Source organism: Euleptes europaea, chromosome 15, assembly GCF_029931775.1.
Source record: "Euleptes europaea isolate rEulEur1 chromosome 15, rEulEur1.hap1, whole genome shotgun sequence".
Classification (NCBI taxonomy): domain Eukaryota; kingdom Metazoa; phylum Chordata; class Lepidosauria; order Squamata; family Sphaerodactylidae; genus Euleptes; species Euleptes europaea.
The window spans coordinates 33,055,225-33,127,313 of NC_079326.1; the positions used below are offsets into that span (position 1 = coordinate 33,055,225).

General features: G+C 44.1%; 1 protein-coding gene across 1 annotated transcript; it reads left to right on the forward strand.

The window, feature by feature from the left end:
• The first annotated feature begins 1,607 nt into the window (after positions 1-1,607).
• TANK (TRAF family member associated NFKB activator) lies at positions 1,608-45,691 on the forward strand. The gene is made up of 9 exons (XM_056861495.1): positions 1,608-1,694; positions 11,167-11,287; positions 16,606-16,714; positions 22,347-22,471; positions 32,031-32,210; positions 33,742-33,815; positions 34,795-34,913; positions 37,879-38,408; positions 45,505-45,691. Exons 2-9 carry the CDS (start codon positions 11,189-11,191, stop codon positions 45,679-45,681), a joined length of 1,413 nt encoding a protein of 470 aa, XP_056717473.1. The 5' UTR covers positions 1,608-1,694; positions 11,167-11,188; the 3' UTR covers positions 45,682-45,691.
• The last annotated feature ends 26,398 nt before the right edge of the window (positions 45,692-72,089 follow it).

The window sequence follows — 72,089 nt, forward strand, 5'->3', positions numbered from 1 at the left end:
AAGGGTCAGATTGGTCTCTGGACAGGGTAGGAAGAAAGTGTGAAAAGTCTCCCTTTTCGTTTATTTGTCATCTATGGTATAATTCTGGGCTAAGTCACATGACGGGGTCTCCATTACAACTTTGTTTAAGGTATCCTCTGGATATCAGGGTTGTAGCATACGAAGGGAAGACCTTTCAAGGAGAAGGCAACGGGTCATATTAAAGGCTGCAGTTAATTATTTGTTTTATTTATGCGGAAGAGGTTTCCTCCTCTTGCAAAGCCTTGCTTTTGATTTTGGATTGGTTCCCCAGGCTCACTTCTGGCGAGTCAGATTAAGCTAATTTTTTTTTAACGAAGAGCCCTGTTTGTGTACCTCATCAGCACACACAGGTCTTTTATGCAGGGATGTTTCCCCGTGGTCGCCCCCACCAACTGCTTTGGGGCTTCCTATTGATTATTCATGCCTTTTCCGCCCGCCGGAGGTCGCCTCGCTCTCCCTGCGCGTTTTGCCCTCATTTTCCAGAATTCTGACTAAAATTGCATCTGGAAAATGTGGGCAAAATGCACGGGGCAGAAAAGGCATGCATAATCAAAAGGTAACCCCAAAGCAATTGGCCGGGGTGACTGCTGGGAAACATCCCTGCATAAAAGACCTGTGTGTGCTGTATCAACAGGGCTCTTGGTTTAAAAAAAATTAGCCTAATCTGACTCGCCAGAAGTGAGCCTGGGGTGACCGCGGGGAAACGTCCCTGCATAAAAGGCCACAGTGCCCCCAACAGGGCAAATAACAGGTCCCCAGGGTCATTTTGGATCAGAAAACAGGCAAAGGAGAAAGGCTGAAGCCCCCTGTCCTTGAGCGCTATGGCTGTAATCTGAATTGGGCCCATGTGCACCCAGGAGGCAGAGGGTCCTGAAACAAGGCTACCAGCACCACCTGGGAACATACCCAGGCAACCTTTATCATGGTGTTACACCCTGAGAAAGATAGGACAGAAGACTTTGGCTAGCTGAGGTATCTGGTTCTACTCAGGAAAGTGACAGGCCGAGCCAGTGATGGTCGAACTCCTTAATCATGTTGAGATATTTTGTCAGGATCAGTTTCTAATAATCGTGAAGGCACACTTCACCAAGCACTCAGCCCCAGAACCTGTCTTTACTGTTAGGAATCCAGTATATAAAGTTGATAGCTGGTTGGGGCCGTCAAGTCGCAGCCTACCTATGGCAATCCCTCAAGGGGTTTTCAAGGCAAGAGACGTTCAGAGGTGGTTTGCCATTGCCTGCCTCTGTGTAGCAACGCTGGTCTTCCTTGGTGGTCCCCCATCCAAATGTTAACCAGTGCCAACCTTGCTTAGCTTCTGAGATCTGACGAGATCAGGCTAGCCTGGGCCATCCAGGTCAGTGCAGTATATAAAGTAGCAGTAGCAAACAGAGTTACCATGTGCAGAGTCTCTTTCCTTTTCTTCTGAGTAGCCACATCCAGCCCATTCCTAACTAGGGAGGGGAATTCTGGGTTAGAGTGTACATATTCAAGACAAACTTGAACCCCTATCTTTTGAAAATAATCACTGATAGAACCTCTTCTCTTATTTGTTATCATTATCAGATTTACCATCTGTTGTGGTGATGATGCTGAAAAATGCATAAAGAAAGAGAAGAAATGTAGAGTTGCTTTTGATTGAATCTGTACTAGTACACTGATGAAATCAACAAAAGGTAAGTTGGTACAGAAGCATACTTATATTCCAAATTTGACACTAGATTCTCCCAAGGCGCTGGGGTCCCAGAAAAGAGACAGGTATGGTTGCTAACAAAGAGAAGAGCACGAGTTTGGCAATCATTCCTAGTATTAGAAGCAGTAAGATGCATATTTAAAAGAGTGGTATAAAATAGAAAGGGGAAATGTACAGTTGCTGTAAATACCAGGTACAAAAGCATAATAAATGTGAACAAATATTAAGTGCACAGGGGAGAAAAATAAAAGCAAAAGACACACTCATTATGATGCAGTCCTTAAAAACTCTGGGATATGCTGAATACAGGATAATTAGCATGTTCATATAGGTGATGGCTATAACTTACAGGTGATTTTTTTCCCTTCTGTTTTTTTGTTTGTTTATATTCAAAGATCCCTTCCACCCTTTAATGTTAATAGAACTGCAATAATTTCACTTTCTTTTTCCCGTTTTGGGGGACTTGAACAGTGAACCTCTGTGACTTCTGGCCATTTCTTTTTACATATTGAGTTAAGTTAGATTAACGTACAGGCTCAATGATCGGGGCTTATCTTTTTGTGCTTTCTATAGCACCTGATGCTGTTTTTTGTGCTTTGTTGAACCTTGCCTTAGAGTGCGAGTCAAAAAGTCCACACAGTGGGCCAAGAATAGTTAGATGGGTGATTTTCCTATCCCCCCCTTGCAAAAATAAAAATAAAAAATCAGAATCTAAAAAATTAATAATAATAAAGGAGGGTGTAAAAAAACCCTAATAGAAGCGAAACCTATAAGAAAAGAATGCACACCAAGATCTTGTGAGACTTTGTTGTGAGATCTTAGTGGCCATTATGGGAGTTGCTACACAAACCCAAACAATGTTGTTGAAGCTTTCATGCCTTGGTTAATGACAGCGGGCATGGGGAGGAGAGGGGGGGAGCAGGAAATGGGGAGAGAAGGCGGTAAAACTGAAGCAGGGGAACTGTCAGCTCTTGTCCCATGATAATCCCATAAACAGACATCCGTAGGCAAAAGAGAGTTGATTTATTGGAAAATCCACAGGTTAACAGAAGCTAAGAGTCAAATGGACACTAACGAAAACTACAAGCACAGTACAGGGCATATATGAAAGAGCATAGGGCAAATCGGGGTAGATCTGGATGCCATGGCAACCCCCCTCCCAGGAGCTGTCAGGGAGGTAGGATGCTACCGGCATTCCCACAGAGTCCAGTCTAAACACGTTTGCAGGGCTAGAGCTGGCCTTGGCCAGCATCTGGAGAAACCACAACATTCCTTTCTCAGGCCATGCCTGACAGGAACAGAAAATGGTAGGTAGGTGGATGGGTGAGAATGGAGAGGTTGCAAGGGCAGCCAAAAAGAAGAAAGGAGGGAAAGCTGAAGGGAGGGGGAGGAGATAAATTAGTGTGGGAGGAAGGAAGGAAAGAAGGAATCAGGGAAATGGGGGATGCTGTGGGGACTGCCAAGGGAGGGAAAGAAGAAATAATATGGAGAGGGGGTGATGGGGAATTATGAGACCCTTCTTTGTAGGCCCCCATTTTGTAAATTAATATCATTTTTAGGCAGAAGCAAAAATGTCACACACATCTAAGGTAGAAAGATCCTGATCAGGACAATGTTTCTGTTCCTTTAAAAACTCTGAAGCAGACTGAAGTTCAGCAGGTCAGGTTTCTCCTGACACTGAAATACTTGGTGGGAGAAGGTGAATCTCTGGAATGGTTTCTGTTTCTAAAGAGATGGAAGCTAGATGCAAACCTTCATTGAGAGGAGCATTACTAAGAGTCTGTATCAATACATAACTCATTTAAAAACAAGCTTTTTCTACTGATCTTTTAATATGTGTTTTGTTGTGTCACAAGAATTGTGTATCCCATCTCAGAACTGTGTCAAACTGAACAACAACATGAGTTCCAGTAATCTACCAATCAGTGGGCTAAAAGTATAAATACTGCATTACCATTCAGACCACTCGCACATATTTGGCCATCTTGTGCAATTCATTTTTCTCCTGTAGCTGGGAACAGAGAGGCAGAAATGACATCTATGCAGCCAGTATTATGCTAACTTTTATTTCTTGCATCAGTTTGCTTGTAGGCATCCTCAAGGTAGTTGCAGAGGAAGGTCTAAAAGTCATTTCAGAGCATATTACGAAGCTACAGATGGAGCAAAATGCCTTTATCAAGACATTCTGGTTTAAAACTATGCTTTAAAATTGGTGGAAATTGATGGATTGATTTCCCTAGAAATACCCCCTCAAACTTGGATTCAGGATTTTTTTTTCTTAAAGCAATGAAGAAGGCCAATCGTAATGAATCTACAGTGCTGTCTTAAGCAGAGTTACAACTTTCAGGCAGCTCATTCCTGAAAATTGTGGCGGCCGGGGACGGCATAGCCAAGGCGCCGACAGGCTAAAAAAGGCCTGTTTAAAGTTAATAAATTAAAAATGAGGAATTTCCCCCCGTAGAGAACAGCAAGGCTGTGCCAGGAAAAACCTGGCGCAACACTGCTGTTTCAGAGGGGGGGCGTTTCCAGGCTGGAAGGGGTTAAGAGGCAGCAACCCTTCCCTCCCAGAATGCCCCGGGAACGCCTCCCTAGTCACCAGCGCAAGCACTGGGTTGCCGCCGCAAGTGATACTACACTGGCGTCCATGCCACTTTGCACGGCTCTAGTGGCACGGACGCCAGCATAGAGGGCTGGTCGCCTTCTAAGCCCATTCGGCCCCCAGGCTCAGGAATGAGCTGTAAGTCTGTTGACTTCAAGGGACTAAGAAGGGTGTAACTCTTCTTAGGGTTGCATTGCTAGTTTTACTTTGCTTTAGGTCGGGGTCATAGTCCCAAAGCACTCCTTTGGGGGTGGGTGGGAAAGGAGCAATGGTGCATATTTGGAAGTAGGAGTTTCTCATTGTAGCATGGCAGTATTCCTGCCCTGCTTCCACTCGTTTCTGTAGGTCAGAGGTGGGGAACGTCAGGCCCGGGGGCCGTTTTAAGGCCCGTGAAATCATTTGGTCTGGCCCTTCGCGTGTCCTGGCAGATCTCTAGCTCAGAAGGATCTAAGACTGGCGATCCGCCCCCCTCCCGCGGACAGGAATAGCCTCTATTCAAGGTGGATGTGAGTTTGTTTTGCCCAGAAAAGGAACCCTTTCCCCCCCCTTGTGGAAGAGTCATTAGCTATGGAGCTGCTAGGACCGCCCAAGAAACAGTGTTAACCCTTTCCCACCCGGGCCGTGGAGAAACGACGTGGCAGACACTCGGAGCCGTCTCCGGTCGTGCCTCTTGGCTAAACGTTTGACCAAATATAGCAGGCTAATTTTTAAGTTGATCCTTTTGTATGGCCCGCGAATGATGTTATAAATATCCCAATGGCCCTTGGCTGAAAAAAGGTTCCCCACCCCTGCTGTAGGTCCTGCTCAGGAAAACTCCCTCGGTGCATTCCGTTTATCTCACACAAAATGATGTTGCTAATTTTCCTAATGTGCGGGTAATGTGGAAGTAATTCTGAACGGGGGGCTGTTTCCAACCAGCTTTTCCATAGCTGAAAAAAGGGGAGAGAGTCCCTTTTCGCCACTGAAAGGCTTTGCCGAGGATCATGGGTCCACGTAGGGAGGGAACTATAATAAGGAGCAGAACTGAGTGCGTCTGAGCCGAAAAGCTGGCTGGATCCTACCCACGGTTTTAGGTCTCATATGCTGCCTTCAGAGCCCCATTTAAGACTCATCTGTTCATAGATTGAAGGCATTTCCCCCCATTCTTGTTCTAAGTGAAAGCATTTTGGAAATTATTTCATTAGCGTTAAAAAAGGGAGAACTTTATGCCACCAGCAGAACTGGGGGATTCTCAGGATGAGCAAGGCTAGATCTGAGGTGAGGCAATGTAAGAGTGCTTTGTGCTTCTGGCAGACTTTTGAGGGTGCCATTTGAGGGCAGCACATTTTCCGTCGTCTAATTTATGATTGTATTTTTTCCACTCTGAAAGTGTCGTTTTGATTTTTTGCCTCAGGCATCCAAATGTCATATGCTCCCTTAGAGGATGAGTGTTTTGACTGAATTCTTTCCGCGAGAAACAGCGACTAGAGACTCGAGAGATAAGCATATACTATGCTCCCTCTTTCTTCTTAAATTAAGTTTTAAAATTGTTTCCTGAAGAGCACACTTCATTTTTTCTTGTCAGAACCTTAGCTGCCTGCCTGTTGAGCTTTTTTAATTTATTTTTTATTTTTATATGTATAAACAGAACAGAGAAAGAAGAAAAAAATAGAAACCATATCACACCAGCAATTACACTTACATCAAAAGAAAAAGAGAAGAAAAAGTATACATATAATATGATAGACAATGATATAATAAACAATAAATGATGATAGCAATAATGAACAGTAAATAGTGGTATAATAATAAGCATTAAATGGTGACTATCATAATAAATTTCATTAGATACCCTATACCAACGCTTATTAAACTGTGGGTTGCAACCCCATATGGGGTCGTGTAACTGAATGCGGGGGTCGTGAATTTTTTTCCATTTAATATAAATTTCTTTATGATTTATTATCAGTAAATATTTGATTTGTATACCTGTTTTATATACCTATATACCCGGGGTCACGTAAAATTTTCTCGGGCGAAAAGGGGTCGTGAGTAAAAAAATTTAAGAAGCCCTGCCCTATACAATACTTGATAAACATGACAATAATGTTAGACAATATTATGAGATGAGTTGTGATGAAATAGAATAGATTTAAAAACTTGCAGTGGTGATTACTATTATAAATCTACACATGCATTTCTAAAAATACTTCCCGAATATTAAAAATTGAGTTCATATATTATTATCATCTATCCATAATATGCCCTGACCTGGATGGGCCAGGCTAGCCTGATCTCGACAGATCTCAGAAGCTAAGCAGGGTCAGCCCTGGTTAGTATTTGGATGGGAGACCACCAAGGAAGTCCAGGGTTGCTATGCAGAGGAAGGCACTGGCAAACCACCTCTGTTAGCCTCTTGCCATGAAACCCCCCAAAAAGGGGTCACCATAAGTCGGCTGCAACTTGACGGCACTTTACACACACACATCCATAATATATTTAGATGTTTTTCCCCTTTTAACCCCCATTCAATACAGTATTAACAAAAGGATTATTAGTAATTCGTATATATCTTTTCAACAACCTCCTTCTCTGCTCCCCATTTTTTAAGAATAAAATAAATAGTATTCTTCCCATTTGTCTTGAAATTCTTTGATTGGTCTATTATTCACATAGTTTGTTAATTTTTCCATCACTGCATATTCAGCTAGTATACTTTCCCAGTCCTCCCAGCATGGACACTCTTCTGCTTTCCATTTCATTGCAAATGTAACTCTGGCCACCATTATCATATATCTAAACAATTCTTCCAAGATTGTTGGAATTTTGGGGGGACAGAATGCCCAATGGCATGTTCTTGGCTTCCATGACAAATTAAATTTTTAACATTTTCTGGATTTCAGCATGTATTTCTTTCCAGATTTTTTGGCTTTTTGCACATCCACCACATATGAAAAAGGGTGCTGTCTCTCTCTCTACATTTCCCTTTATAGTTCTTGTCCATCTTGAGATCCTTTGGGGTAATATACCACCGATAAAACATCTTATACCGATTTTTTTTAGTGTTTAATTAGCTGTAACTTTTATATCTTTTTCCCATAAGGTTTCCCCATTGGTGGAAAGATATTTCTTCCTCAAAATTTTGCATTTACCTAACCAAACAAGTTTTAACTTGTCCTGTTTCTGTGACAAATTGAAGTAATAGCTTATAAATTCATCCTAATAAGTGTTCTTTTTGCTGTGTTATCACCTTTTCAAACTCTGCCAGCTCCCTTAGTATGCCTCTTGATGTGTGAATATCCTATTTTAAACTTGAAACTAGTTGAAAATATAGTAGCCATTGTACTTTTTTACAACCCGAAAAATTGGGTTGCTTCATGTGCAGCATCTAATATAGTGTAATGTGTTATGGTGGAACATTGGAGGCCTAGATTGTAGCCTCCAAGAATCCTAGCAGGTTGGCTTTTGAGAATTCTCTGTTTCTCAGCCTACCTCACAGGATTGTTGAAAGGATCCGCTATCATACTACTCTGTCTTGAGCTCTTCAGAAGAAAGGCAGGATACAATAGCATTCATAATGATAGCCAACTACTGCCTCAAATAAAAACCCTCACATTCCTGGCCTGTGGTGTTCATGGCTGAGAAGATTATTTTCTGCCAATGTGGTTTTGGGTTGGATTTTTTTTGGGGGGGAGAGGAGTATTCCATTTAATTTCTGTGGCACATGCTTCTTCGGGGGGGGGGGGGGGGACGGACCTGACCTGCCTTCTGTGTCTCTTCAGGAATAGGATCTTCTTTTGTCAGAAGCAGCTTAGGGAAATACTGCCTTCTGTCTCCCCAAACCCTTGGGAACCATTTTTTGCAAGTATGCAAATAATTAGGTGGTGTATATTAGCATGAGACAAAATTGAGATGCTTAATATGTCCAACTTTTCAAAGTAATCTCAGAAGTTATAGCCCCACATTTTTAGTAGCTGTTTGCCCACACGTTCATATGGCAGTGTTTGTGATCTAAAAAAGGAAAGGGGGAATATTTTTTTTTGGGTACAGTTTTTCTGCCTGGTTGCCTGGAGGCAGCTCTGATACACCAGAGGCAGCCTGGGAAGTGACTGTTTTACAAACCTGTTATAAGTTTATTTGTCGTGATGGTTCTGTTCATTTTATATGAAATGATATTTTAATTTGACTCTACTTTAAAAAAAGATAATTGAAACATGATAGTCTAGGAAAACAAGTTTGCTGTGCTTTCAGTCTCTTTGGGTAGCATAGATTCTGATCCTAGTAATCTTTGTAAATCTGGTAATATCAATGTGTGTCCCTCCCAAGAGTCGGAGCTGCTGTAGCTTGTAGAAATTGGTAAATGTTCCCGAAGTAATAATAATGGTTTCCCTTGATGATAAATAGAAAAGCAAAAGACTGCTAGTGCCAAAGTTGACTCTGTTTAAATTAGAAATTTGTCACGTTTAATTAATTATGTTCTGGAAGCTGTTCTTGTTTGTTTGGTTTTAGATCTGAGGAAAGATAATTGGTTTTTTTGTTTTTGCAACTAGCATTAATCCATGGATAGGGAGAATTGTTCGAAGTTGTTCAGGAGTTGTTCAGGAATTGAGGGATGTTCTTGTGCACAGTAATGATGGTTGATAACTTTTCAGCCAGTTATAGTAGGCATTTGAACCTCCTAACGTATTTGTCTGGCACTTCGGTTGTGACCTGGACTGCCTACTTCACTTGGTTTTCCCAGTAGATTAGTCAACTGAAGCTCTAGTTGATTCAGCCATGAATATTAATTTTAATTGGTTAGAGTGAGGGAGAAGGGAACACTATGAATTTTTGAGACTATTTTGGCATTGGGTGTATTGCTATAAGATGAAATTTTAAAATAGCTGGATCAAAGCTGCTTGTCCTTCCAACGAGTAATGTTTTTTTCCCTTTAAATTGTGAATTATTTTGTTCTTCCTTCAAAATCAAACATGCAGAGTGAGGCTCTCATAATACACATGTTTTAATTTTACAGTGCAGTTCTCAGCGGAGCCAAAGTTAAGCCCGTTGACTTCAGTGGACTAATGTATATTGGGTAATGGATGAATGTGTAACAAAAAGCAGATATTAATTAACTGAAATTCTTTCAGGTTAACAATGCAGTCTCATGCAGGCTTTACCTAACAATTTGAAATAGATGTGCTTAGACTGCAATCACTCTGTATGGGATTGCACTGTCTGAGCCCTGGTTATTATATACAGTATTCCCATACAGATCAGTCCTGCAGATGTTGTACTCTTAGAGCCCAATCCTGAAGGGGGGGTAGATCTGTGGCGACCAGTAGCAGCAGAGCCACGCCACTCCTCTGCGAAGCCTGAAAAAGCATTTAAAAATAAAAATAATAAAAACGGGGAAAATTCCCCACTGAAAACAGCGAGGCTGCACCGCCAAAAAAGGTGGTGCAGCCCCGCCTCTGTTCAAGGGGGTGTTCCTAGGGTGCAAGAACTGTGGAAGCTGCCTAAAGGCAGCTCCACCCCTGGGAATGCCCCCCTACGCTGGCACGGGCTTTCCTTTCTGCGAAAGCCCTGCCAGCGTGGCTGTGCTGGCGGCGGGGGCCAGCGTGTTTGCCCCCATGCTGGCATAGGTCCCACCTTATTCTGTGATAAGTTGGCACCTATGCCGGCGCAAGGTCACGGCATCTCCAAAGGAACTTTGCCCCCCGCCTTCAAAAATAGGCTGCCCGTTGGTCAGTGGAGAAATGCCTCTAGATTTACCAAGCTTTCATTCAGGGCCATTTTTAAGTTAATCATCTATATAATGAGGGCCAGGGACTATAGCATTTTTTCTTTTCCTTTCATTTATTTAATTCATTTATACTGCGCTATTCTCTCCAGAGGGGACCCAAAGTGGCTTTACATTGTTCTCTTCTCCATTTTATCCTCACAGTAGGTTAGGCTGCGTGTGTGTGATTAGCCCAAGGCCATCCAGCAAGCTGCTGTGACAGAATGGGGATTTGAACCTGGGTCTCCCAGATGGTAGTCCAACACTAACCACTACACAACACTGGCTATTAATAATTGAAGTACAGTAAGGCTAAATACTAGGCAAACTTTTATTTACTGAAGGGGAAATTGGGTTAATGGTCACGAAATGTTTTTTTGTGGCAAAATGATGAAATGGATTAACTGTCAGAAAATATGTTTAGATAATTTTTTTAAGAAAAGAGAATTAGATATATTTGTTGATGATTGATCTCGCAACATCTGTTAGCCATAAAATCAAAATGGACCCTCCATGTTCAGATGTGCTATACTTGGGAATACCAAGTGGTGGGAACAAAGAGGGCAAAGCAGTTGCCATTATGGCCCTCTGATGAGCTTCCAAGAATCATCTGACTATCCTCTGTAGAATCAAGGTGCTGGACCTTTGGTTTTTGTAATGCTCCTTGTAGTGCCGCTATGCATATCTTTGCACATCCCAAAACTGAGCATGGGTTCCCTAGGGAAATTGCCAGACTATACTCCTAGCTTTATGTGTTTGAGGCGAAACCAGTCATCCTTAAGGACTGAGAGACAAGACAGCTTCATCCACAGCCTGGCATGGTTCTGGTGTGTCCTGCCCTCTCAAGCCAATGCAGCCACTCTGTGCTAAGAAGGAGTCCGTTTCTACTTTGTGTAGCCTTACAATAACACAAGTGGAGAGTGTTGTTTGGCAGAGTCATCACAGGGCTACTTCATTGCCTGTGAATCTAGCCCGACAGCAATAGCGGCTTGCCCCCTGGGGCAAGTAACAGAGCAGCAGATCTGCTATCCAGTCACCAGTGCATTTTATCCACCTCCCATGCCCCCCGCCCCATCAGTATTTTAATCAGATCTGTTTCTTTCTTAATCACTTCAGTGATGAGCTATTACTGGGAAGTATGGATAAAAATATCGCAGAGCAGCTTAATAAGGCATTTGAAGCCTTTCGCCAGGCATGTATGGATAGAGATTCCGCAGTGAAAGAGCTCAAGCAAAAGGTACGTGTTTTTTTTTCCTCAACTCTGAGCTGTTGTAAATGTGGACTTGCCTTTCTCAAATGCAACAGAAACGTTCACAACACCTGCAGTGGTTAAACCTGTTAATTACCTGCAGTGGTCTGGCATGACTCCTGCGAAGGATTGTGTCGTGTGGTGTAGTTGTCACTTTTGAAAAGTTTCGTTTTTGGTGATTGACGGGGGCAGACCCTCTGATGTTCAGCGATGAAGCCTGGAAATGTGTACAGGTATCGTTTCTCTGCCTGCGTTCTCCAATGTGCGCTCTCCTTGTCCTGATGCAGCGTGCAAATATAAATGGGGGGGGGAGAGAAATCTCTGCTTTCTGTTGGATGAGGCGATGAGATAAACACTCCCCTCCTTTGGTGTATATACAATATACAATTGGCACATCATCTCAAAGTGTAAAATAACTCATATGGCATGAAAGTATTGTGTCTGCCAGACACTTTTGAAAGTCCTATTGATTTTAATGGGATTCAGTTAAACACACGCTAATTCTCTCCTGAGAGCCAGTGTGGTGTAGTGGTTAAGATGTCAGACTAGGATCTGGGAAACCCAGGTTCGAATCCCCGCTCTGCCACGAAACTTGCTGGGTGACTTTGGAACTAGATCCAGCCCAGGTGCTCTACCTGTTTTCATCCCCCTGATGATTTTCCTAACTTCTTCTTGTGTTATTTCTGGCCAGGATGGTAAATTCTCAGGCTGTTCCAGAGTAAAATCCACTGGACCACTGGAAGCATGTTATTTGCAATATGTGGAACAGATAATCCTGGCCTGCCTCACTGGGCCGTTGTAAGGAGTTGCTGAAATAAAGTCAGCAACTCACTTGACAAATGCTAATTACGTTTATATCCCTCCTTTCCATTAATATATTCAAGGTGAATCAAAATTTTGTTATAATAAATGAGAAGGCTAGCTGCCAGCAATTGGAACTGTCATGTGGTACAATAACAATAAAGAATTGTTGCTGTTATTATGCGTTTCATTTATAGTTGACTTTTCTTGCCAGTATTCATGGCCAATTAAACAATGTGATAGGAACAGTACAAAACATACAACCCACAGTGAGTAATTATAAATGGAGGGCTGACCTTTGGCCTTTCCTCATCCTGTGCATCAGTGGTGACTTGGTCAATGCCATTCAGTTTATATACTGTTGCCCCCAGATGGACGCCCATAAGTCTTTCCACATGGCTGCTGGGGGGGAAACACAGAGGTGGTTACCTAGTCACCCTGAATTTCTGGCATTAAAGCTCTGGTCTTCTTAGCTGCAGAGCACTTACTTAGCACCTGCTTTTCTTTGTAATATTGCCAAGCCACAAGATAAAAGTCTGAAGATGCCAGGTGAAAATCAGTTGAATGTCATGATGAAGCTCTGGACTGAAATTAGCATCATGGTATTCGGAGATCAAAGGAAGCAATAGGAAGTGCGCTCTGTGGGTTGGTTCACACACACTTCTAAAGCAGCAAGCTGTAGTTTGCACTTGCTCTCCTAACCAAGATTGCAAACCGCAGTTTGAAGCCATTGTGCAGTCCTGCTTGGAGGGCTAAATAAGAAATGGTTAACTAAACTGGAGTGTGCAAAAAAAAAAAAAAAAAAGGCAGCAAGGAGGCTCATGAATCTAAGGATCAGTCATGAAGCAAAACTGATACCTGTGGGACCCTAAATTACTGAACCACCCAAGTGTCCGTTTGAGATAAGGTTCTTTGAACTCAGATGTTACTTGCAAGTGTTTGTTTGTTTTTGTATCAGTCTTTAAATTCTTTGCAAACTGCAGTATAAGCAACGGGGCCTATGAAAATTTGCAGGGGAGGGAAATTCTTTCCACCCTCCTATAAATTCGTATCGGCTCTCTTTCCCCGTGTTGTCTCAAGCTTCCCTTCCTCTGATAGCTCCCGTTTTCCCTCTCCTCTTACAGCCCCCTCTCTTCTGCTTCTTTCTCTCCCTCCCACCTACACTTTTAGCTCAAGCTCCATTTTGTTCCTTCTCTCTCCCCCCCCCAAACTGGCTCTGCTTCCTCTCCACCCCTTCCAGCTGTCACTCCCTTCCACCCCAGGGATCTTTTAACCTCCAAGAAGTGTTTAGCGTCAGGTGAATGTGGGTTATCCTGATATTTAGCAAAGGGGCCTAAGCCTTTCAACAGATATCACTGAAAACTAGTTGTGAGGCCTGGGGCCTTGGTGATGATGTACAGAATTGCCTGTGTAGTCCAGAATGGTGACAAGATCTCATGAGGTGATTTTGTGAGATCTTGGCTGTCATTATTGAGGGTTTTTTTGTCTGCCCAGCCTTCATTTGTATGATTTTGGTTGTTTTGGCAAACATCATTTGTACAGTTGGGGGGGCACTTCACTTGTATTGTTTGGTCAGCTTTGGGGGTGTCCTTCCTCCCATCCTTTTGGAAAAAAGATTTGTTAATATTTCTGTAAATCTTGGTGTTTGCAGAAGACTACCCAAAACTAAGTGGCCCCATTGTGCAGATTTTTTTAATCTGCATTGGTTGGCGGGGCCCTCCCTTAAATATATATTTATTATTCACATACTACAGCTGGTCAGTGGTCCTATTAATGCTGAACAATAGGAGCTTTCCTAAGGCCAACCGGTGTGTTTAACTGCTGAGGTTTAGTCTACGGTCGACAGTTCTGTTTACAGACTTACTCTGGTTTTCCTTTTTCTTTTATTGACTCATTAATATGTAGTACTTTTTTTTCTCCTTTCACACTGTATGGATGAATTTTGGTGAGACTGGAAAGTTTGGAAGCAGGCAATAATATTAGAATCAGCATGTTAATAGGAATGGATTTTAAAGCAGCCTTGTAACTGTTTATCAAAGTTACTAACCCACAAAAAAAAATTCACGAGCCTACCAATTTAGCAGCAGCACACTGATGTCCTGGATTTGTCTACTTAGTAGCTTTTAATCCTAATCTTCCTCAGGGAAGCATACATGGTTTCCACTTCCCTATTGTATCCTCGCAATCCTGTGAGGTAAGTGAGACAGAGGATGACAAGGTCTCCCCACAAGTTTGATGGGGATTTGATCCTTGATCTCCTAGATCCTGGTCCAACACTCTTACCACTGCGTCATGCTAGCAAAAGGAACCAACTTGTTTCTAGTTTACAGGAACTTCCCTGCTTGGTTACCTAGAAATTATTGTTATTCAACACCGGAAGCCAGGCATGTGGTGTACTTGCACATCTGAGTTAAGGAAGCCTGCTTGGCCGTCAAACACCCTGTGAGCAAAGCCAGTGTAAAGCATTTAAAAAGATTTCCTAGAGAACATCGGCATGTACAAATCTTGAGTTCAAAATGACCCACAAAGGTGACTTTTGAAGAGGGTTTTGTGTTGTCCCCATTCCATAGCCTGGCAGTTCTCTACTTCTGCATGGCCAACAGCTCGCTCCTTAAGTTGCCGGTTGGCCACTTGTTTTTGCCAGCCTCTGAAGACCGAAGTTGTGTCAAATGCATAGAAGCCGGAGTCATCTCGGCCAGATGGCGCTTGATACAAATGGATGGTTCGTTGTCAAGTGTATCTTTTAGGCACTAACTTGTTGCTGCCATCTGACTCGCAAAGAATCGCTTGTGCACACTGGCTGTCAAAAGCAACTTCTCTTCTGTCTGTTTTAGCTGTCATGCCTGTGCTCTGTACAGAAGTGTTGACAAGACATTGCTGTTGTACATTTTCAATTTGGGTCTTGGTGATTTTTTTTCTTTGCTTCCCGGGGTCTTCCTGGCTGCTGGAATGTACGGCTTTCTGACCTTCTAGCTTTGTAGTGGGTCCGTGAGGCAACGGCTGCCTCACGCTTTTCTTTGAGTCAGTCTGTTTCTTGTTTCAAATGTGTGTGAGCATCTTTGGAACGTACCCCCCCCATTTTCTTCTTCTTTTGCGGAAAGCGATCAGTTTGAGGACTCCAAAGAACGCAATGGCTAAAGAAATCATGGCGTCGTTGTTACCCAGCTAATCAGAAGCTTTTACTAAGCTGTAATTTATTTTTATCATTTTTATTTAAGTGTATTTATTTACAGAGAAGAGTACTAAGAAAACAGTAACAACATAACCAAAAAAATCAAACCTTACTAAATATAATGACAAAACGTCTGTAACACAGGTTTCCAAATCAACTCAGTCTGTTTTGTGTCTTTTCCATTCTTCAAATCAGTTAATTTTATCAATTGATAAGTCTCTAATAGTTTTTGAGCCCATTCTTGAACTGATGGGGCTCTTTCTTGTTTCCAGTACCTGGATAGCACAGTTCTAGCCACTGTGATAAGATGCAACACTGTGGAGCATGAAGCTTTCGAAACCTTAGGGACATAGTTGAGCAAAAGAGCCTCGATTGACAAAGAGGAGTTTAATCCAAAACCAGCTACCATTATATCTGAGCAAGTTTTCCAGTAATTTTTTTGCTCACGAGCAGGTCCACCACATGTGATGGAAACCTGCTCTTGGTGATTTACAATAGGAACATATATTGGCTGAATTTCCATAGATTCTCGCTAATTCATGTAGGGCAGGATACTACTGTAACATTTTCAGGAAATTTTCCTTAAACTGAGAAGAGTCAGCAAAATTAGAGGCAAATTAGACTGTAATTTGGTGTTGTAATATGCCGTGAACTTTTTCGTTAAAGACACAAGAGAGTTAATATGGTATGAAAGATATAGTGCTGGATTTGAAGACCTCGGCGTAGCCATGTCACTTACTCGGGAACTTTGGCCAAGTCATTGGCTTGTTTGTATCCTGCCTAAACTTTCTGCAGACAGAAGGGATTGGTGTCTAAAGAGCATGAGTTCCCACCTCCCACTTCAGCTCAAAATGCCCCCGGAAGTGCTGCTCTTGGGGATGGGGGATGCCCCGTATTAGCTGGGGGAACCATCAGAGGTCTGCCAAGGGAGGAGGGAAATTTTAGGCAGGCTCCAAGCTGTTATCTCTTACAGGGTAATTCTGTGCAGAGTTACTGCAGAGTAATCCCATTGAAATCAATCAGCTTGGACTCTACATAGGCTTGCATGGATAATCTACTGCTCTGGGGTGGGGGTGGAGAACCTTGTTTACCATTTCAAGCTCGTGGAGGAAGGATGGGATAAAAATGCATTAAATAAAAGAGGGGGGGCAAGATGAGTAGGAACTATTGAAAATGGCTGTTCCACTACTAAAACAAGCTTGAATATTGGGATGGATGATGCCATTTAAATGTTTATGCAGCCAGCCTAGCTGCTGACTCCGAAATTTCGGCAGCTTCTATAGCTGCCTGCTGTACACAGCGTGCCTACTGCTAATTTAAATTGTATTTGCAGACGGACAGCTATGAAAAGCAAATACGTGAACAACAGGACCAAATAGAATCTCTGACAAGGGCTGTTGCAAATCTCAAATCACAGTTGGCTCCTTTGAACGCGAATAGAGGTACGTATCCTTCCTCACAGTCTGTAGATGTTACTAAGCAGCCTTGATTCAGAGGCATTCGTGAATTTTTTTTCCCCAACAGCATCTCCTGATTCTCCCAAATTTGCAACTGACTAAGTGAGCTCTAACCGATGAACAATAATAGCCTTTTAAGGGACACATGGCTCTTTTTGAAATTCCTCCACTATCCTGTTCAAAGGTTAAAGCAGGATTGATGTTCCAGTGCTGTGAGTTCCTAAGCAGAAAGCTAAGGGAGAAGGAAATGCAATTTTTTTCTATATGGTAATTTGAGGATTGCAGCCAGCCAATACACTCCAGAATGTATTGTACAGGTAACTTTCTGCCATAGCTTTCTGCCCTGACCTGGTTGGTCCAGGCTAGCCCGATCTCAGTTCTCGCCAGGATTTGCATGCAAGACCACCAAGGAAGTCCAGAGTCGCCACGCAGAGGCAGGCAGTGGCAAATAACTTCTGAAGACCTTTTGCCTCTACAGGGTGGCCATAAGTCGGCTGTGACTTGATGGCACCGTTACTTTTCTGCATAAGATGTTGACATGTGACAACCCTCATGGTAGCCTAGTCACAGGAGTAAAGGCACTTTTGGCAGGTGTAAGACCCTATTTGCTTGAAGTCCCCTGTAGCTACAAGTCCCCTGTAGCTATATCTGTATAAGTACAACCCTTTGAGATAATGGCGCTTAATTATATATTTAAGGCTGCAGAGTCTCTGCGGATATCCCTTCTGCTCAGCTATACTACCTGATAAACAAGTCTACAAGTCCAGAGTGATGTCATAGATTCTAGTTGAACTTAGGTTCACCTGATCCTTCAGATTACTCCCATTGTGATTAAAGATAGAGATGGGAGCACCTGCATTGGAAACCAGCTCAAAAGAGTTTTTTTTAGTATTCAGATACAAATAATTCAACTTTTCCTTGGGCTGAATTATTAAGTTAGTGGTTTCAGATAGTGTACATATTGTGATATGATAGATTGCTGTTAGTCTTTATGCTTTGGCTCCTGGGATCCATGGATGCAAGGGTTGCAAATCTTTCCCATGTTGCCTTGCCCCCAGCAATCCTTTCCGACTCTGGGAAAATTGGTTCCTGAGGTTGCAGGACCCACATGGAGTAATAGCCACATGGCTTGGGAAGCTACAGTGTGAAGGGAGTAACAAGCAAAATGGCTCCCTCCTGCCTGCCCTTTCATCCCCTTTCCTTCCCCTCTGCACCTTTCCAACCCACATGGCTGTTAACTCCGTATGGGTCCTGCAACCCAGGAACAAACTTCCCTGCAGTCAGAAAGAACTGCTGGGGGTAGGGAGGGAAACGCAGGAATGAGTTGCTGCTTTCAGTGCCTTCTGCTGAAAGAGACATAGATGCAGCGCTGCATTGATTGTATTATCTCCTATGCTGGTTTTCCCTTGTGCATTTTCTAATTTGGAAGCAATGGAAATGCAATTTTACATAACAGAGGGGAATTTTTTAAAAAATCTGTTTTGTCTGTGCGTTTCTAGTTCAGGGAATTGTTCCTAGCTGTGTGGTCTCCAGTGACTTCTCACAATTATAAACAAAAAAAGAAAGAATGAGAAATAACTCCTTGTTGATGTTACACTAGGGATCAGAAATGGGAGGCCCCGATGCCAAATTAAGCTTCCCCAGCACTAGTTGCCAATTCAAGGGGGCTAAATAAAGTGAGTGGTGGCTGTTGTAGGGGAACTTGCTAGCAGCCCACTTTGGCAGGGGGGTGGGCCTTGGTCAGCACCTTCTTCCTTGTCTTCAACGTGATCCCATCGTAAAACTACTTGCTGTCTATGGTCTTGCGGTGTAAAACTGTATTATGTATAGCAGAGTCCCCAACCTTGTTAAGCCTGTAGGGCTTTGAGAATTTTGAGAACACTGAGTGGACTCCACCACAAAATGGCTGCCATGGATGGCACAGCCAACCACAAAATAGTTGCCATAGGGCCAGTCACAAGCAATTGGTAGGTTGCAAGTCAAGTGTCGTCCTCTTCCTATGATGGGGACTGCTGTTGCCAAATGGGTGCTCCCCTTGTGAGCTCTTCTGAAGCATCTGTTCTGGTGAAGCTGAGGTTAAGTCAGAATTGGCTCGTTGCTTTGGGGAAAAGAGCCCTTGGAAAAGAAAGAAGTGGGTACCAGAAAATATACCAGGGGGCACCCATTGACATAACACTGGAGATCACTGTTGTATACCAACACAGTGAAGATCTTTGAGACTTATTTGTTGTGTTTCTGGTTTCTCTGGAAAATGATGAAAGATGTTGTTGTTTTGTAAATCAAATGATGTTTCTGGAAAATGATGAAAGATGTTGTTATTTTGTAAATCAAATGTAAATCCTAGCTTTGAATGACAGAATACTACTTAAATACCATTTGGGAAATGTCTTAATATGCAATATTAATTTAGAAACTGCATCTTATGTTACCAAGATATTTTGTATACTACCTTGATAACTGATAACAGTGGAGGTGAAAAAAAATGTTCACGGAATTTATTTATTTATTTGTAATAAATTTTTATTATATAAAATAAAGGGTACAAAAGGAAAACAGGGAAAGAGGAAAAATATGAATATCCAACATATGGTTTTAGCAAAAGGTTAATAGGAAATGTTCTAACGCAGAACAAGCATACAACGTTACCCAAATCTTCAACACTTGGGCTAGTCATGTGAATAACATACAAAAAATAGTCATTATCTATAACTGATTAGTATGTTAATGAACCTAATAATTTTCTGTTGATAAAATTAGAATTACATTATAATTCGTCTAGTTAAAACCTTATCGTTCACCATCTTGTTTCCATGTCTCATTGTGCTTCTCAAAGGTGGTGTCGCTGTTGATATTTGATCATATGGGTCATTTTTGCCATCAGGGCATATTCCATTAATTTGTCCCTCCATTCTTCTGTGTCCAAAATGGATGGTTGTTTCCATTTCCTTGCTAATGTTCACGGAATTTAGGCAGCTTGGAAAGGATGAATTCACTTGATGGAGTGGTTTTTCCGTACTTTTTTTTCCTTAGTCTTCGATTTGGGAGCCCTTCTTCTAAAAGGGGACTATTGGCTGAAAAGTGGATATGTGTATGTGGAGAAGTTGTGTGTGTAAAGTGCCGTCAAGTCGCAGCCGATTTATGGCAACCCTGTAGGGTTTTCAAGGCAAGTGACTAACAGAGGTGGTTTGCCATTGCCTTCCTCTGCATAGCGTCCCTGGTATTGCTTGGAGGTCTCCCATCCAAATACTAACCAGGGCTGACCCTGCTTAGCTTCTGAGATCTGATGAGGTCAGGGCATGGAGAAGTTACCACTGAATAATTTCTGTACATAGGGATCACAGCCACATTTCTTATTCCTGCTATTTTGTAGCTTCTTTTTAGATTCAGGGAGGTGCTCTATCTCAGATTGTCCTGTTTCCATGAAATGCTGTTGTCGAAAAAGAAAGAAGGGGGTGTATTAAAAGAGAAAGGGGGAGAAGGGCAAAAAATGGGAAGTGGAAAAGGCTAAAAATAAAGAGGGAAAGGAATGTAGAAGCAATTAAGTGGAAATGGAAAAAAAGAGGAACAGAGGAACAAAGAGTTTTGCCTGAAGATGGAAATTTTAAAAGGGACCACTTGAGTCATGTGACTTTGTTCCCTTACTGGTTAACAAAACTGAAAGGCTGTGCTGAGTTGTGCATTGATTACAGAGATCTTTGTTCAGTCAGTGGCCCCAGCTGACCGAAACGTCTACACGATTCGTTAATCAGGAAGCATATGTGAGCAACGGACCACAGAATTGCCGTATTCCTCCCCACAACCATCCGTGGTGGTCTCACTTCTTTAAAATGTTGGGTGGATGAATACGCAAGTTGACTTACCCCATAGACAATAATGTTTTGAATTTAGTAGAGACTTCTCAACTTCAGCAGTAATCCCAGCAGTAATCTTCAAATATTCTGGGAGATGTGATAATCTAGATATTGGGACAGAAGCTTGCATCAAATAGATTGGGAAACAGCAAAGATGTGACTGAAAGGACAGTGAACAGTACATTTGGATATGTGGGAGTTCCAGAGACATTCTGCCACTATATACGTATTTACCGTATATACTTGAGTTTTTTAGCCATGATTTTTGGCTTAAAAAACTCACCTCGGCTTATACTGGGGTCAATACTGTAATTCGCCTGCCGGGCCCTCTCCCAGAGCGCTCCCGCCGGCCAGCTGATGGGTGGGCTGTCCTGCCTTATCCCACCCAATCGCGTTTTTTGCATGATTTGCGTGATCGCGCCTTTTGTGCGATTGCACCTTCTGCGTGGCGGCGGTTTCTTCACCCCGCACCCCACCCCGCCTTCTGGGCGGCGGCGGCTGTTTCTTCCCCCCCACCTCACCCGGGCCAGTCATCCCGCTTGCCAGCTGACCCTGCGGGGCCTCCTGCGCGCAGGGAGGGGGCCGCCGCCGCCACCTGCACGCGCGCCTTCCCTGCGGGCCAGGAGTGGCCTGCGGGGCCTCCTGCGCACCACCGCCACCTGCACGCCTGGAGCCCGGTCAGGTAAGCCTGTGGGGGGGGGTGCATTTCCCCCTCGGCTTATACATGGGTGTCTAATTTTTCCCCATTTTGGGGGTGAAATTAGGCACCTCGGCTTATACTCGGGTCGGCTTATACCCAAGTATATACGGTACCTGATAGTGTAAGATGATATCCTTAACATTAATTCATTTACACTGTGCCCTAACGGGGCCCCAAAGCAGCTTACATCATTCTCCTTTCCTTCGTTTTATCCTCACAACAACCCTGTGAGGTAAGTTAGGCTGAAATTGGGTCACGGTCACCCAGCAAGCTTTCATGGCAGAGTGGGGATTCTAACCTGGGTCTCCCAGATCCTAGCCCAACCCTTAAACCACAGCACTTTAAACACAAAAGGTGTTTTGTTACTGTTTAGAAGTGAAACTTTCATATTACTTAGACCTGTCTGTCCTTTTCTTGATGGCACACGTGGGGGGAAAACTCTGGTCTTCTTTAAAGGTAAATAGGGCAGTTATATAGGGTCGCCATGAGTCGGAAGCGACTTGACGGCACTTAACACACACACACAGGGTAATTATGGCTAGCCCAATCTCGTCAGATCTCAGAAGCTAAGCTGGGTCAGCCCTGGCTAGTGTTTAGATGGGAGACCTACAAGGAATACCAGGGTTGTAACGCAGAGGCAGGCGAGGGCAAACCGCTTCTGAATGTCTCTAGGCTCGAAAACCTTACGGCGTTGCCATAAGTCAACTGTGACTTGATGGCATTTTCCACCACCACCACATTGGGTTTAATGTGTTGTTAAATGTTCGGTAGGCTTCAGGCTGTTCCCCAACTCTTTTCTAATAAGGTGTAGTAAAACATCATACGTACTTTCTTATAAAAAAGAGCTGTAGGGGTTATTTTTGTTTTTGTGATTTTGTGTTGTTTTTTTGCTAACAGTTTTCAGACTGGTCAACTACAGATTATATAGCAGCTGGACAAAGAACATTAATACTGGATTTCAGAACTGAAATGAAATCCTCACGTATTTAAATTTTTTGAAGCATTTTGTTTAGCATTTGTTTTAGGTAAAAACAATGGCTGAAAGAAAACTCTTTTTATTTTGCAGTGAATACACACGATCCAGTTCCTGATGACAATGAAATAAGAAGAAATGGTACCTTGTTAAACTTGAATTGTGATCAGCTCCATGAGAAGCTGAAGTTGGCAACGCAAAGGGAGAAACGTTTAAAGGTATGGCAGCTTTCACGTGACGTAAGGATTTTCTGATAGTCACGTGTAACAAGATACAGGAGAAAGATACTGGATCCTAATCCTTAAAATGATATTCTTGGCTATATAAATTCCTAAGCTACATTAGCTTTATGAGCCCCGTGGCGCAGAGTGGTAAGCTGCAGTACTGCAGTCAAAAGCTCTGCTCACAACCTGAGTTCGATCCCAACAGAAGTTGGTTTCAGGTAGCCGGCTCAAGGTTGACTCAGCCTTCCATCCTTCCGAGGTTGGTCAAACGAGTACCCAGCTTGCTGGGGGTAAAGGGAAGATGACTGGGGAAGGCACTGGCAAACCACCCCGCAATCAAAAACTGCCTAGTAAATGTCGGGATGTGACGTCACCCCATGGGTCAGGAATGACCCGGTGCTTGCACAGGGGACCTTTACCTTTACACATTAGCTTTATGTTGTAATCCTTGCAGGGTTATCTAAACCTATGGAAATAAATGGATTTAGACTAGAATAACTTTGTACAGGATTGTGCTGTGAATGAACTGAGGATCTTCTTGCATTATTTCCATTTGAAGACTTTTGAGATTTTCAGCATGCACTGATAGCCACACACGCGCAAAATCTCCAAGTAAAATAGAGAGGACAGTTACATGGTGATAGGAACAAACCACCCAGTATGGTGCCTCTTTTATTTTTAAAGAAAAACACCTTTGTTTTAAATTTTTCATAACATTCTTCAGTATAGATTGACATAAGATGATATCCCTTACAGTGCAATACTAAACAATGTTATGTCCTTCTAAATCCATTCATTTAAATGGATTTAAAAGAGTGTAACTCTGTTCAGGATTGTACAGTCAGCCGTGGTGCCAGATGTTACAATGTAGCTTTAAGATTAAGAATTTGGCTAGTGTACAATGTATTATTTATATCACAGAAGATATATGTACCTATATGTAGATCTCAGGGCATATGCTAAATCTCCTATTTAAGTCAACAAATGATTAAAAAGGAACCACTTTGTATAGTAACTTGGGGAGGGGGGTTGTATGATTTTAATCTGTGCCGTTATTTTGTCAACTGTTGAACTTTTCCCATATCATATCACACCAAGTATTTATGGCAGGTGTAAGTTTACTTCTCCAAGATTTACATTGCCATCCTAAGCAGAGTTACACTATTCATGGAGCCAGCGTGGTATAGTAGTTAAGAGCGGTGGTTTGGAGCAGTGGAGTCTGATCTGGAGAACCAGGTTTGATTCCCCACTCCTCCACATGAGCAGCGGAGGCTAATCTGGTGAACTGGATTTGTTTCCCCACTCCTACACATGAAGTTAGCTGGGTGACCTTGAGCTAGTCACAGCTCTATTAAGAGCTCTCTAAGCCCCACCTACCTCACAGGGTTTCTGTTGTGGGGAGGGGAAGGGAAGGTGATAGTAAGCCGGTTTGAGTCTCCCTTAAGTGGTAGAGAAAGTCGGAATATAAAAACCAACTCTTCTTCTTCTTCATTGATTGTAAATGGGCTTAGGATGGCAGCCATTTAAAGATTATTTGTGTACATTTTGAATGTTTTTTTTCTAAAAAAATAATTACTCACTGTGCTGAAGGTTTTCGGTGTTTGGCATTTAAAACCAGATAGGCTTTTTTAAAAAAAAGCAAAAATAAACAATAATTTTAAATAGGCAGCAATAAGGACGGTTGGAAATGATGTATTGCGAAGTAAGAACAGAATCCTAGGCTTTGATCCTTGATTGCTTTCTGTAAGCTTATTATTTGACATGGTAAATTCTCAGCCAAACTTCCAGTATTGGGTGCTTTCTGTCTCTAGGGAGGGAGCAAGCACTTCTTCAGGTTGCTCTTTGGTCAGCACTGATTCCCCCCCCCCCCCATTTCCACTCAGTATTCATTTTTTAGTGTTGCCTACTGGCCTATGGTGAGCTTAAACATTAAAAGGAGAGACAATCAATAAACATTAAAAGGAGAGACAATCAAGCTGTTGCTACATTCACAGTGTAAGAACATAAGAAAAGCCCTGCTGGATCAGACCAAGGTCCATCAAGTCCAGCAGTCTGTTCACACAGTGGCCAACCAGGTGCCTGTAGGAAGCCACCAACAAGACAACTCAGCAGCACCATCCTGCCTGTGTTCCACAACACCTAATATAATAGGCATGCTCCTCTGATCCTGGAGATAATAGGTATACCTCATGACTAGTATTCATTTTGACTAGTAGCCATGAATAGCCCTTTTCCCCATGAACGCGCCCACTCCCCTCTTAAAGCCTTCCAAGTAGGTAGCCATCACCACATCCTGGGGCAGGGAGTTCCACAATTTAACTATGCATTGTGTGAAGAAATACTTCCTTTTATCTGTTGTGAATCTCTCACCTTCCAGGTTCAGCAGATGACCCCGCATACTCGTATTATGAGAGAGGGAGAAAAGCTTCTCCCTGTCCACTCTCTCCATACCATGCCAAATTCCTCTTATTCTTCTTATTAAATTATTATTATTAGCATCTTCTATTAGAGCAGAAGTATAGTCACTTATAAAAGGCCAGGAGCGACACGGCCCTTCATTGTGTTTTCTAAAATGGTAGGTAGTTCCTAATGAAGTCTGACTATGCTGGAAATAGTGTGATGAGAATAGAAAAATGGCAGTGGCTTGGATCCAGTGGAGGGATTTCTGAAACAGAAGGGAAAGTGGTTTTCACCTGTTCCCTGCTCCCACTGAAGAACTGGCTTCCCTTCCAGTGCTGTTCATGAGGGTCCCCTTTCCCCCAAGAGCAGCATTTCAGGGGACATTTTGAGGTGCAGCAGGAAAAGATTTCCACCTGGGCGTCTCTGTTGGATCCAAGCCAATATGCAGGGCGGGGGAAGTAATTTTCTGCTTGGTTTTTGGACTCCTCTCTGCAGTTGTACCTTGGAGTAAAGTGTTAGAATGAAGGATTCTGACTCCTGAACACCCACTCCCTCCAGTAAAAGAATCATCCTGCTGACCAAAGAATGTAATTCTACCACAGAATCCTCCATAAGCCCTGCAATTTTATTTGAACAATTTAAATATATTTGCCAGAAGTTCGGTTTGGTAACTTTTTAACAATCACCTTGGGTAACTTTTTAATAATCTCTCGGCAAGCATTTCAGAGTAGAGATGGCCATGTTGTAAAGTTATAACTTAAGATCAACAAGGTGGGGTGGTGAAGGGCTGAACACCTGGCCCCCTCCCCTTACACACTTACATAACTTATTTGATATCCATTGCATCTTTTTTCAATAGAAGTTCGTACTTGCTTTGATCTTAAGCAGACTTCATGATTAATAGCCTCTAAGAGGCACATGTGATCGATGTACAGGTTTACCACCTCCCCCCCCCCCCCACTTCATCTCACATAATATATCTTGGGGGGAAAGCACATCATGGTCTTGTTATGTATCATTCTCTCACATGTCAACTACCAATAGCATTTGAGCCTAAGGGTTTTACCCTCTATCGGTTTGATACATCCAAATGTTGACCTCTGACCAAAAAGAAGAAGTAGAAAAACCGGAATTTGAGTATACAAGGTCTCTCAGTTAAAATGCTCAATCAAGTATTACAAGTTATAGTTAATTCGAATTGTAACATACCACGAAACTTGTGCCAATTTTTTAGTGGGGGAAATGAATCGGCTTGTTTTGGATACTTTAGTGATAGTCCCAATGAGAGTTGATGAGTCACTTCACGTTTCTCATGAATAAAGGTACAAATAAATGTGTGGAATTATTGTGATCACAGGGCAGTGGGGTGACTCAAAGTAGCCTTGGCAGATGTAGCCCCACACCAAACTATTTATTCTTTCCTTGAACAAGAGGGAAATGAGATACAACCTTATCGGTCAACGTGATCTTCTTTCCTCTGCAGTGATCAACCAAGTTCTAGGGGTGGGTTTGTGAAATATTTGGTTGCTAAACATCTGCACTCTTAACGAGCTCAGAACGTCTTGCAGGATTCCAAGGTAGTTTCAAAACAGACTTGACCTTCCTCGTTTCAGCAGTGACTTCACCTCCATTGGCTGGATTTCTTTTATTCCTTTATATACCATCCCACAGATTGTATATACGGGGTCCAATATGGTCACAGAAGATTATTGATATTCAGAATTGTCAAAATAATCTTTTGAAAGCTTATTTTAGGATTTGTTTGCAGAAAATAAGCTATGGACACTGTTTCTGTCAACTAAGCAAATTTTAATCATGTGTTATTTGTAAACAAAAGTATTTTGTTGAATTAGTGACAGTTGACAATGTTGTAAAAATCAAATTTGAGAGGTTTTTTTTTTTAAAAAAAACAAGCTTTAAACTTAGAACTGAAAACAATACGCAAACGATCATCTTCCTCCGAAGGTAAAGCATAACAATTTATTTTGTAGAAATGGAGGTTGGAACGCTACCCAAGAGTTATCCCAATGTAAAAATGTCTTCAGCAGTCTCTTTACAATAAACTTGTAAATACAGATTCAGTTATGATGGTGAATAAGTGTCCAATTAATACTCTTGATGGCTATGGATCTATCCAGAGTTTGCGACAAATATAAAACCTGGTTTATAGTCAGTCTTGCATGCTCCTTTCTTCGTCCCTTGGGGTCTACACATAACAAGAATTATGGAGGTTAATCCTTCTTAAGACCCCTGGCTCCTGGGGCAGAAGCCAATTGTCATGTTTGGTGGGGTTTTTTAAAAATCATTTTATTATATTTGTTTCTGCTTCATGAGCCTCTTCAATCAAGTTTCCAGAGGGAGAGGCGGCATGTCCGTTTCCTACATAAATAATTTTAAGGCTCCTACATCCAGCATTCATGAGATAGACTGAAGATTTTTATTTGTAATCTTGTCATGCTGCACAAGGGGAACAGAGAAGAAGTGTTTGAACTTAACAGTAAATGAGATCCGATCCAGTTCCAAGCTCTGGTTTGCTTGTGACATCTGAAGGCAATTGTCTGTGGTTCAGGAGGTTGCCTGCTGAAGCTGGACTTGGACAAGCCACTCTCTCCTTTGGCCTCATCTGCCACTGCAGTGTAGAGACGATACTGACCTATCTTACAGGGTTGTGGCTTTATTGAGACAATTATTCTTTCCTGTAAGCATCTCTGCAGGATATCAGCCCTCTGACTCAAGAGAAGTCAGAGGTTTGTGGATTCCAGGTGTCTGGTGAAAACCTTGTACGCCAGCCAAAGATCATTCATGTTATTTTTAAAGATTTTTTAATTGAAAACCACCCTTGAAATGATTAAATAAGAAAGAATCTCAGTGATACAAAAATACTTGAATACATTAATGAAATCAAAAACAGAAAGACATGCATACCATCTCTTATCTATCTGAAATTTTAAAAATTAACTTTGATTTCTGAGATTGTCACCAAAACGCTTTCAGAAAGGTTAGATAGTCTCGTTCATCCCACGTCTTGAGAGATTCAGAGGCGTTTTGGGTGTGGCATATAGGCCCAATCTCGTGAAACTCATCTGACTCCATCAAAACCAATTAATTTGTAAATATTGTCAAAGGCTTTCACGGTCAGAGTTCATTGGTTCTTGTAGGTTATCCGGGCTGTGTAACCGTGGTCTTGGAATTTTCTTTCCTGACGTTTTGCCAGCAGCTGTGGCAGGCATCTTCAGAATAGTATCCTGTTCTGAAAACCTCCAGACTAACAAAGACAACATTCAACAATAGCCATGCAGATTAGCTTTGGATTACACACATTAACAGATCACTTCAGGATACAATGGTTCCATATTAACATACCATACCCTCATTAGCACATTATCTTGATACTTACAGGACAATGATTAGCACATTACTTTTGCAGGACAATACTCAGCTCAAACCCAACCCCTTTCTGACTATATATTACTCTTCCTACACCCTTGACACTGAGAGACACTGTCCTTCAGTGTTACTCCTCTGAAGATGCCTGCCACAGCTGCTGGCGAAACGTCAGGAAAGAAAATTCCAAGACCACGGTTACACAGCCCGGATAACCTACAAGAACCAATTAATTTGTCTTTTCCGAATATATGATGTAAGCATGACTGAGCTTAGAACTAACTTCCTCGTAGAAATGTTGCAAACAGTGACCAGTTTGTTCTTCATAGTGTAAGATTTGATTCTGGACATGTGACCAGAGATTCAGAATTATCTTTCCAAGGATGTGACAGTAATAACTTCATTGAAATGGTAAAAGTAAATTCTCAGGTTTGTTCAGTCATCTATACCATTAACAATCAGGTCTGTGACACTTCTAAGACTTCAGTGGATTTAGAAGGTTAACTCTGTTTAGGATTGTACTGTAAGAGATCTTCAGATGGATGAGGGTGTGGTAGAGCTGGTGGGACTTCATTTTCTCAAGCAAATTTACAAAAGGTATCAAGCAGGTGCAAATTTCTGCTTTGTGCTTTTTGTAATACTTTTTTTCACTCCTTTCCTGAATTCCATTGAGTATTGGCAGCTTCTAGTTCCTCTTCTTTCAATTAACCTACCATCTTTCCCCTTTTCTCTGAAGCAAAATCATTGTGCAGCATTCACATAGGAAAGCCTTCTTTTGTTCATTTCAAAACTCGGCATCATTCATGGATTAAACTGCATTAGCTTTTCTCTGTGTCTTTTTCTTTCCTCACACCATGTTCACACATGAAGCTGCCTTATACTGACCTTGGTCCATCAAGGTCAGTATTGTCTAATCAGATTGGCAGCAGCTCTCCAGGGTCTCAGGCAGAGGTCTTTTACATCACCCTACCACCCAATCCTTTTAACTGGAGGTGCCGGAGATTGAATTTGGGACCTTCTGCATGCCAAGCAGGGGCTCTTCCACTGAGCCAGAGCCTCTCCTCAGTTATGTATTGTGAACTTCCTTGGCCCCCAGACAAACACAAATCTGATTACCATGTGATAATAATGGCTCCTTTGTTTAGAAATGGGAAACACCATATAAAGCCGTGTTCCCCAACCTTTTTGAGCCTGCGGGCACATTTGGAATTCTGACACGACATGGTGGGCACAGGAACAAAATGGCTGCCACAGGAGGCGGAGCCAGCCACAAAATGATTGCCACAGCTTAACTTCAGTAACACCGTGCAGATCCTTCTGCTGTGGTGGCAGCTGCTGCCAAACCAACATTTTAAAAAAGCTGCACAGCCAATCAAATCAACAATAGAATCCTTGCTGGGCAGAATCCCTATCTGGGTCCGCCCACTTCCTAAATGCACATGGCACCAATGGGCACCACATTGGGGACCTCTGACCTAAAATCTTTATGCCAACCACCTCCTTTAAAAAAATGCTGTTCTCGTGTGCGAGTTTGATTGGCGCCACCTTTTACACCCTCTGAACAAGCTGCAGTAGGATCCATTCGGTTATCTTTTATGCGTGGCTGTTTCCCTCGCAGTCACACACACACCCCACCCGACACTTTTGGGTCTTTGTGTTGATTATGCATGCCGTTTCCATCCGTCAGAGGTCGCCTCGCTCTCCCCCTGCCTTTCCTTGCGTTTTCAGGGGACCTGTTTTATCTCGAATTTGAAAATATGGGGAAAGGCAGGGGGAGAGCGAGGCGACCTCTGACGGTCGGAAACGGCATGCATAATCAAAACAGAGACCCGAAGTCATCGGGGGTGACCACGAGGGAAACAGCCGTGCATAAAAGACCAAAGAGTATCTGTGGAGTGCAGTATTTTGCATACGACTTTGCATGCTGTGTTATAGAGGGAAGCTTTGGAAACATGGACATTATTTGAAGACAGCTTCTCGCTTTGTCACTGCACAGGAGCTGCTGCAGTGCAGCATCTTCCTGCACTTGTGTTTCCCCAATTTCTGGGAAGTGGGATGCCTGCATGGCCCAGCAGCAGTTACCTGGGTTGCTCCAATGTGACTCAGTATTGGAAGGAGCCACACCACAGCCGTCCTCTCACTGTAATGATAACATGATGAGGGACCTATAGAAAACAGGGATTGAACAGGACCTCCAGTAGCAGGTGGGATTTCAGTGCTTTACGTGGCTTCACATCCTTCTTTGTGGAAATTGAAGAAGAGTTGGTTTTTATATGCCGACTTTCTCTACCACTTAAGGAAGACTCAAACCAGCTTACAATCACCTTCCCTTCCCTACAACAGACACCCTGTGAGGTAGGTGGGGCTGAGAGAGCTCTATCAGAGCTGTGACTAGCCCAAGGTCACCCAGCTGGCTTCATGTGTTGGAGTGGGGAAACCAACCCGGTTCACCAGATTAGCCTCCGACGCTCATGTGGAAGAGTGGGGAAACAAACCCGGTTCTTCAGATTAGAGTCCACCGCTCCTGACCACCGCTCTTAACCACTACACCACGCTGGCTCTGAAATCAGTGATAACAAATAGCATATTGACTGTTGGGATCTGCTACTGAAAGATCATCGGGGAAAGGGGATTTTTGTTGATGTATAAAAGACACTTCCGCTCACCATGATATTGTTTTGGTCTCCTTTTTCAAAAATTTGAGCATAAAATGTTTATTTTGGTCATGTACCAGTTGAACTAATATATTGTATGTTTGGGGGGGTTTCCTTTGGTTTGGTTATGTGACCTTTTGGGAAAGGGCTCTGGTACCCCTTTTTCATATCCTTCTTGTCTGCGGTCTCCACATGTCTGTCAAATGACTGTCTACTGTGTCTGCCATTCTTTCCATTTATTTTGAACAGTATAAAGTATTCATTAGTATTTAACACACTGTTCTTTGCTCAAAAGAAACATGAGCCATGTATGTAAGATGTGCCTCCTAAAAAAATTCTCTTGCGCGCAAATGGTGGGGAGGGGACCTAGTAAATAGGTAAATGGGGGCAGTTGTATTACAAGTTTTTTTGGTTCTTTTTCCTCTTTGCAACAAATTTGTCAAGTGACTTACATCCGTCAGCACTGGGAAGACTCAGGCTTAAAAAAACACTCTTCCTGCCGCTTCACTTACTTCATATTTCTCGTTTTTATATTGCTGAGGTTTTATTCTCTTTCTATACAGACTGTCATTGTATCCAATAAATTAATAGCTTAACAATGTAGGAGAGAGAAGATGACTTTTAAAATGCCTTAATTTCTTATCTGTGAAGCTTTAGAGCTTGAGTCTTGCAAAACCCTAAGTCATTAAGTGCTAAATAGCTACGTTCTGGCTGTTCCAGAAATTACGATCCTTGAAAACTATTGTCACCTTCTTTAAATGTACTTTATCTTGATTCCAGCACATGCTAAAACTAATTAAATATTAGTGAACAGAGAGTATAAATGGAATAAGACAACATCTCCCACATTTTATAAGCACTAATATGCGTTATCAGTAGTGCGACTATTTTATATACTCAAAATAACACCCCATTGTTTTGAATAATTGTCCACAAGGAGACATAACTATGTGTAGCAGTAAATGGTTTTTAATTACTTCAACCTAAAGTGATGGTATGTTCAAGGCTGGTTTTCATTTCGATTTCTAATTGTTAATTTAGCAGTTGGTTTTGTAATGGTGTTGCTCAGAGCCTGAAAATTATCCAATCGTGCTGTGCACTTCTTTTGTTTTAAGGAACAATTGGAGATTGGGAGCATCAAACTAAAGCAAACAGAAGAGGGCAATAATTTAAAAGAAAAGGAATTTGAATCTGTTCTTGCCACCAAAGAAGATGAAATAAGGCTTCTAAAGAAACAGCTAAAAGAAATAAGCAAAGCACAAAACTGTGCACAGGTCATAAGATATGAAAAAGAGGTAAGGCTATTTATAGAAATACTTGCAAACTCTGACATGTATCAGCTGTTAATCATATACAGTTAAAATTAGTTTCTAAAGCCATAAACTAAATTTAAGCACAGTTAAGCTTTTAAATGCATATGCTATTTTCCCCCTATTATGTATTTTTAATGATTTGTGAACAATAATTCTCAAATTCTTTTGATACCCTTTTGGATTGAAATATCATGTATAATCAGCCTTGCCTTTATGTTCATGCTTGTGTTCTGAAACTACTGACTTCAGCTGTTAGAAAACATTTTATGGACTGTGAAATATATATAATATGTATTTGTGTGTGTATACACACACACACACAAAAGGGTTATTGTAACAACTTTGTTTCTCAGTTAAAGGGTTTTGGATAAACGCCCATGTAATACAGGGCTAATCCACAAGGTGGCAGTCAAATATAATAACTTCTTTTAATCCTCGCTAGAAGGCATTTGATTAAACCTTGGCTCAGTTTATTGAAGAATGTCCTAGCCTTTCCTGGATGGGAACTAATGTGATACTATGATCTGATGCATAATATATATGGCAAGTAATATTAGTTCTGTGTCCTTCAAAAAGGATGGGAACAGAATGGAGCGGGTGCAGAGGAGAGCGACAAGGATGATCAGGGGCCTGGAGACCAGGTCCTACGACGGACTTGGAAACGTTTAGTCTGGAGAAGAGGCGGTTGAGGGGGGACATGATTGCTCTCTTTAAGTATTTGAAGGGCTGTCACTCAGTGGAGGGCAGGGAGCTGTTCCTGTTGGCAGCAGAGGATAGGTCTTGCTATAATGGGTTCAAATTACAGATGGAAAGGTACCGGCTAGATATTAGGGGGAGATTTTTTACAGTAAGAGTTGTTCAACAGTGCAATGGGCTGGTGGTGAGCTCCCCCTCACTCCCCCTCACTGGCAGTCTTTATGCAGAGGCTGGACAAACACTTGTCAGGGATGCTCTAGGCTGATCCTGATCTAGGCTGATCTAGGCTGCTCTAGGGTGCTGGACTAGGTGGCCTGTATGGCCCCTTCCATCTCTGTGATTCTATGGACGTCACTATATGTATTTGAGTAGGATTTTATAATATATGGCTAAAGTTTTGAATGAGAAGGGGATGATTTTACATTGAATTTCTTTGAGGGGATTTTTTTCCTTATTAAAACAAATGACATGCAGAAGAAAGTGGGGCATTAGAACCCCGTGATGCGTCCAAAGTCACTGTGCTCTTCACATAAACCAATGTGCTTACCCTTCTCAAAAAATCTAAATAATCCAACCATCCAACTACGTCTTTGGTGCTTTCTAGCACCTTAAAGTAAAATGAGGATATGCTTTGTTAGATTTCAGGGGAAACGGTTTTTCCAATGACAGTTCAGGATTATTACATTTTTATTTGTATATGAAACAAAAACTGATACCATGGTTGTGTCGTTACAGTACTAAATCTATTATTGTGTTCGATCATTGGAGATGAATTGATAAGGTCTGTTAAAATGCCCTTTTTTTCATTCCTTGAAAGGCAAAAAGCGACAAACAGGCTTCATCTAGGCAGGAATTCTCCTCAGGGCCCTGTGCTGCTACTTCCTTTGAAAGGTACGTTGGGAAGTTATCTCTCAGTTAGTTCATGGGGATGGGTTTTTTAATTGGTACAGGTTGGATCTTGCAGGAAATCTCGGCTGGCGAAAGGGGCAGACCTCCCTTGCTCCCCCCCTCTCCCTCCGCGGCCTGAAAGGCACCCGGAAATGCTCCTCCAGCAGGAAAGGGACTCCTAGCCATGGCACGAGAGGGAATTTGGAGGTCTGCAATATGAGGGGGCAATCACCCCCCTCCTTCTGACAGCAGAAATTTCCACTTGGCTCAAGGTTATGTAGTGTTTATGCTGACTCTTTAATTTATGCCTCCTCCTTCTGCCCCAGTGTTTATTCCCTAGTGTTAAATGAGTAGGTCTCCCCCTTCCCCCCCCAAACCCCCCCTCTTGGTTCTCATTGCCTTCTTATGGGGCATAGGTCTGGCCAATGTCGGGGCTCCTGTCCCTGAGAAGGGCACCTCATAAGGGCCGCTGTTGGTACCAGTCAGGCCGGTGATGCGAGGAGCGATGCTGCGCCTGCAAAATTTTCTAATCTGTGCTGCAGTTAAAGGTTAAAGCCCCATCCCAAAGTTCACTGTGTTTTAATTACATCTCTGGCTTTCTAGTTCAAGCAATTCCAGGAGGGGCTGTGGCTCAGTGGTAAACATGCAAAAAATCCTAGATGGGCTGTGAATGCCAGATGGTTGGCAACCCTGCTCTTGGGGAGGGGCCATGGCTCAGTGGTAGAGCATCTTCTTGGCAGGCAGAAGGTCCCAGGTTCAATCCCTGGCATCTCCAGTTAAAGGAACTAGGCAAGTAGGTGATGTGAAAGACCTCAGCCTAAGACCCTGGAGAGCCATTGCTGGTCTGAGCAGACAATACTGACTTTGATGAACCGAGGGTCTGATTCAGTATAAGGCAGCTTCATGTGTTCAGTGTATTGGCTGGCTGATTGCTCAGTTGACTACCGAGTGGATAATGGCTGATCGACCTCTGCATTTTTAGGGATGAACTTGAGACCGTTTTCTGGGGAATGAAGGAAGAATTTCATCGCATACGTACGCTAGCGAGGATACAGACGGACCAGCTGAGTAAATTTAAGCTACGGAGAGAACCTGTGACTGGTATCGCTTTACGGCAGCTCTTATTGTGATAACAGTTCTTTTCGGCTAAAAGTTGTGCTTCATTTTGGAGGGTGCCCTATGCTCCGTGGTGTTTCTGAAGCTCTTTAAGGCCTTCTTCCTGTTTTGAGTTTCATTATATGGTGCAGTTTTTGTTAGGGCTTTGCCTGTGTGGCAATCTCAACCCCTGTCTATGCTGAAGGGGGAGAGGGAGATGTGCGCATTGCCGCTTGTGAAGTGCGTTCACTTTGTGGCTTGGTTTGGGAAGCTACTTGGCTTAACGTTGAATTGCACAGGAGTAAACAGCTTTGGCCACACTTCAGAGGCAAATGGTGTTCATGTATCTCTCCCCTCCCCCCATATAATGGGGGAATGTAATGAATGACTCCCCTATTAGTTAATTGGTGGGAAGTGCTGTCCAGTCACAGCCAGCCTATGGTGACCCCATAGGGTTTTCAAGGCAAGAGATGAACAGAGGGAGTTTGCCATTGCCTGCCTCTGTGTAGCAACCCTGGACTTCCTTGGTGTTCTCCCATCCAAGTACTAACCAGGGCTAATCCTGCTTAGCTTCTGAGATCTGAAAAAATCAGGCTAGTCTGCGACATCGAGGTCAGGACATTCGTTAATTTGCCAGAAAAAATAAATTGGTGTTTCAAGTCAGGTTCTGTTGATTCTGTAGGACAGAAGGCGGTGGAGTCAGCTTGACAATTTTCAGGAGCTTCATGCAGGCTATTTAGGGTAAAAGCAACTGGTGTGGGGGAGCTGAATCAGATTGGGGCTGCAGTAGTAAGGAAGGGGAGCTTAATCCCCCTGTTCCATTCTTCCAGTTTAAATTATCTCCTCAGCTGCTCTTTGCCCCAGAAGAGAAAATATTGCAGGTACTCTTGTTTGACCCAAAGATTGTTTGCACATCTTTGTGGTATATGTATCCCTTTCTTGGTGTATCCTGAGACACAGTGCATAACCTTAACTCGTCAGTTTCTACGGAAATACTTGGAACCTGCAAAGGCATGGCTCTGTTAAACATCCATTTGTTTTGTGGGACTTGTGCAGTTATAGTGTTCTGAATAGTTGGTTGTTATGCAACCCTGTGATGCAGACAGTTGGCTAATGCAGTTTTCTGTAATATCAAACTCTATAGATAACTTCTTACAAAGGCTTTCGAATCCTTATTTCAATTGCAAGAACATCAAAACTTGCTGTACTGAGTCCGACCAAGGTCCTTTACGATCCAGTACAGTAGCCAACAGTTTCTAATGGAGAGCTCTTCTCTCACAATCAGGAATGCATGATATGCATTTTCATGCACAATCAAAAGTCATACCACTGTGTATAACATGAGGATAATTGCATTCGATTGCAAGAACATCAGAACTTTCTGTACTGAGTCAGACCAAGGTCCCTTTACGACCAGCACAGTGGCCAACGGGTTCCACTGGAGAGCTCTTCTCTCACAGTCAAGAATGCATTTTCATGCACAATCAAAAGTCATACCACTGTCTATAACATGAGGATAATTGCATTCAATTGCAAGAATGTCAGAACTTTCTGTACTGATTCAGACCAAGGTCCCTCTGCATTCTGGCACCACAGCCCACAGTGGTCAAATAGGTTCCCACTGGAGAGCTCTCTTTGTACAATCAGGGACCCAAGACACACAGTTTGTGCATAATCACAGTCATAGCACTGTCTATTGCATGATAATAATTGTACCCCGTTGTAGTACCGGCATGTTTGTAGTTGCAATTGAGGAAGATTGCATACAGCTCTTAATAGTACAAACAGCATCCACAACATACAGCCTGTGCTGAATCACTCATATCTGTGCACTGCTGCAGAGATGGTCCAGGTCAGATCTTGCTTTTGGTATACCACATCTAACCCCACATTTCCTGTGACTTGTTGAAAGCCAGGTCTAGACTGAAGTCAGGCCATGTTCAGTGAATGCATGGGGCTGGCATAGCAGAAACATTCATGGTTTGTTTGTTTATTGAGCACATTAGTATGCTGCCTCTCCAAGGAACTTGCCTGAGGCGGCTCACAAAATAACAAATAATAAAAACAAAACGTTAGAAGTTATTGATTAAAATCCAGCATTAAAAACTCAGTCACGGCTTAAAAACACAAAACCATTGAGCAGCTGAAAATAATAATTTTCAGACGAAAAGCACATGAAAGTGGTGTTAAAAGACCCCTTAATTAAAAGCCTACCAGACACGTTTTGGCCTGGCGCATAAGAGAGCAGCACACGAGCCATGCTCAAGGGGAAGGACATTCCACAAGCATAGACTTTCCCCATAGCCCCATGCAATGACATGATGCTGGTATGAATCAAGGCTTACGAAGGCAAGAACGCTGGATTTTTTTCCCCTCAGAAGTGAGTTAACATCACCAAAATCTAGGTTAGGGTGTCACAGGAACTGAGACGTCAGTGGCCTCTGACCCAAACCAAATCTAGCTAAAATGAAACAAGATGAATTGGTGTGGCTATGTATCCTTTGTAATCTACGTATCCTTTGTAAACCTCAGAGGTGGGATAGAGCCACACATCTACCCCCAAATATTTTATGATAGTATTGTGAATTGAGTGCCAAAGGGGAGGCTGGAAAAAGGGCAAATAAGTAACACTAACGTGTGGTTTCCTCTAAATGTTCCAGAGCCTCTTACTACACGGATCAAAAGGGCCAAGTAGTAATTCCAATATCAACCCATGTTTGTTAAGAAAATTTATATGTTGCCATTCTAGGGAACCAGTCCAGGGAAACTGTTTTCAAGATTTGCCAGGAGGGGGAAAAAATCCAACGATCCAAGCAAACTTCGGGGCCCTTTTTGTGTATAAGTCCCGGCATCCTGACAAATCATCTTTGCTGATATTGGAAACATAAGCAGTTTAGATGAGAAGAATATGTGCTTGAGACAAGGCTCTTAGATACTATGTAACCATTTACTTTTCCATCTGTCTTTACAGAAATTCCATTCTCCAAGCCCATCCAGTGTACCGATGAACATGCAGATGATCTTTGTAACCCTTGGGTTAAAAAGGATATCAGTAGAGACCTTGTTCCGCACTTCCCACCCATCACCCCAAGAGGCATGGGCCCAGATGAGGAAGAGAACTCTGTGGAGTCCCTTTCTAAACTGAGTGTCAAGTTCCCACCTACAGACAGCGACTCTACTTTTTTGCAGAGTTCACCAGATACTCCGCTGGTTCCCTGTGCGGTGGGGCCTGAATGCTTGCTTCCGGAGCCGCAGTTCGACAGGGAACTTGGAGACCAAGCTGTGAACTTCAGGATCCCCAATGTTCACTTGTTTGAACAACGCACTTCTGCCGTGCATAACCTGTTGGTCACGAACAAGGCCGAACCCTCTATCCACACAAACGCGACCTTGCAGAGTCCTTTGGACAAAGCTCCAGGCTTTAAAGCACCCTTCTTAAACGATTTTGGAGCCTCACCCTCTTTAGAAGCTAATGAGAGAACTGTTGGTGCACCTCAGCAGGTATCTAGTTTTTTTTTTATTAATTTTGCATTTACACATGATTATTCTGTAAACTGTAAAATAGATTGTAGTCAGGAGCATTCATTTAATTTAACCCATACTTGGTTTGCAACCTCAACAAGGATTTTGATTCGAAGCATTAGACAAATTAATGCCATCGTAATATGGTGGTTTGCAGTTCTGCTTGGGCTTAGCGGCTAGCAGACCCCCGTTTGAAGTCTTTATTTGCTGCTGCAGCATTTTCTTAAATAAGTGTATTTATTTATTGGATTTCTAGGCTGCTCTTCCCAACTAAGTCGACCTCAGAGCAGCTTGCCATATTTGAACAATTAAAACAATCTAGCATTTCAAGAAAATAATCAGCAATAATCAAACAAAATAAAACTGGCGCCTTCAGACATAGCAGCAATATAACACAGCAGACATACAACGGTAACAATACCATTAATAAAATAATAAAGGTATGCACAAACACTGGCGGGCAGGAGGAGGAGGGGAGGCCAGCCCGGTGGAAACTGTCGCTGACCTCAACTGTATGCCCGATGGAACAGCTCAGTTTTACATGCCTTGTGGAATTGCTTCGGGTCCCACAGGGCCCGAACCTGACTGGGCATAGTGTTTGCAAGTTTATTTTCATGGGCTTTTTTTCCGTTTGAGAAAGAATTCTGTTTTCCTTTTTTAAAATATTTTTTATTAAAAATTTTCAGAACAAACAAACAACATTCTTAATCATTCACATACATACAGTGTAAACAATCTTTCAGGGAGTTCGTTTTGAATTAATCATTTGTGTCGTACTGGACATTTATTTAATCAGTAATCTATCTAAATCCTTCATCCATGTTTCCACTACTTTTCAGGCTCTGTCAAAGTAATACTTGAGTATAGAATGAGAAATATGAATTGTATTAAGTACTTAATACAATTCATATTGTTCATTCTATACTTTTATTCTTCGTCTGCTGCTCTAAACTTAACTATTTCATATACACAATAGATCTACTGCCTTTATATTGTTATTCTTTTATTTATTAATATGCCTCCACCCTTCTTTACTAAGTTATGGTTTCTACTTTATGTAATCAAAATAAAACACCCAATTCTTCTTCCATCATTCTGCCATTCACCAAATTGGATAGTTTCTCCATCAAAGAATTCTTTCCTTGATAAGTAGAGTGTGTATGCCTTGTTTTACCTAGAGACTCTGATCCAAATCTCCACATACAGCCTGGTTTAGGAATATTTTTATGGCACACCTACCCTTCAAAGGTGGGTGGTGGTGCAAGGCAGCTTACGCCAAGTTTCAAATGTGGATAAGACCACATAAAAACAGTTTAACAAGAAGTAACAGCTAGATTACCACAGTGGCACAGGTTGCCTCTAGCCAGCTTCTCTGCATCTATAGAACTATCATTGAAATTACAGTCAATGGTGAAGCCCTTCCAGGCTTGGGTAGCATTTGCATGTCAATTAAAGCCCCTGCCCAGGAAGGAACCTTTGGATCATGCCGCAGTTTCTAGAGAGAATTTCCTAAATGTTCTCTGTGATTATTTTCCTTTGATGTCCACCATACACATCACAGCTCCTTTTCTATGAGGACAAGTGTGTATCTCTTTGTGTTCCAGGGATCATTTATGTCTGAAAAATACTTGTACTTCATACTTCCAAACTAGTGCTCGTTGACCGCAGTTTTAACCCACAGGTGTTTTAGCATGCATGTAACCTCCCACATTAGGAACATGTGGGGAACTAATGGTTTCAGTGCAAAAGCTGGCCTACTCTAGCATTACAAATAATGTTGCAATGGCAGCCTGCCATTCTCCCTTTATCTGCCCACCCCTCTCCTCCCATGCTGTTCCTCTCTCTGCCACCTGGTGCTGGAGCACCATCAGGCACTGACCGTAGTGCTGCTTTCCTGTAACAGCAAAGGGTGCCGGCTTCTCCTTCCTGTTTGTGTTAGACCAGACTTTGCCTCCCAGTGTATTTTGGATGTCGATAATCCCTGATTTGTTGCATGTACAGGGCAATCCTATGTAGAGATACTCCAGTCTAAGCCCATTGAAATGGGCTTAGACTGGAGTAACTCTCCTTAGGATTGCATTGTTAGTGTATTTGTGGGCTGGAGATGTGATTCAGCATTCCCAATGGGAATGGAATGGTCTGACGGTCATCTTGCTGTCTTTTCTCCCTGCTTTGTAAATGCATCATTGCTGTGATCTCCAGGATACCTTAAGATTGACATCACCTCCGCTTGACTAACCCTGTTGAAAACGAATTAACGTGGCAGTATGTTTATGCTCATAATGCATGATATTAGAAGTCACCCTTTGTGACCTACCTCTCTGTGAATTATTAAGCATTTAATGATTTTTATTTTCTTCCTGAGTTCCCAACATAGTACTCTTTAAACATTTGACGCCTGTATCCACAAACCCTTGGGATAGGTCTCCATTTAATTTTATTCTAAAATTAACAGCAGAGCTTTTCAATTTATTATGTATAAGTAAAAGGTAGATATAAATCATTTCATAAAATTTCCAAAACAAATTAAAATATACTTCTTTTATTATCTGTATGATTCCTGTGGAGTTGCAAATCATCTGTTCTATTGCTTGTTACTTTCTCTCTTTTTTTGCATTATATCTCCTGCTTGTTCTTTTAGTTACTTGATGTATTTGTTTTTCAATAGATGGCACCCTGTATTGTATATTAAGACATGTGGAACAGCTGGTAGTGTAGTTGCAAATAGATACAGAGAGATCTAACTTTAAAAATGCAGGAGAATTGGTGTTCAAACTGTCACAAGATGCAGGGTGTCAAGTTAGAAAACTTGTATTTTTGCAAAACAAAAAGATGTCTAGGGTATCCATTTTGAATGCGAATGGCCAGTTCTGTAGTTCAGTTGTAGCCTGGAAGTCTTAATATTTAAGTGTTTACATTTGGAAAGACAACTGGCAATAAAAATGGTTTCAATATTTGTTAGTTGCATCCATGTAGAACATAAGGCCTCTGATTAAAATTGTGCATCTTATCCAGAAGCTTCTGCAAAAGAAGCCAACATTACTTAAGAATCCACTAAATATACAGCTTTAAATATTTTGTTATCTTTATTGTTACCTCTGAGTGTTGGCATACGCTTTAATTTAGGAGAACTGAAGGTAATTTTTAGTAGCGTAAAAAAATTCAGTAATTTGAGTCCAGCTAAATGATAGACAAAAACAAATGCATAGCCCTTTGCGAAAACAGCAGTTAGGAAAGAATGATAATTTCCTAAAAATAATGTTCCCCATTCTAGAGGCATTTTGAAATGGCTGTGGGAGCCATTACTGGGAGAATTGCAGTGAGTGCGTAGACAGATCCCTCCACTAATGGCCACAGCTTTTGTACACTGTAAACCTGGACTGGGTCCTTTACAAAGACTGATTTGAGATGTAGCCATTAACAGCAGTGGCATCGGTCAGACATAATAATACATCATGGTTTGTGTTTCCATGAACAAGCCTGCGAGATTTTCAGCCCTCATTTCCTCACCCAGTCAGACACCTCCAAATTCTTCACAAACTGTACTTTGCTATGTCCACACCATAAACTGAGATTTGTTCCTTCCCTTTCAGACCAGAATTAAATCCTGGTTTGGAAAGAAGAGAACAAACTATATTGGTCCTTCAACCAAAACTGTAGTTTGCCGTGGACGTGTTTTAATTTTCAAGCTATGCAAAAATGAAGAGAGTGGCCACGCAAGGATCCCCTGGGCTTATCCATCTATTAGCATGAGTGGTTGTCAGGTCTGAAGCATGCCAGGATCTTCTCCAGATGCATCACAAAGCTTTCTCCCTGTTGTAAGCCATACAAACATAATTTAAGAAATCTTGGGCTGTTCGCCGTGCTTCTTAGTTTGTAAAAGTGACTGTCTTGAAGGCACATAGTTGAAAATGTCTGAATCATTGTAGAAAGGATTAGCTGTTGCCAGTACCCCCATAGTGATGACTTACATGCCTGATCTTGTATTTATCTACTCTCTTCTCCCTTCACCCTCAATAAGGACTTTCTGTCATGTACTTAGTACATGTGTTAACAAATAAAGATGAGGAGGGGGAAACTTAAATGCAGTGTAATTGGCAGCCATAAGTCGTTAGAGCTGTGGCTCTCAGTTGATGTAATAAATTTAGCTCTTCCTTGCAGTCACTAAATATAAAAAAAACTCGATTCTGCTTCCTTAGTATATTGCAGTTTCTTAAACACCTGGATTGAAAACTGTAATGCTGAAAACCAGAGTGTGGACTAAACAGAAATTCTCATGGACTGGAATTCTGATGTACTCAGAATTCACCTGGTCCACCTGGAGATCTGCTCCATCAAGCAGAGCTCTTAATTTTTGGCTACCAGATGCAACTAAAATAGGCTTTTTTTTAAGTCAGTAAAATAATTAGGATTACAAGCTGAAGCAGTAGAGTCATCAACCAATGTATGTTAGTGTGTTAGCAATTGTAATCAATGATGCCATGAATTAAGGATACGTGTTTTTTTATTAGGGGGTTTTGAAGGCTACTTTGATTCTGGTATGGTTTCGTAATAGGATACAGAAAATGGTTAAAGGATTACTTTTCCTTCCGACAATGAGTGATAGGTTCCAGTTTAATGAAAAGGATCTCTTCTACCCTTCAATAATTCAAGCAGGCCACCTAAATTTATAATTTTTTTAATTAGGTAAAAGGCAGATGATTAACTGAGATTTCTAATAACTGGCTTGAAGTTCACCATAGCACACATGGACACCTAAGTAAAAGTACAATCATTAGAGGGAATTCAAAATAAAACGATCATGTAGCTTAATGACCTCTATGATGAAAAATTCATTCTGCTTAAATGCTTTGTTAGACAGAAGCAGTTTGTAAGTCAACACATTTGGCTCTGAATATAGAAACTCTAACCCCAGTGAACAAATATCCTTAAGAAGTGGTCCTTTCACTGGTGTGTATGCTTGATCAAATATTATAAGACTAGCAGGTATATTTTGGCCAAGTAATCATGCTTCCTATTACAGTTATTAAACTGCCAGATTAAATCAAGGTGGAGTTGCAAATAAGTAATTAAAAGCACACTTCCGTGGTGATATTTAAAACACGCATCAGTGCCTAGACAGCTTTCCGAAGCAATTTACACCAACAAAAAGTAGACTGTTTGTAAGGAGAACTTGCTGTAATTACACTTAATTAGCTTCTGTTCTGTAAGGATTGATAGCTGACCATGGTAAAAGAGCCATGCTACAAATCTGCCAAGACCTTGAGACGTTAAATATTATTAAGATAAAGAGTCCTAAAAAGATATTGTGACTGATTTTTTAAAATGAACCAATCTGCGACAAAATTCTTAAGGTTCTAGAACTATAAAATGTAGATCCAGAGTTTATTTCATTTTTATGTTTTGGAATGGGAATGGGGGGGAGAAACGGCAGTGGGAATTATACTTTTATGCAGGTCGGCATATGGGTGTTCAATAAGAAGCTAAGTTGTTTCCTTAAAATAAATAGATGAGAGATCAATACCGATCAAAAGTGCACATGAATACTGTCTTTGTCATTTTTTCCTGACTTTCCCCCCCCCTTGAGTTAGAAAAAAGTTATGGGGTGTGTGCTCACAGATGGAGGGTGGGGGTGGAGTAAAGATGGCACCGAGTTCTTGCGCGATAGGAGGACAGGCTTAGAATAAACCCTGTGTGGCTCATAGAGCTTTCAAACCCATGTTGCATTTCTAGCCCCAAACATGCATTGTCTTTGTCTTCCTAATGCAAATATGGGTGGAAAAAAGCATACAATAACATGACAATTGAAAACACTTTTGCTTTGTGCCTTTCCCCTCCAAATATATTTGCTGCAGTTCTGATGCCATTCAAAGTGTGCATCTTAAAAAAGCAAGGCACAGAGTCTGAGAACCGTGGCTAAATACTTGCCCAACCAGCAGCCTTATACAGATAAAATGAAAATTTATCGCTCAAGAATATGTAGCAATCAGATGGCTATGAGAAGTATTATAGTGAAGAAATCATGTGAAAAAATTAGCTCCCAGTTTAGTGATTGTGGTTTCAAATTCTTTCACCCTGTAATCATTTCACAGTACAAGAAAAATCCATTTTGTATGTTGTAGTTAGTAAAATAAACATGTATTTTTAAAGCAAATGTGTTCTATTTCTTGAAAATAGGGATGCCATCTGAGTAGGGATTCTTATGCCAGTACCTTAGGATAACTTTTCTGCATACGCAGAAATAAAGAATATAGCACTTGCATTTATCGAATGACAATTTTTAGCAACAAATGCTTCTGTTGATTATAGCAAATGCTACTAGAATCGAAACTAGTAAATATATGAGTTCTTACATGCTTTACTATTATGACAACTTAAAGCAAAAAAGTATATATATATATATATTTTAATCAATTGAAATATTTTATGGGTTAGATCTAACCAGATTTTTCACTCAATCTTGCCCTGTTTTCCTCTTCCCCATCCGACATGGCTTTTGTGCATGCAGGTCTGGTGATTTCTAGAAAGGCCTTTTTGGGGTCAGAGGGGATCCCCTGCTTCCTTTTTTACTCCAAAAAGGCGGTTGGATCCAACCCTAAATATTTCAGTGTACACACATACACTAGAACATACAAAAAGGGAAGAAGAACTCAACCTAAACTAGACAAAGAATAGACAAAGTTAAGCTGACAATTATAACAAAATACTGATATTATTCACACACATACACACCATTAAAAAAAAAATCTAGCTAGTTGAAAGAGAAACATTCCGCCAGGCCTATAATTGAGGGCACCGCAAGTTTATCCATCGTTGATTGCCTCCCCATCCCTCCCCCCCACTCCTGCTATCTGTGGGGGTTTGATCTGTTGAACTCGGGATCCATGGTGGCGTTTAGGATCATTTTATGCCATCTTGTTTTATAATCTATGAACTGATGTTTTAAAGTTTTATGTATTTTAAGAGGATGTTACCTGCCCTGAGCCTGGCTTGCTGGGAATGAGGGTAGGCTATAAATTTGAATAAATAAATACATTTTGCGCAGAATATTAACTTTTCCTCCTCCTTCTTGCAGCCACTCTGGGAGCCGTATCATACTCAAGACAATGACTTCTTGATGGTTACTTCTGCAGACCCAGAACTCGATCAGCCTGGAATATGTGAATTCTGCCAGAAAGTTTTCCCACCATCTCTTACATCCAACGAGGATTTTCTAAGGCATCTGAATTCACACTTCGACAAGAAGACTTAGTGGGACTGGAATGAAGAGGAAAATTTCATTTAAATCGAAATGCTGTCGTTTCTGTATAAATGAGCTCAGCCAGAGTTGTATGGACCGTTAAGTTGTATTAAAGCTACTGTTAGTGGTATACAGGAGAAGCATGTATAAATATGCTCCTGTTAACCTCAAAAATGGGAATTGGGAAGACATGGGCTATCCAGTGTGTGACAAGAAGGAGGATAACCTGACCACTTAACTATATTTCTAAAGAACTGTTATTTGCATTGGAAACATCTCTAAAAAAGTGTAACGTTCATTGTTATATGATGTGTCTTGCACCCTCATTAAGTATATTAATTTGGAAACAAGTCCTATCTATTTCAATAATTAATACTGAGTACTAAGGTCTGAGGAAGATGTGAGCCACAACTAAAGTACAAGTATTTCACTTGTACCCATCGCTGTTAAACACTCTTGTTGCAGAAGCTGGTCCCTTCCCTAGTTGTGTTCATTAGGCCACTGGGAGGTATAGTCATTGGAACTGCAAATTGCTGGCTCACATAATAATATGCAAACTGGCCAGTACACAAGATAATTGCATTTTAAAATGATGAGGACACATTGGGAATGCTGACCGGTGCCCCACATCATACTTTTTCAGTCTTTCTGAATGAAATAACTTCTCTAGAGCAGAACTAGATTTTTGTTCTTGTCTCAGGATTAGTGAGCATCGATTATTACTTTGTGTCTGTGATCTCACTATTGTAGTAAAAACTGATTTTGTGAGTAGAAGGTCCCGAGATGTTATTGAGACAGGTGTGACATTTTCAAATGGAATTGTGGTATTACACATGTTTTATAAATACAGAATTTGCTCCATTAAAAAAAATCCGAATCCTTGCATCAATGAAGGATTTTTGTTAAAAAGTTTCGAAATAATTTTACTGCTGAGCAGTATATTACAGAAGATTTTTTCCTAGAGTTGATTCGCACAAGATGGAACTTCATGTATGTGTTCTTCATACAAATGCCTTTCACGGCATTTACAAGGCATGCTAAATTTGTTACGGTTAAGATGCAGTAAACGTTATGTGTGACTTTATCAGGTGTAATGGGATTCATAGAGTTTTCTACTGATAGAAGTTCCTTCTTTATGGGAATTATACTTTCTATCTAATGGGCCTTAGGGTATCTGTTTTTCAGTAGTTGAATTCTATTTTTAAAACATTAACATAAATATGCAATAAAGCGTCATCCATCCATACCTTTAGTGGGAGGTTGCCTCCCACTAAAGGGAGCCAGTGTGGTGTAGTGGTTAAGAGCAGTGGTTTGGAGCGGTGGAGTCTGATCTGGAGAACCGGGTTTGATTCCCCCACTCTTCCACATGAGCTAATTTGGTGAACTGGATTTGTTTCCCCACTCCTACACACGAAGCCAGCTGGGTGACCTTGGGCAAGTCACACTGTCTCAGCCTCGCTCACCTCACAGGGTGTCTGTTGTGGGGAGGAGAAGGGAAGGTGATTGTAAGCTGGTCTGAGTCTCCCTTAAGTGGTAGAGAAAGTCGGCGTATAAAAGCCAACTCTTCTTTTTCAACCCTGTTGTTCTTCCTCCCACAAGTATGTAGTCCTTTGCTGGTTCCCAATCTTTCGTCGTCATCGTGTGTCCCCCCCCTCTCCCCCACAACCATCTTTCTAACTTTGGCCCATGCTCTGATTCTTGCCCACCAAATTCCAACTCTCCAGTTCCTGCGCACTAAAACAGTTGTTCTTAAATTTCCCCATTAAGATAGGAAAATGGATTGTGTATAAATTCTAGGCCCCGATCCATCTCTAATTGCAAGCAGTTAATCATGCGTGACAACAGGTGGCAGTGGATGCCAATTGTTATTTGCATTAAAAGATACATTTAGCCAATTTAAAGAATACAGTAATGTGAAAGAAATGTGTATCCACATGTGCATAAGAACTGTATGTATGTGGATCTTGTTCACAGTTTTTGGGGGAGAGCGTCTGTCTCTTACTATGTCTATTAATGTGGCTGGGCCCCCCAAAGAAAGGGTTCTTGAACACCCTTTCTAACTACCCTCTTCCTCCTCAAGGACCCAATATCACCCAACACAATGACTATAGGTTTTATAGGAAGAAAGGCTAATAGGCAAATTAATTTATCTTTCTGCTACCATCATTTTTTAAAGTAAAATTCTAGCTCGGGTTCTGGAATTTTTTTGGGGTGTTTTTAAAAAGATGTTAAACATGAGGTTTACAAAATGGGTTACACACAGTTATTGGGGTTTTGTGGGGGTTTTTTAACAGTTGTTTTCTACATAGGTGAGTGATGTAAATACTGAGCATTTTATAATCATTCGAGTTTAGCTGAGACTGTTTAAAAACATTTAGAAACTGTAATATTTTCCAGAACCTAATAATAGTAGACTGATAATCTTGGACTGTGCTAATTTCAGTCCAGGAGTATTAATTGTATAGTAATGTTTAATAAATTGTCTTTATCTGCTATTGATGTTTTGACTGGCTTTATTTTAAGTGTCTGTTAAGTGTCTGTTATTTCCGACAAATGCCCGTTTTAAAACTCAAGGGACAAGAATGCGCATCTTGAATAATTGTAACTCATTTGACTGTACCAAGCATTTTTCTACAACTCTGATTTCAACTTGTCTGATTCTGACAAGTTGTTAACTGCCTTTGCACTATAATAAACTGTAGTGTGAGGGTTTGTCTCTGATGTGACCTAGAATGTATGTTTGGGTTTTATTATAACAAATCTACCATTTATAAATGTATATGTGATTTAACCGGGGCTGAAACGTCAACCTCTTTAGGCTTGCTTAGATGTGATGCTCTTGCTGTTCCCATTTTGGTGGCGAACTGGCAATGTATAATGGGACTGCTCTTGAAAGCGCTGTGGCACTTGGACATAACCTTTTGTCTTTGATGTTATAAGTAGTGCAGTAGTAAGTCCAGATTGGCTCCGGAAGAAAAGGAATGTGAATTTTGTACTGTATTTTTCTGTCTGTACATTTCAGTCATTGAATTCTTCTGGGCAAAGGCGTGTTTCTCTAAAGCTCACTTAGTTTCCATTTCTTTTCACACACAATCCCAGCCCCTCTGAATGACCTTCAGGTAAAGGTTTGAAACATGGAGAGAAAACACCTAAAAGTGATTGGAAATTGATCGTAATTCTGAAAAGTGGAAGGTATTCTCTTTCCCTTCAGTGACCCACCAGTGTGGGCTGCTAAGCACGCCTCCAAAAAAAAGTGTAGGCCTCTGAAACACAACTGTACGGGCTGCAGGTATTTCTTGCAAGTAACTAATATATGTATAGAATGACACATTTGTAATTTTTTTCCTTAAAAAAAAAAAGTCAGACCCCATGATGTTTTTGTAGATTACTGCATGATCGCTGGCTCTGATGGAGGGGAAGCGAATAGACACCCTGAGCAGCCTCCAGTCTAATGCAACTCCCCCCCCTGGAAAAAGCTGCTGCTTCTGCTGCCAGCGGGGACATCTGCTTTATTACGCTCACCCAGGGAAGCTCAGGCACTAGGAAGTACTAACAATACCACCTTCGCTCAGCAGAGGAGACTAAACCCAACAGGGAGAGGAATTATTTTTAAAAGTGGGAGAAGAAAGCTGATCTTGGGGGGGGAGCAGAATAAAACCCTCCTGTTTTCTCTCACCTTTGATTATTGTAAGATGCTTGCCTCCCCACCCACCCCCAGCCGTATTTGGAGTGGGGCTCTGCAGCACACTTTGGGTAGCAGTGGAACCGGATTGGCGCATAAGGCAGGCCTCAAGCCGGAGAGGAGAGGGCTGGGGGGAGCCCCGGGTTTGCTCCCTGCAACCCCGGTTGCACCGTGCATGAGATGCGCACGTCTGCACACACACACACACACACACCTACATACACTTTTCTCCCTGGCTCTTCGGCTACCTCTCGCCAGCTGCTTGCGGCTCCCATAATTAGACTGTCACCGCTCGTTAGAGGAGCCAGGGAAACACTCTTGTGACAGATTCCACTAGTTCATCGAGGGGGTGCGATTTTCGAAGAGGAAATTTAGTACATTAATTTGAGGTCTCAGCTCTGTCCTTTTCTGGAGAAACCCCCCCTCCGCGGTCTGTTTATTGCCACGCTCAGCCAGAGAGCTTCTCTTCCCCGTCCCCCTCTCCAATATGATCTAGATTACATTAATAGAAAAGAGCAAGAGTCCAGTAGCACCTTAAAGACTAACAACAATATTTTCTGGCAGGGTATGAGCTTTCGTGAGCCACAGCTCACTTCTTCAGGTACCTGAAGAAGTGAGCTGTGGCTCACGAAAGCTCACACCCTGCCAGAAAATATTTTTGTTAGTCTTTAAGGTGCTACTGGACTCTTGCTCTTTTCTACTGCTGCAGACAGACTAACACGGCTACCCACTGTGAATTAGATTACATTAAGTCCGTCGTTTGACATTTGCCTGGGAAAGGTGTGTGTGTGTGTGGGGGGGGGGGCGCTTTCTCCTCCATTGCAGCGCCTCCCAGTCCCCCAAAGGGGGCGCGCGCTCCAACACACCCGTGTTGTTGTTTTCCACCCCGGGCTCGAGCAGTTCTGAGCGTTGCAAAAGGCTAGCTGGAGGGAGCAAAAACAAAAACCTGCTTCCAAAACACACACAAAGGCCATTTATGCACGGGAGGTTTTGCTTTGATTTGCCGCTCTCTAGATGCACCTTTTCCCCATCCAGGTTCTCAAAACTCAACGACAAGCCCCCACCCCTGCAAAGTTTTGAGAACCTGGATGGGGAAAACGTGCATCTAGAGAGGAGCAAATTAAAGCAAAACCTCCCGTGCATAAATGGCCTTTGTGTATGTTTTGGAAGCAGATTTCTTTTTTTTTCTTTTTTTTTGCTCCCTCCAGCTAGCCTTTTGCAACTCTCCGAAGAACTGCTCGGGGCCTGGGTGGAGGGGAAACAACAACACGGGTCTGCTGGAGCGGCCAACCCAAGGCAAAACCTCCATGCACCAATGGCCACACGCACGGGAAAGCCCTGGGTCCCTTCCCCTCTCCCCGCAACCCGCCTCACCGGGACGCGCTTTGGTCGCTCCCTCGCAACGCCTTCCTCTCTTCCTCCCGCCCAACGCGTGCGAGGTTTAACCCAGCTAGAGGAGAGGCTCCATCCCAAACGGCAACTGGGATTGCATTTATTGGCAACTGGGATTGCATTTATTTAAAAAGGGGGGGGGGGAAAGCCCTGAAGGGAGAATGGGAAGGGAGGGAGAGAGAAATCTGAAATTGGGGGGGGGAGAGAAAAGAGGGGGGGAAGCAGCAGGCTGATTACGAGGTGTCAAAACTGCCAGGAGCAAGGAGGTGATGGCAATCAGGGGTGAGAAGAGTGCGCCATTCGTGCGGGGCAGCTAATTATCCGTCTCATTTGAGGCAGCCGCGCTTCCAGGCAGCCGCGTCCGCCTGCTGAACGGTGACAGATTGGCGCGGAGGAGAGGGGAGGTGTTAAAACAATGGAGCCCGGCTCGAGAGCGCTGCTGCATGCTAATCAGGCCGGCCCTCCTTCCCTGCCTGCCCGCATTCACCCCCAAATCCGGGGAGGGGGACACGCCGTTGCAATGGCTGGGGGGGAGGGGGCCGCCAAGCCCGGGGTCCTGGTTCTCTTGCAGGGCCGGGAGCTGCGGCAGGCCAATGAGGGCGGCTTTACGAGGCGGTGGATGGATGGATCCCTCGGCCTGGGAGAAGAAGATCGCCGCTTACCCACGGGAAATTTTGCCTTGGGTTCGCTGCTCTCTAGGTGCACGTTTCCCCCATCCGGATTCTCAAAACTCTACGCGGGGGTCATTTAGGCACGGGAGGTTTTGCTGCCTTGGGTTTGCCACTCTCTGGATGCATATTTTTTCCCCCCATCTGAATTCTCAGAACTCTGCACGGCGGCTTGTTTTTGAGTTTTGAGAACTCGGGTGGGGAGAATGTGCATCTGTTGAGCAGCAAATCCGAGGCAAAACCTCCCGTGCATAAGTGGCCGGTGTTGAAAATTCGGACGGGGGAAATGTGCATCAAGAGGGCGGCAAATCTAAGGCAAAACCTCCCATGCAAAAATGGCCCATAATAATAAAGCTGCCTTTGGGCTAGAGCCCGAAATTAGCTTCCTTCACGGGATTGCAAAATCGGGGGTGGGGGGGCTCTAATCTATTTTGCATAGTATTCCAACCTCGGCCTCTTTTTAGGGGGTGTGTGTGCATAGAGTCGGATCCGTGGCCTGTTCAATGGGGCTGTCTGCCCTGCGGCCATTTATGCATGGGAAAATTTTGCCTTGGGTTTGCCGCTCTCTAGATGCACATTTCTCCCCCCTCATCCGAATCCTCAAAACTCAAAAATAAACCCCCATGCAGTGTTTTGAGAATTTTGATTGGGGGGGGGGGAATGTGCATCTAGAGAGCGGCAAAACCTCCAATGCATAAATCATGGCTAGGGTTTATTTTGTTGTGGCTTAATTCTGCTTCTCAACCATCGTGCTCCAATCAAGAAGCCGTCCGCTTGGAAATATCTAGCCTGCCTTCAGTTCAAACATTGCTCTGCAAAACCGAGCTGGAAGATCGAGTTTGTGCCATCAAGTGCCAAAGTTGCTTCAGGTTCTATTTCCTGATTCCCCCCTTGGCACGTAAGAAAAGTGCCATAGTGCTACGAATAACCACAGTCCACTGACAAACAGTGCTTCAAATTCATGGGCCATGACTTCCCTTTAGAAATTAACTATGATAATGACTGGCATTCTAGAAATAAAACAAGACTCTCCAGAATTTTGGTCCAAGTGGGTTATAAAGAAAACAATACCATAAAAACGTCATAAATTGTCTATATAAAGCAAGCCAGGGTCATAACAATTCATGAGATGCCGTTTATGGGAATGAGTGTATGTGATGCCCCTGTGATAAATTTGTACTGGATGCTGAGACACTTGTGCTTGGGACTTGGCTACTGGTGGGAAGTCAAGAAGCCCAAAATCTAGGGGGGAGATGCCCAGGTAGCCAGGGGGTGAAGTCCTGAGTGACATTTCTGGAACCAAATCCGACAGGTTCTTTCCCAGGGCACAGCACAGAGAGGTAGGCGGTGGATGCGAAAAGGTCTAGATTACCTATGCGCAAACCGCCTTGAGTCTCTGTGAGAAAGGCAGATTCTAAATAATATCAATAATACCAATAAATAAATGGACGCCGCCCGTGGTGCACCATGGCCTATGGTTTATAACCGAAGTTCAAGTGAACTCCAGGCTTTTATGTGAGAAGCAGTTGGGTTGCCCAGGTCGGAAATCTGTCGTGCAGTTCCCAGAAACCTTAGAAAGGAGGCATTTCCAGAGATGGCAGGAAGACTCGAGAGGCCCTGAACTAGGCTAAAATATGCAGCCTGTGCGCGGTTGGTCGGATACAACAGGGAGACACAGATCTGCTGCGCCGATCCTGCCTCGCACTCCATTTCCCCTAAGCAGCAAGAAGAAGAAGGAGGGGGAAACATCTCTTCCACCCCACCCTTGACGATTGGGGCCCCCTGAGCCACTCCACTGCCGATCCAGATCTGGACTACCCGTACTGCATCTCTCCTTCAGGATTTTTTTGCTGCTAAAAACACATCCTCCAAACATAGCATCTTGACGCACCCGGTGCCTCTTATTAAGCAGTAAGAGACAGAGGAATGAGCGCTGGCTTGTTTACTGTCAGATCTTTCTCAGTTTCCATTCCATCCTGCCCCTAAAGATTTTGATTACTATACACTTCTCTTTAACATTAAAATATTATTTATTACAGATTTGCACAAACTGCATGGTGTGTGGTGTATGTGTGCGTGTTTAATGTGAAGGGAACAACATATTGACGCTGGATAAAGATGCCTGATCAAGGATCTGAAGGAAGAGAACCGAGGAGAAGGGATTCCCGGCTGCGCCCACACCCTTGAGCTCTAGGGTGCAAAAGGGTAGGTATCCTCCAGCGCTGGTTACTCCAGAGAGTGATTTTTCGCCCTGTGTAAGAGACTGAAGAATCTCCCCCAGCCCAAAGGAACCTCATCCATTCCCTCTGTCACGATTTCATCACGTATTCGCCCCCTCCCCACCTTTAAAAAAAACTGATTTCCGTTAAGAATTGGAAGATGATCGGATTTCTTCCGCTATCCACAACCTTTTTTATGTAGGTGGGAATATTTCAAGAGACCCTAGCAGAGTTCTGCAGATGGGGGTGAACCGTTTTCGGGGGCTTGGAGCTTTCTGGGGGAAAGCGGGGGTCTTTTAATGGCCTCGTGTCCGTTTCACTCCCCTCCGCTGTGCCATGGGTGGGGGGGCTGGGAACAGAGGAGGCACTTTCGGGTGCATCTCTTGGATTGAGCTGCGAAGATAGCTGCAGCCCCCAGTAATTTTTTTTGCAGGGACGAACTGGAAAGGTGACTGGAGGCCGGCTCGCCAGTGCCCTTGGTGAAGCCCCTTCCAGGCGGCCGCCTCTTTCCCCGCACGCTTTTTGCATAGGCTGCAGGAGAAGGGGAAAGGGTCCTCTCAGCCGGATGTATTTCCAGCTCTTTAGTCCAGCTCCTTTCTTTTTTAAACTCCTGTGGAAACCTCCCTACCTAACAGGGTGGGTGGAGGCAGCCACTGCTGAGAACGAGGCAGGCATTTCTAGAGGTTTTGCCTTAGATTTGCCGCTCTATAGATGCACATTTCCCCCATCCGAATTCTCAAAACTCTGCCTGGGGGCTTATTGTTGAGTTTTGAGAACCTGGATGGGAAAAATGTGCATCTAAAGCGTGGCAAACCCAAAGCAAAACCTTCCATGCATAAATGGCCAATGAAAAACCAAATAACCTTTTGTGTGACTTTTAAAGAGGTCTCCAGTTGACCTCTCTATCCAGGAAGCGACTGGGGGGTTCTTTTGTTTCTAGAAAACGGATTTAAATCCGGTTCTGAGGGCATGAGGGAAAGGATACCTCTCCTCCCCCAATTCTCAGAAGGGCCTCTGGCAAAGAGAAAGTAATGTGTATGTATGGGGGGGGGGTGTTTGACTTCTCTTGCCATTCCCTAACAAGTTTTTCTTAATCAGCTCTATTATTCCTTTCTGGGTTGTTATATTTCCCAGGTGCGAGACAGGAGGTCGACTCGGAATAGGAATGGAGGCTTTTCTCTTCTTTTTTTGCTATTTTCTTTCTCGGGCTTGGGGTGATGAAGCCGGGGTGGGTGGGAAGGAAAATGGGGGGCACAGAAGCAGGCTAGACGCCAGGAAGGCTGGTCCCAACATTAGTAAATGCACGGCTATCATAGGCCGCCCAAATCTGATGTCCTTTTAAGTCCCAAGCAGTTGCCATCTTCCCAAGAATTCCTGCCCATCACCCCCCTCCCCAAAGGAATATCCACCCAAAGATAAGCGCTTTTCAGGCAGCTCACCCAGGCCCCTTTTGAGGGGCTTTAGCGCGACAGAACCTGGCTTATGCATGGGAGGTTTTGCCTTGGATTTGCCACACTCTAGATGCACATTTTCCCCATCCAAATTCTCAGAACTCTGCACGGGGGCTTATTTTTGAGTTTTAAGAATTTGGATGGAGAAAATGTGCATCTGGAGAGTGGCAAATCGAACGCAAAACCTCCCAGGCATAAATGGAAGAGAAAATAGGTTTTTTAAAAAAGGGTTCACGGCAAGCAGAAGCTGTAGATCCAACTGTTTGCTGCTGGGGCCCAAGAGCCCCCCACCCCACCCCACCCCACCCATGTTTCCTCAGGCTGATTATTGATTAATTCATGTTAACCTCCGACTAAGGGATGCTCCGCCTCCACGGTGGGCAATCTGCCCCTCCTGCTTAGACCTCAGGTTCAACCTCTCCCCTTTGAGAGGAACGTCAAAGCCACTTTTACCGTACTGTGGAGCCTCTGAGCACCTTCAGCAGGATCCTGCGGAACAGGCAAAAAGCGCAGCTGCAACTCGAGAAGGGTTAGCATCCACCTGTCTGCGCCACAGCCATTTACGCACGGGAGGTTTTGCCTTGGATTGTGCCGCTCTGTAGATGCACATTTTCCCCATCCAAATTCTCAGAACTTTGCATGGGGGCTCATTTTTGAATTTTGAGAACTTGGATGGGAAAAATGTGCATCCACAGAGCGGCAAATCCAAGGCAAAACCTCCCATGCATAAATTATTAAATATATTAATACATGTTTGTCCTCCTCGCAATGAGACAGACCAGCATGTTTCTCAGCATAGATACCTTAGGGGAAATCAGGGCTGCCGGCTACCTTAAAAATATATATTCCTGGGCAGAATTTCAATCAAGTCCCAAAGGTGAAGTTTCCTCACCCTCTATATCTCTGCCTCTGTTGAGGAAAACTGCAACTGCTAGTAGTTAAAGGCACAGGAAAAGTAGACGCCTGGGTGCCAGCCAGAAGCTGCCACCCAAAGGAAAGGGAGATTTTTCAGTTTGGCTGCTTAGGGAAGGGCGGGGTACAGGTTGCCAGTAGGCCTGGAGGAAAAGGTCCCGCCTCTTTAATAGAGGCGAAATGGGCAGGTGAAGTTTTTTTTTAATGGCACAAAGGTAAATAACATCACCTGGTAAATAGCAGCCCATCAAGCCTCTATTAGAGGCTTTCCCCCCCCCCACACACACACACACAGTTGGCAGCCCTAGCCGGATCAAGGGAAAACACACATATATATTTTGCTTTAACTAGTACTGTATCTCCTATTAATCGAACTCTCCCAAAGCATTAACTTTCCAAAGAAGTTTAGGGTCCGTGTTCATTTTTACCTGTTAGGAATCTAGGAAAATCTTTTGTTATTCTATCACCTAGGGCTGAAAATGCTAGCAGTAATTTTTTGCAAACTTGGGTGTGCTAACCTAGGCGGTCTGCTAGGGTGTTTATTCTCGTCCGTACCTAGTCCAAGGGGAGAGGCTGCCGGGAGATCCGAATGCCAAGGGTCTCTTTCTCCCCGTGGGAGCGGCTTGCCCAAAAAGTAAAAAGAAAAAAGATCCCTCTAGGGCAGGGGTATTGTAGAGGCTATCCTATTTTGGTCACATTATGAGAAGACAAGTGTCACTGGAGAAGACAGTCATGCTAGGAAAAGTTGAGGGCAGCAGGAAAAGAGGAAGACCCAACAAGAGATGGATTGTCTCAATAAAGGAAGCCACAGCCCTCAATAGGCAAGATCTGAGCAAGGCTGTCAAAGATAGGACATTTTGGAGGACATTGATTCATAGGGTCGCCATGAGTCGGAAGCGACTCGACGGCACTTAACACACACACAGGGCAGGGGGTCTCAACAAGGGGGGAATTCCCCCCAGGGGGGAATTTTAGGGTTGGGGGGTGGGATTTGGACCACTATTCAGCAAAGTGTGATGTCCTGTAGATTATGTGCAATCTGTAACGTTGTCGTTTGTTTGTTTGTAGTTAGACTATTTTGGGAAGGGGGGAATTATATTCTGAACAATGGTGAACGGGGAATGGAGCAAAAAAAAAAAAGGATGAGAACCACTGATCTAGGGCCTGGGGAGGGCGGCATGATGCGGCCAGAGGAGCTGTCCAAGGCGACAGCTGAGCGGCCCTGGTGGCGCAACGCCTCCCCTTGCTTCAAACGCTCCCTCCTTAACCTCCCCGCCGCCAGGAACGTGTGTAAGTGGCTGCCTAATTGATAAAAATGCCTCAGGTGCCGTCGGTGGGCAGCTTGAAGAGGGCACCGGCTAATTAGACACCCGCAGCAATAATTGGAATGGGAGGGGAGAGAAAAGTGGGGGGGGGAACCCACCAGCCCCCCACCTCGGGGCTGTATCGAGATCAGGGACTCCGAAGCTGGCATGGGTGGCATTTACAACAGGTGTTTCGAGACACCGTTCCGCCACCCCTCCGGGCTCAATACAATAATCCCCATCCCCAGTCCGGACTCTGGAATTTGCTTTGGCTGATGGTCCTACAGTACGATGCCCTCTGGGAAGCTAAGGTGGAGGGGTTCCTGTCCCCAAGCGCTGGAAACCTGTAAGGAGACCCTTCCACCCCTAAGAAGAAGATTCGGTCGGGAGATTCTTTAAAGGTATTTTCCTGCTCTTCTGAACTAAGTAAAGAGCCCTAGCTAAAGCATCTGCTTGGCATGCAGAAGGTCCCAGGTTCAATCCCCGGCATCTCCAGTTAAAGGTACTAGGTGATGTGAAAGACCTCAGCCTGAGACCCTGGAGAGCCGCTGCTGGTCAGAGTGGACAATACTGACTTTGATGGACCATGAGTCTGATTCAGTATAAGGCAGCTTCATGTGATCATGTGTTCAAGTAGCAAAGAGAAAGTGTCATGGTTTTTGAAGGAGTGGCTGTTCTCCCACCCGAGGGCTCTTACTTTCCCTGGTGTTGGAGAGGCGAAGGGGGAAGATGATAGTCGTTTACCCCAGGTATGTCGTGGGAGAAACAAGCTTCGCCCGGCACCACCGCCCCGCTTTTGCAAACCCTTTCACCCTCCTGCTCACTCCCATTTTTCGGAATCTGCCCTCCTACAAGGTCAGTCATTCAAGCGCGTTGGGTCATTTCGCTTGGCAGCGCCCCTGGAATCAATGGGGCTCCAGTGTTGAAGTATTGCTAGAACTGATCCAGTTTGGCCGGATCAAAGGACGTGAAGTCCAATACCTACGGGGCATATTCAGGGATGGATCCAACGTCATTGCAGAGCTTCAAGAAACCGCCACACACACACACCCCAGCTTCCTTCTTAACAACTTGTATAAAAATAACCCTACAATTGCACACACAAAAAGGCATTTAAAAAAAAAAACCACCTTCCGATGCTCCTATTTCCCTGCGATCTTTATATGCCGAGGTCTCCTGGGTGGATTCCCCCCTTGTAGAGAGCAGGAGTGTGGAGGTGGCAGGGCTTGTGAACACACACACACAATCTGCGCTCTTCTCTAGGGCAGCCCGACTCCGACGCCTGCCTTTGACTCAACCCTTATGGTAGAAATCCGGAGGAGGAGGAAGGAGAGGGTCAAAAGCGCACCGCTCCCCTGCCTGCCTGCAGCCTCACAGCCCTGGCCCCTTTCCACGCTCGTCCCCTGCAGCTGGTGGGAAAGGCTCGATGCAGCTCTCTGCGCAGAAGGGTGGGGGCGGCCCCAGCCAAGTCCAAGCACCCTGGGAGCAGTGGGGAGAAACCGGTCCGCAAGATGCCCACGGGGAAACTCCGCAGCCAAGCCCGCAGGAGGACGTTTGAGAGAAGAGGGGAGGGGCCGTGGCTCGGTGGTCGAGCATCTGCTTGGCAGGCAGAAGGTCCCAGGTTCAATCCCCAGCATCTGCAGTTAAGGGGCTAGGCAAGGAGGTGATGTGAAAGACCTCAGCCTGAGACCCTGGAGATCCGCTGCCGTTCCGAGTAGACAATGGCCATTTATGCATGGGAGGTTTTGCCTTGGATTTGCTGCTCTCGAAATGCACATTTTCCCCATCCGAATTCTCAAAGCCCCCGTGCAGAGTTTTGAGAATTCAGATGGGGAAAACGTGCATTTAGAGAGCAGCAAATCCAAGTCAAAACCTCCCATGCATCAATGGCCAATACTGACTTTGAGGGACCAAGGGTCTGATTCAGTGGAAGGCAGCTGTGTTCAAGAGCTGGTGTGGCCGCCCCGCTGCAGGGTGCAGAGAGCGATTATTAGCTACAGTTTGGACTTGGGGTCCGCAGTCTGTAATGGTGACTGATGGGCAGCGCTGGGAAGCATCGCCCGCTGCTGAGCCCAGGCCGCCAAGGGCTTCCAGGACCCCAAAGTCTTTAGCTTCACCCCTCTCTTCCCCCCTTCAATCAACCAAGTGCAGCTGGATTCCGTGGGCTCTTCCTTCCTTGTAGCGCAACAGAAAGACTTGTCTGACAGACTGTGTGTTGTTGTTGTTGTTCAAATAGACAGGGTGCCAAAATGGCCATCCAAATTTCCGAGACAGCATAAGAATGTACGCTGATAAATACCTGCCTTTCTTTGTTTATGGGGAACAAACAGGCCATTTGTGCACGGGAGGCTTTGCCTTGGATTTGGCCCGCTCTAGATGCACATTTTCCCCCATCCGAATTCTCAAAACTCAACAATAAACCCCCATGCAGATTTCTGAGAATCTGGATGTGGAAAATGTGCAACTAGAGAGTGGCAAATCCAAGGTAAAAACTGGCCATCCGTAAATGGCCATACACACACATACACAGGAGGCAGCAGCCTACACAAAATCCTCAGGATCTCTTATTTTTATTGATTGATTGATTGATTGATTGTTTCAATTTAATACCCTGCTCTCCCCGGCCGAGACCCGTAGGTGAAACCATTGTTTTCCTTTAACACGCTCAGCCCGTCCAAATCTGGGACAGCTTTGCAGATATAAATGGATGGAGGCAGAGAACTACCATGAAACGTTTGGTTTGGACTAAAGATTTGGGGAGGCTGAAACAGACACCCTGACAGCTGGGTTTCCTCCTGGGCAAGTGTCCTTAGTTCTTCCTTGGGGGGTGGGAGGAAGGCCCAGGTTGCTGGGAGTGACTCCTACCTTCGGATTCAGCAGGGCTTTTAAGCGGCAAGCGCCCTCTAACGTTTCCAAAGGCACCTTGTTAGTTTATCTATTGATTTGCTTCATTTACAGTCCGCCCTTCTCGCTGAGGCTCCAGGCGGATTGCAAAAAATAATATATTTTTTTAAAGCAGTTCAGTCAGACAGTAGAAAACTTTCAATACACAACGCAGTAGGTCCCAGATTACTCAGGTTTCTATATCCAAGTCTGCCTCCCCGTCCAAGGGAAAAAAACAGTAAAAATTATGGCACTTGAAGACTAAATACAGCCCCTGTCTCTGGTGCCTGAGCCTTTAAAACGCCAGAAAACTACTCATGTTTGCTCAACAGAGATCCCTCTGGAATTAGCCCCATGCAAGAAGAGCCTTACGCTGCCTGAAGTGAGATTGGCTTTCCTCAAGACATCTTGGGATCCATCGCTGTGGGAGTGGGATGCAATCCTCGAGGAGACTGTCAGAGTAACAAGTTGCCCATAATAATCTGACAGAGACAGCTGACAGGTAGCTGTCAGTTCAGAGGCATCTAGGATGATGCAAGAGGCAGCAATAGCCTTGCAGGTTCTAGGGTGAACTGCAACTAACCGGTTTGAAGCAGTAAGGATGATGTAATACTGTGGCCAGGTCTACAGATGGCCTTATTGGTTTCAGGTGGAGTTCTGTATATAAGCCTATGTAACTGTAACTCTGTGTTGGGAAGTTTGGTGGAGAGAAGTGTACGTGACGGTTTGTCTTTTATCCGTGCACTGTAAATTAAACAACACTGTTTTCTATAAAGCAAGGAGTTCTGGTGGTGTGTCCTGGATAACTGCTAACCCGCCTGCTTCCACGTCAGAGACTCCGCCTTTCCACATTCCCAACTATAAATCCCAGCATTCCCTGCGGGGGGGGGGTAACCTACGACATCACATTGGCAGAAGCTTCATGCCTAGGCCGGGACCTGACGACCCAAGAGCTCTTACAACTTTGGAGCGTGCAAAGGCCCTGACCCGGATGGCCCAGGCTAGCCTGATCTCGTCAGATCTCAGAAGCTAAGCAGGGTCGGCCCTGGTTAGTATTTGGATGGGGGACCACCAAGGAATGCCAGGGTTGCTGTGCAGAGGAAGGCACTGGCAAACCACCTCTGCACTTTACACGCACACACGCACAGTGTGCAAAGATGCGAGGCTGTTGTGTTCCTACCCCCATCCCTGGGAATTCCCTGCTCTTGGCCTTCATGGTGGGCAGGCGGATAGACTTCTCCAGCCATTGATAGATCTGAGGTCAACCTAGCTTGAAACCTGAGGTTGCCAGCCTCCAGGTGACAGCTGGAGATCTGCTGTTATTACAACTGATCTCCAGCCAATAGAGATCAGTCCCATGGAGAAAATGGCCACTTTGGTAACTGGACTCTATGGCCTTAAAGTCCCTCCCCTCTCCAACCACCCTCCTCAGGCCCCACCCCAAAAACCTCCCGCCGGTGGCGAAGAGGGACCTGGCAACCCTATTGTAACCTGATAGTCCCCCCCTCTCCCCCAGCACTGGTTCCAACAGTTGCAGAGAAAGACTTCCAAGACCTCATCCTGCAAGCTGGGGCTCGAAGTCCTCCTGAGAAACAGTGTGGTGTAGTGGTTAGTGTCAGGTTCGGGCTTGGCAGCCGTGACGCTCATGAGGCAGTGCAATCCTATGCGGACTATAGAACGTGTGCTGCATAGGGTTGCAATGAAGGGCTGCAACTCTCATGAGCTTTTCCTGGGAGTAAGCCTCATAAGAATAAGGGGGTTCCTTTCATGTAGACCCTCGCTTAGGCTTGCTCCCTCCCCTCCCCTCACAAGGTTGTCCTGAGCTCTGCGGATAGGCTTGCCAGCTCCGGGTTGGGAAATACCTGGAGATTTTGGGGGCGGAGCCTGAGGAGGGCAGGGTTTGGGGAAGGGAGGGACTTCAATGTCATAGAGTCCAATGGTCAAAGCAGTCATCTTCTCCAGGGGAACTGATTTCTGTCACCTAGAGATCAGTTGTAATACTTGGAGCACTCCAGCCACTACCTGGAGGTTGGCAACCCTAACCGTGGAGGATGAGCTGACAAAAGTAGGCAGGTCTGCCAACAGAGGGTCAGTCGAAGGCGCAACCTCTCGTGCAGGTAACTACCCTACCCGGGAGGACAGGGTTGCCAGCTCAGGGTTGGGAAATACCTGGAGATTTGGGGTGGGGGGGGGAGCCTGAGGAAGGACTTCAATGCCATAGAGTCCAATGGCCAAAGCGGCCATTTTCTCCAGGTGGCCTGAGCTGTAGGGGCTGGAGATCAGTTGACCCAGCGGGAGATCTCCAGTTGCAACCCAGAGGTCGGCAACCCTACTGGAGGAGCCGTGCAAGGCTGGCGGAGAAATGACTTGCAGAGCGCAGAGGACGCCGCTCCACAAAGGGCGGGTTGCCAAAGTAGGGGAGGGATCCCCCTTTCCACCGGGGGAGGGGGGGACGACGACGACTCCCGGCCGGCCTCCCCGCTCCCCAACTCCGGAGGCCTCTTTTTCCTGGCGCCGCAGCCCCGGGATCCCTCCGAGGAGACGCCGCTGGGGACAACGCTGCGCATTCCCGGAGGGGCCTCTTTGCCAGCGGCGGGATCCTTGCGCCGCCCTCCCGGGTGCAGCCGCAGCTGGAGTGCCGGACTGCCTGGGCGGCGCCGCCTCGCGATGGGACGGATCCCCCCCGTTTGCGGCGTTGTTTGCATTAAATACGGGTCCCTTGTTCTGTTTGTTTTGTCTCCCGGGAGCCAATAAAGCTGTGAAGTTTTTCTTTGCACCAAATGCAGCTCTACAGGCGATCAATCAATGGGTATTCTTTTTTCTTTTTTCTTTTTTTGGATAATCTGCGAGAGTGAGAAATCTAATAATGCAAGCAACTATAAAGGGGAGGCGAGCCTATTTTCTCTTAGGTTAGGTGAGCCGGGACCGGAGCCCTACACTGAAAGCGTTAAAGGCGGCTTTGGTCTTGGGGAGGTTAATAGGGTTGCCAGCCTCCAGAGACTAGTAAATCAAAAAACATGGGCACCTCTGTGCCTATACCATACAGGTTTGGAAAACAGCACAGGAATAGGGTACAAATAAGCACAAGAAACATGTTTATAACCACTTACTAGGTTTGTCTATTTTGTGCCTCGTTTCTTGTGCTTATTTGACCATAGTAGAAAAGAGCAAGAGTCCAGTAGCACCTTAAAGACTAACAAAAATATTTTCTGGCAGGGTATGAGCTTTTGTGAGCCACAGCTCACTTCTTCAGAGCTGTGGCTCACGAAAGCTTATACCCTGCCAGAAAATATTTTTGTTAGTCTTTAAGGTGCTACTGGACTCTTGCTCTTTTCTATTACTGCAGACAGACTAACACGGTTACCCACTGTGAATTATTTGTACCATATTCCTGTGCTGTTTTCCAAGCCTCCAGGGACTAGCTGGAGATCTCCTGCTATTACAACTCATCTCCAGCTGATAGAGATCAGTTCCCCTGGAGAAAATGGCCGCTTTGGCAATTGGACTCTATGGCGTTGAAGTCCCTCCCCATCCCAAACCCCGCCCTCCTCAGGCTCCGCCCCAAAAACCTTCCGCCGGTGGCGAAGAGGGACCTGGCAACCCTAGAGGTTAAGCAACCACACTTGCAACCAGTGGCGGACCTACATTTTTGGGACCCTGAAGCTTTCGAACTGTTATGGGGCCTTCCTTTGCAACCAGCAACAGTAGGGCAACATCTAACAAGGTCCAAAGGGCCTTGCTGCCCTGGCAAGGACCTCAAGGCCCAAATGGTGGAGAACAGGGTGGGGGGTGGAGTCCTTGGAAATGGGCCATATAGTGAGCCCCTTCCCACCAGCAACGAGGTCTGGGTAACTGCTGTTATCTTCTTCAGTGGGGTTGTTCTATGGCAGATGTATTGGTTCATTCTCTAATAGAGAGGTAGAAGCTCATCAGAGGACAAAGAGGTGAACGTCTGATTTTTGGTGTTAAAATGCACAAGCGAGATGAGTGCGGCCTGAATTGAGATTTCAGATGTCTTTTTATGGTTCCGATTGGCTCTAACCTAAGGGCTGAGCTATAGAACAGTTAAGCCGTGCACCAACAAAGGATTCAAGGATCCAGCTGCCAAAATGTGAGCTACGAAGAGATTCTGGCGAGCTCAGCAAGCCCATACAGCTGGGGGTTCAGGTGCTGCAAGTCCCCGAGAAAAATTTGAAATCTGACCAATTACAGGGACATTTGAGGCCATATGAAATGGGTATTACAGCATATTGTAAGGTCAAATTAAGTACTTCAGCCCATGGACTTATGATTCTATCACTCAAATAGCCTTATTTTAATAAACACTTAAAAAAAACTTCATCGGTTTTGTTAAAAAACTCACTCATTTAAAAAAAAAAAATTGCTTCGGGGCCCCTCCGGGATTAGAAGCCCTGAAGCTTAAGCTTCATTAGTTTCACAGTAGAGCCACCACTTCTTATGAAGTATGTAATGCAATAACGTTGAGAATCACTGTAGATTGCAAACCGGGGTCATGTCAATTTCAACTCCTGTTGCCTCAAACAGGGCAAGGTTTAGGATGTTAGTTTGTCAGTAGCAGTAGAAAAGAGCAAGAGTCCAGTAGCACTTTAACGACTAACAAAATTTCTGGCAGGGTATGAGCTTTTGTGAGCCACCGCTCACTTCTTCGGATCTGTGGCTCATGAAAGCTCATAAAGGTAAAGGTCCCCGGTTGCAAGCAACGGGTCATTCCTGACCCATGGGGTGACGTCACATTCCGACGTTTCCTAGGCAGACTTTGTTGACGGGTTGGTTTGCCAGTGCCTTCCCCAGTCATCTTCCCTTTACTCCCAGCAAGATGGGTACTCATTTTACCGACCTCGGAAGGATGGAGGGCTGAGTCAATCTTGAGCCGGCTACCTGAAACCAACTTCCATCGGGGTCAAACTCAGGTCGTGAGCAGAGCTTGGACTGCAGTACTGCAGCTTACTGCTCTGTGCCACGGGGCTCCTACCCTGCCAGAAATTTTGTTAGTCATTAAGGTGCTACTGGACTCTTGCTCTTTTCTAGGGCAAGGTTTGGTCCCAAGGTCACAGTGGCCATATTCATGTTGGCCAGCATTTAAACACAAAAAACAAACAAACAACAACAGTGGAATTAAATGCTCAACGAAATACTTTGATTTTAGGCTGCAATCCTGTAATTCGATCGACACGATTTAGAACCGAATTTGTAATCCTGCGTGACTGGGACTGCCTTTACTATTGCATTGGCCTTTCCAGGTTTGCTTTTTCCCTCAGCGTTGGGACTGTTGGCTCTTTAGTGCCATCCCAAGGGCTCCAGACCGGACTACTGTAACTCGCTCTACACAGGGCTTCCCTTAAGACTGATCCAGAAACTTCAACTGGTCCAGAATGTAGTGACGTGGGTCCTTACAGGGACCCCTTGGAGAGCAGACATCCAGCCAGTGCTCCACCAGCTGCACTGGCTCCAGATCGAGCACTGAGTCAGGTTTAAGTTTCTAATACTGACCTTCAAAGTCCTAAACGGTCTGGGATCCGTCATACCTGCAGGACTGCCTCTCCCAACAAACCCCTTGAAAAGCTCTTTGCTCGGTTGAAGAAAATCTACTGGTGATGCCTGGCCCAAAAAGCATCTGGCTGTCTTCAGACAGGACCTTCTTGGCCCCGACCTGGTGGAACACTATGCCCAGTGAGGTTCGGGCCTTGTGGGACCTGAAGCAATTCCACAGGGCCAGTAACACTGAGTTGTTCCATCCGGCATAAAATTGAGGTCAGTGACAGTTTCCACCGGGCTGGCCTCCTCCTCCTCCTGCCCGCCTCTGTTTGTGCTTTCCGTTATGATTTTATTAATGGTATTGTTTCCATTGTATTATTATTGCTGCAATGTTTGAAGGTGGCAGTTTTATTTGATTATTACTGATGATTTTATTGAAATGCGAAGATTGTTTTAATAGTCCCAATGTCGTAAGCCGCTCTGAGCCCGACCTGGTTGGAAGAGCAGCCCAGAAATCCAATAAAATAAATCAATAAATTCCACTGAGCACATTGGCACTTGATCCTGGCCAAGCAGACGTACGTATATAGAACCAGCTTATTAGTTCTCCATAGGCAGGATCAGAAAGTCTCCCCCCTGGGATCACAGCCCCAAACTTATTTTAGGGATGCAATTCTAAGCACACACCTGTTCCACTCACAGGAACTTGCGGTACGATCCTAGGCATTCGTCTCTGTGTTTGAGGGCCTTCAGTAGCCATGCATTGCATCAGACTGTTGCTTCCAAAGCAACATGGCTCAGCACCAACCATGGATTGGACTTTTCCACCGCCAGCAGCTGGATTGCAGAGCCCGGGATTCAGTGTTAAAATTGCACTTGTCTTTTTTTTTAATCGCTAATAATAATTAAAAACCAAACAACCAAGCCACTCCCCATGTCTCTGGAGCTGACAACTGAAAAGCCCCACAAATGATTTAATGAATGAAGCGCCCAGCTCTAACACTTCCTGGTCACCTTGTTAATAAATTTAATTTGAGGTAGATTTATAATGGGGAAGGGAAAAAACCGCATGCACACATATTCTCTCTCATCTAAACTGCGAAATCATGCTTAGGCGCCGCTCACATCTCCCAGATGCCTACGGACTCCTTGGAATTAGGTGTTAAATAGACAAAAGTGACCCAACCCGCCTTTAAAAGCACAGCATGACCATGTAATTCTTTTTTTTTCCCCTTTCCAGTTTGTGGTTTAGGGGGGAATAGATGAAACTTCTTTCCAAGTAGCTATCACCCAGATTTAGTGTGAAAAGTAGTGTAATTGTAATTCACGCCATCAGGGTCTACGACTGATAGACGATCAGCTGTTCGGCCACCTTCCTCGGTTTTTCTTTCCTCCTTTCTTCTCTCCCCCCCTTTCCTCCCTCCAAAGAGAAAAGCTGCCAAATGCTCTGCGATACCTCCAGCAAGCTAATCGGATGCCAAAACAGCAGCTGCACACATATGCAAATTGGCAATTAATAATATAACGTTCTGAAGTGGTGTGGGGGAGAGAGAGGAGAGAGAGAGAAAGAGAGATTCAATATATATTTTTTTCCAAAGGGGGAGGAAGAGCGAGAGAAGGGTACCTGAGCATGGATAACCTTAACGGTGCCAGAGAAGCTCTGATCGGAAGGGGGTTGAATTAATGAGCCACTGGAGAAGGCTTGGCAGAATCACACTTTCTCTGCTGGCTCATGCAACGCGCGTAGATCTTTGTTGTCCTGCCTGCCCAGAAAGAGTCCCAGGCGCCGTAGCTTTTCAGGATGGGGGAAGGAAGAGTCTCTAATAGCCATGCTTTGTTTTGGGAAAGGGGGGGGGGACGATTCCCTGGCCATTGCACATGCTCCCAAATGAAGCCTTGACAGACTCCCTGACTTTCACCAAAGGAAATGCTTAATTATTATTAGTTATACTATGTTGTCCTTGTGAGCTAAGATCAGGCAAGAGAGCTGGCTGATAGTGCTCATGATTATTCCAGGTCCTGAACCCACACCAAGTGGAAGGGCAGTAGCTCAGTGGTAGAGCATCTGCTTGGCATGCAGAAGGTCCCAGGTTCAATCCCCGGCCTCTCCAGTTAAAGGGAGTAGGCAAGTAGGTGATGTGGAAGACCCCCTGCCTGAGACCTGGAGAGCCGCTGCTGGTCTGAGTAGACAATACTGACTTTGATGGACCAAGGGTCTGATTCAGTAGAAGGCAGCTTCATGTGTTCACCACCTGCCTCCAGTAGCCCCAAGTCTGTCTGGGCCTGGTACTAGCTTGAAGCAGGAGAGTCGATTCCAATGGGCAAGGGAATCCCAGAGAAACAACCCTTCGTTGGTGTTGCTAGGTTGTAAATAGGCCATATCTTGGTAATGGGCTTGCAGCTGGTTCTCCAGCAAAACCAGTCAAGCCGTTGCTTGGGGTCCAACAGTGAGAAGGATGCCGATGGTCATGCTCAGTGCCAGCTGTCAGTGGCATGGGAGATGACTGACATCCTCTCCTGGGCCCTCACCACCAGTGGCCAAGTCCAAGAGATGTGCAGCTTGGACCTGGGCAGCTGCAGGGCAGGCCCAAGAGTTAGGGTTGCCAGGTCCCTCTTTGCCACCAGCAGGAGGTTTTTGGGGTGGAACCTGAGGAGGGCGGGGTTTGGGGAGGGGAGGGACTTTGATGCCATAGAGTCCAATTGCCAAAGCGGCCATTTTCTCCAGGGGAACTGATCTCTATCAGCTGGAGATCAATTGTAATAGCGGGAGATCTCCAGCTAGTACCTGGCAGTTGGCAACCCTACCAAGAGGTGATGGGTGCACATTGTCTGAGGTGGGGGGAAAATCATTTGAAGCCCCACCTGGACTCCCAGTCAGATATGGTACACCCATTTTGCACGCACACTCTGTGACTGGGCCCCACCCAGGCATCCAATCCCATCCCCAGCTCCATTCCTAGTATAGGACAAGAAGCATGGCTGGACTCACCAAGGCTTTCTTGGGAGGGTTGCATCTCCCTCCCCCTCCCTTTCCTCTTGTGTCTTTTGACAACTCCCCCACAGCAAATGTTAAACAGCTTAAGCCTTTCTTGTCATGCAAGGAAACCCTATTTGGGTGGGGAAATGGCACAGAAATATTTAAAATAATAATAAATAACAAAAAGATCGCTTGACCACCATACCTCCACGGCTTTCAACTGCTGCATTTCTGCAGGCAGATGTTAAATGGTACAATTAGGCAGTACCAACTGCTTTTTGTGGTGGGGGAAGGGAGCTGTTGAGCTCATGAGAGGGGGCCCTGGATTTCTGTCCCAAAGTCTGATGGCACCACTGGCTAGTTCCCCACACCCACCAAACACCTCTCTTGAATTACATATGATTATCCCATTTCAATGAGGCTGGTTCAGGGGAAATACATTAATTGTTATGGTATTAGTGATGATATGTTTAGTAATTACATTTACTGTGTTTTAACTTTAACTATATGTTGGGTATTGTAAATTGATTATTTGGTGGTGTTCTATTTTATGCATTATGTATAATTGTTATGGTTAAGCTCAAGACCTTTGGTCAAAGGAGCTAGTAAATACATGAAATGGAAAGGGGGAAAAATGGAATTACATATGATTGACCATCCTAATCAGTAGGGTTGCCAACCTCCAGGTGGCAGCTGGAGATCTCCTGCTATTACAACTGATCTCCAGCTGATAGAGATCAGTTCCCCTGGAGAAAATGGCAGCTTTAGCAATTGGACTCTATGGCATTGAAGTCCCTCCCCTCCCCAAACCCCACCCTCCTCAGGTGGTGAAGAGGGACCTGGCAACCCTACTAATCAGGCCCATAGCTACAGCAGGCATTTGGGGGGCAGTGCCCTCCAGAAATATATTATGCCCCACCTCTGAATTCCTTGCTTTCATTTTTTTAAAGTAAGAATTTAACCCCCTAAATGGAGAGATGTAAGAGAAAATATACAAGCAGTGTTGAAGGAAGGAAGGAAGGAAGGAAGGAAGGAAGGAAGGAAGGAAGGAAGGAAGGAAGGAAGGAAGGAAGGAAGGAAGGAAGGAAAGAAGGAAGGAAGGAAGGAAGGAAGGAATGGGGGGGTCAGGAAGCTGGGGAGGGGGTAGGAGCTCACCCAGTTAACCCTTTCTTTGACCAGGTCCATTCTCTTCTGCTCTATTCCCCTTGACCCTTTGTTTCTTTATTTCTATCCTATTTAACATACAGAGTGAGTAGCAAACAGGAGTGTTTTAGGGTTGCCTCCTCTTGGCAGTGGGGAGTTTGCCTTTGGAATAGGTGGGGTCACAGGAGGAGATGCAGGAGCACTAAAACCCCCATCTCCAGTTCCACACAGCCTGGTATCTGGATTTATTTTATAACACTTCTACCCCACCCTCCCCAGCCAGTGCATAGGATTGCACCACATAGGATTGCACTAACTCCTCATTTACTGCAAACCATCTGGCTGCAACTCATCTGTGTAAAGAAATGCATGCCTCTGAACATGTGCAGAATGCTTTGCACTCACCAGTGAATAACCACTGTCAAGCTTCTGTCCACCCCTTTCCCCTAAATCTTGGATGAGGGTGAAAGGATTGAAGAGATACAATGCCCAGGTAGGTTTATACTTCAGAACCCTTCACAAGAGATAAAAAAGTACTTAACTACACAAGGCCAAAGGGAAGAGGGGTCGTCATATCCTAGCAGTACAAAAAAATAAGGTCTTTGGAGGAACCAGATAAAGTTTTTGCCGAGGATAATCAGTTCTCTGAATGCCAAGACTGCAAACACTCCGTACATGTGCAGATGCTTTTCCCTTCATTTTAAAGTGGCCTCACACATCTGTCTACCTGGTAGAAGAGGATAACTTCTAGGATGGAAGCATTGATTGGCAGGCAGGTGCAATCTAGCAATCTCCCATTTTAGTAATTAAGGCACAGATTAATTGCTATCCCCCCAGCTTTCTGAAAAGGTTTGAGTCCTACCCCACAGTATTATGCCCTGCAACATCTCTTGAGAGAAGAATGGAGATAAACTAATTAAATCAACAAAGGACTCCTAGTATGATCATAAGCAAAGCACTTTTCCCCAGATAGCTGCTGGCGTGCCATATTGCAGATTCTAAGACTTCTATGCAAGCCTGCCTGAGATAACTACCACACATGCAAATTAGAAATGGGAGACAATAATTGGCACTCAAAGTTCAACTATATTTTACATTTAGTTAATTTCCATGTTATTTTTATTAGTTTTATTTTTAACCCATATTTTCAAAGCTATTTAATTGTCTCTACACAGAGATACCATGTGGGACATAGCAAGTGGAGTGCAGTACTACTATTAATACAACTATTTAACAACAGACCTCCCCCCACCCCCATCCATGACATGTCAAGCCCTTCCTAATGAGTTTCAAAATTTAGGGTAATGGGAACCTGGACACATTAGGCCCTTCAGTATATTAATGCCCCTTACCATAAAAGCTCCGCTATTAATACTACTACTTAATGGGACATCATTGGGCCCCACTCCATGACATCACCAGATTCCCATCCATGACATCATCAAGCCCCTCCCAATGCATCTCACAGTTTAGGGTGTGGGAACCTGGCAACCCTAGGCCCTCTTCATTCATGCCCCTTACCATATGGAGATTGATTGAAGACATGACATCTATATTTACGACCTATGTAACACTTTTAATTTTATTTATATAATAGCATTCTGGTCTAGGACCATAACAAATACCTACTTACATAAAAGTACTACTATTAATGCAACTATTTTATGTGATATTATTAAGCCCCACTCCATGACATCACCAAGCCCTTCCCAGTGCATTTCAGATAGAGTTGCCAAGTCCCTCTTTGCCACCGGTGGGAAGTTTTTGGGGCAGAGCCAGAGGAGGGGGGGTTGGGGAGGGGAGGGACTTCAAGGCCATATAGTTCAATGGCCAAACAGCCATTTTCTCCAAGTAAACTGATCTCTATCGGCTGGAGATCAGTTGTAATAGCAGATCTCCAGCTAGTACCAGGAGGTTGGCAACCCTAGATGGGGGCTATAATAAGGGTGAACTTGAGAAAAAAGCTGGGGGATCTCTTATTTTCACGAACACCCAAAGAACAAATATGAAATCTCATAAAATAAAAATACACGACCCAAATCCAGATATGTTTTCCCTAGGTACGATAAATCAAATGCAAATGCTTGTTGAACCTGTATGTAGATCAAACCGCTACTGTCTCAACAAGGAGGCTTCTTCAAACCTTAGCTCACCTGCCACCTTCTACAGGAAGAGTTTCCGCTGTGCTTCCCAGCAACACACATTCTGCTCGTCCACACGACTGCTGTACTTCCTACAACTGGGTAGGATCCAGTGACACTGGAGAGGAAAGGGAAAGGTACTTAGCACAGTT

Coding starts and splice junctions, on each gene's coding strand:
- TANK (XM_056861495.1), top strand. CDS start 11,189: ATGGATAAAAATATCGCAGAGCAGCTTAATAAGGCATTTGAAGCCTTT. Junction 22,472..32,030: donor AAAGGGAGAAACGTTTAAAG/GTATGGCAGCTT, acceptor TTTTGTTTTAAG/GAACAATTGGAGATTGGGAG. Junction 34,914..37,878: donor ACGGAGAGAACCTGTGACTG/GTATCGCTTTAC, acceptor CTGTCTTTACAG/AAATTCCATTCTCCAAGCCC.